The sequence below is a fragment of the Physella acuta genome, unplaced genomic scaffold (assembly GCF_028476545.2).
Source record: "Physella acuta isolate Inbredline_101_S28 unplaced genomic scaffold, ASM2847654v3 ptg001111l, whole genome shotgun sequence".
NCBI classification, from domain to species: domain Eukaryota; kingdom Metazoa; phylum Mollusca; class Gastropoda; family Physidae; genus Physella; species Physella acuta.
Window position 1 is genome coordinate 43679 of NW_026732628.1, and position 60948 is coordinate 104626.

Sequence of the window (60948 nt, forward strand, 5' to 3'; positions counted from 1 at the left end):
GTGACATCACTTCTACTGATGCACACAAAGCCCAGTACAAAACATTAAGACCTTAATTTTGCAAAATACTAATGCTTTTTAAAATTGATAGAAATTGTGGTAATTTAAATAAAGTTTGATAATTTATAAGAACTTAAATAAATAACTTAATTTTTCAAAAGTTTAAAAGAAAAGCAAGTGTAACAGTCATCATCCAAAATTAAACTGTCACTACTATCAAAATGCTGTATTGGTTTGATAATTACATTTAAAGTTGATAAGATGACATAAAGAATCAAGTGTGTAATTTTTCAACACCATTTGTCTCGTTATGGGTTTAAATTAATCCTATAATGTAGCCTCAACAGAGATTGACGAGGTGTTACATAGTTGCAGATATTTCAGATGAACTGTTTATTACAGAGGCGTAGCGACCCGGAGACAAACTTTTCGATTTGCCCCCCCCCCCCCTCAAACTTTCGATTTGCACCCCCCTCAACCTTTCAATTTATTTTTCCAACCCATTTTGGCGCCCCCTAAGGTCGGCGCCGGGGACGTATGTTCACCCCCCCCCCCCCCTGCGCTACTGGTTAATTAACAATTTATTTTCTTATGTGTCCAATAAATTTCAATGTGTATCATAAGCAATAGAAAAGCTTTATTATATATTGAAGAAAAGAACATAAAAGCCTAAACGGCTTAACTATTACTAGTAAATGAGTTTACATAAATCAAATTACTAGTTATATAAGAAAATACAGTTACCAAAACTTCAGATAAGCTTCAGATAGAAAGAAGGTAACAGACTTCCAATAAATAACACAATACGTTTCTTGATATGTGACAAGCAGATATAAAAAAAAAACTTTTAAAAAGTAAAAAAAAAACTTTGCAGTATGATGGTATTGAAAGAGACACAAGCCCACTGTTGAAAATAGCTGTAACTTGAGCAGCTTTAACCCCCTTCCCCCTCATCTAAATGTGATTGGGTATAAACAGAATTGGAGGCATGCAAAAAATAAAACACCAGTGTTTTTACTACCAATGTCAATAAAAAATTTTTTTTAAAATTGCAGCATAAATTTACATTTCTTCAGCCACATCAGTTTTATAATATATTTTTGCAATTGTGAGAGGGTTGAACTACTTGGTTCATTACCATGTGAGAATATCAGACAACATAGGCAGTTATTATACCATTACACGTCTAGATGACACAGGTGACAATTTATTGACAAGATGAAAATAGGTTTTTCTTCTGATATTTATTATACACATTCTGCTTATAGTCGTCATCCACATGGACGTCTCACGATTCACGCTACTGACTGAGTCACACTGGTCATATACACCCTTTCACAAAGACTAAGATTAACTCACACACACAATACACAGCAACCAGTTTCTACACAAAACGTCACTATTTTTCCTCATCATGTCATCATTATATCTTTCACACCAACATACCTTGATTAACTACACATCATAACACTGTTCGGAGTGTGTCTTCAGTAGTATGATTAAACTAGATGAATATGCCGTTTGTGTGAGATTAATTTAAAGTTACATGTTGACTGAATCGTTTGTCACATAGGTTGCAACAAAATGACTTCTCACCAGAGTGAGTCCTCAAGTGTTTTTGTAGAGTACCTCTAGAAGCAGCTGAATAGTCACAAGAATTGCATGTGAAAGGCTTACTGTTCGTGTGAACTCTCCTATGTTCTAATGAAGAACCTCTATCATTTGTTGTGTATTCACAATTTGAACACTTATTCAGTAAATCCCTGGTGTGTATGCTTGTGTGAACTTTTAATTTACTGTTCGTGCTAAAAGATTTCTCACACAATGAACATCTGAAAGGTCTGTACCTGAAATGTCTCTTTACAAGGTGCAGGTCATATTCATCTGGCAAGTTAAAGCCTCTGTCACAATGACTACATATGTAAAGCTGCAAAGGTGTATGCATCAGTTGATGGGACAAAAGGTGAGCTATAGAAACAAAGCTTTTTTGGCAAATATCACAAGTTTGTACATTTTCAACACCATCAACTGATTGAAGGTTTAGATGAATCTTTTGATGTTGTTTTAGCCGACACAGATAAGGTGACGTGTAATTGCATTTCTCACATTTGTGAATTGATTCTCCATTATGCAATCTAATGTGAGCTTTTAGGTATTGTTTATCTGCATAACATTTTTCACAAATTTCACATTTAAATGGCTTATACCTAAAATGTGTTGCTAAGTGTAGATCATATTCATCTCCAATGTTAAAACTTTTATCACAGTGGAAACATATGTAACATTTCAATGGAGTGTGTACAATTTTATGAGAAGCCAAATGAGATATGGATTTAAAACTTTTTTGGCAAAGGTCACACACAGAAATCTCAGTTGGAGGATCACTGCCTCTCTGTTTATCATTATGGTATAGTTGACAAGTTGTACAATTCTCCAGAGCACATTCACATTTTTGCCCGGTTAAAGTCTGTAACTTTTGAGGTCCAGTTGTTTTATTTTCATGATTTATCTGCAACTTTTTACATGTTTTGAACATATTGGGGTACAACTCAGCTATCTTTTCATTAGTTAATGATACATTTTCTTTCTCTTTCAGTATTGAGCACTTGACTTCAAAATTTCCACAATTTGAAGAAGTGGATCTGTAATCTGGTGGGTATTTACATGAAGATATCAAGGTTTCCTCTCTGAAATTGTTTTTTAGTAAATCAGAAACAATGTTATCTTTTGACAGAGCCACATGAACTTTTATGTGATGTTTTTTCAGCTTACTCCATTTTCCTGTGGTATATGCACAAAACTCACACGCCATCCTATCCTTTGGATGAAATTCTTTTTTATGTGTAGCAAACAACGGCTCCTCTTTAACTATAAAATCACAAAAAACAACAGCCTATGGCTTGCACTTCTGTGTGCTTTTTATTCCAATGTGTTCATAATCTTTCAAAAGATGAAAATGTTCTTGAACAGATGTCACAGTGGCCCACTTGTTCTCTCATTTTCTTTTGTTCTATAATGCTAGAGTTATTAAATTAATCAGAGGTATCCACTTGATCAAACATTTAGAGCTGAAAGAGAAATATTTGATACTCTTTAATTATTTTAAATTAAAAATGTAATTAAAAATCTTGTAATATTAGTAATAATAGAAAATGTTACTGACAACTAAGGTTCTTCTAATAAAGGTCTGAATGAGAAATATTTTTATAGTCCTTGCAGGGAAACACAAACAATGATATTGAACAACAAGACTTTCTTCAGTGCTAGACAGTCTAAATTTTACAATAGTTGGGCTCCATTACTGCTTAGATAAGTTACTATTAGTAACATTTTTCCCGAATATTTTAAATAGTAAAGGTTATTTTATTCAGAAGGTATTTTTATATGTGTCAGTGTGCTTAAAGTTGACGTGAGTGACATGGTTTTTTAGTTATTAGCTTCTAAATTGGGTAAGGATAGTGCTATAGTTATATTATTTTATTTTATTATCCTAGTAGAGCTGGCTAAAATACTATATTATGCTTTGTGCGAAACATGTGTATGTTGTTTTTTTTACCGTCATCGAATATATTGAAATTGAATTTTATATGAAAAAAAAAAACATCGCTAGTTTTCATTTAATACTGAATAGTTTTGATTCAATTGTTTAAAAACAGATACATAAATGAAACAAGAAAACATTTTTGTATTTTTCAAAACATAAATCCTTCTCAAAATCTGAAAGAACTATTAAAATTTAAGTAGTCACCTGTGTTTCACATTACTAGTCGCGGGCGATTTTACGTACCTAAAACGATAGATTACCAGTAGGCCTCCCTAGCATTAGATTCTAGATATTGCCCTAGAATCTAGATTTTCTAGAACTAGATAGATCTAGATTCTAGAATTATAATTTATTAGTAGATCTAGAAATCTAGAGATACTATGAGATAGATCTAGTAGCCTACTAATACTAATAACGAAGTGTATACTCGGAAGAAGATTTTTCTCCCCAACGTCTCCACTTAGTCGGCAAAAGATAGCTCTGCGCATGCGCAGTGACCTATGGCTAGGGTTAGAATAAGGGTTAGGGGAAGGATTTGGGATAGGGTTAGGGATAGGATTAGGGCTAGGGTTAGGGATAGGATTGGGGCTAGGGTTAGGGTTAAGGATAGGATTAGGGTTGGTGTTAGGGTTCTGCGGTTGTAAACACACGCAGTACCATCGAAAACATCGCAGCTAAGGCAAGTCGTAGTTTCTCTCCATTGCGCATGCGCGTATTGCATGCGTATCTTATTCCGGCTAGAATTGGCCAGCCTTAGATAGGCTTTTCGATTCGTGAAGTCTAGGTCTCGCGGCCACCGTGTTTTGAGCGGACATAAAATATCGAATCATTTCTTTCTCATGAAGTACATGATACTTATAAATAAGGATCGTATCGTAGTCGGATATATTTGTATCGAAACTGCCCATGTATTTACGGGGCGAATAATTCTGATTTCTTTCGTTGTCTTTAACGAGACCGACGAGGGAATATCACTCTTATTGAGTCTTATATAATAGCTTGTGCTTGAAGTCAAAATAAACTAAAGCAAGTGCGTATATAATTGACTTTTTTGTTTGTACATAATATTATAACATCTTCACTTTGATATAAAATTAGAATTGTATAATAAATCAACGTTCGAAACAAACCTTTGCCCGTACAGATGACCACATTAAACCTCCAAGGACGCCATTTTATAATCTAAACGCCGATTCCGGAAAAGGTGAGCGTTTTGACGGACTGATTGATTGAGTAATAATAAAAACACACGGACGTAGTGGGGTAAAATTAATAATTATGCCGATGGTTAGATGAGAAGATCTCGTAATAATAGGGCCTAATAATCTAATATTAATAAATAATAGTCATCATAACTCTTCTCTTAGTCTTAGCTAGTTAATTATTAATTAGCAATAATTAGGCCTACATACCTAACCCTCGCCACAAGTCACTGCGCATGTGCAAAGCTATCTTTTGCAGACTAAGTGGAGACATTGGGGAGAAAAATTAATCTTCTTCTGAGTAGTCACTTTGGAGAAAGTTAGATGAGAAGATCTCATAATATTAATAAATAGTAGGCCTAGTCATCATAACTCATTAACTCTTCTCTTAGCTAGTTAATTAATAATTATTAATTACATACCACTTCCAACAGTTTTGTGTTATTTTATTACTTCTGGAGTAATTCATAGGCCTACCTGAATTAATAATTTGCTAATTTAATTGCATCAGGGCATTAAAATAAATCTTCTGGAAGGGGGTGGGCTGGGTGCTTAAGAAATGTCACATTCATAGTATGTTATTTTGTCATTCTTTTGGGGAAATTGTGTTTTTTGTAATGGGGGATGGGACATAGTGAGATTTTGGGTGGCGGCTTTTTATGACATTGGTGTTTAGTGAGAATAACTACTAATATGTCAGCTACCTTTTTGTTTGCTGAAGCTTGTTGATTATACTACACTAACATTGGGTTTCACTAGAATTATAGGCCTATATATTTTTACTGTTATACTAATTTGGAAAAAATAATTTATAATAGTTAGGGCCTATTGGTCAAAACATTTTGTACATTAGGCCTACTACTTGTTGAATAAAATTAGTGACAGAGCAAAGAAAAAGCTAAAAAATTCTACACATTTAAAATAACATGGCTACCAATACCTATAAGAAAAATAAAAACCAAATTTTAGGCCTATATATTTTTAGTCGTCACAACACCACATTTTATGTCCACATTGAATAAGAGACTTAAATTATTCCCTTAAAAACTCGGCTGTTCAATTGTCATTATGTTGTTTTTTAAAGTAATTTGTATAGAGAGGTTGTTATCCAAAAATTAAAAATGATGATCTGCTGTGTGAAAGGCTGTTGTACTCGAACTAAATTCTAAATAATTTCTTAATTCCACTGCAAAAAATTATATTACACCAATCGGAAAGAGATCGACAGCTATGAGAGTGTAAACGCAATCAATTTTTGGCGAATATTTTATTTATAGAGGTGGTGTGATGTTTCGACACGATGTTTAATCAGGTACGGACAGCAAATTATAAACATTTTAGTTAGGCCTATTAAATTAACTCAGAATAATTTTTTATAATGTATTAGGCCTACTAGATCTATAATAAAATTTAAAATATATTTGGCTTCACAAATACTAAGAGACAAAAAGTAAGAATAAAATTTTAATTTAATTAATTAATCAGGCTTAGGTCTATGACTGACTATGACTGACTATGGTCTAGCAGATATAAAGGAAATACTCTGACATAGATTTAATTACTGGTGAAGTATTCTAACTTTCAGCTATCAATATACTCTTGGTTCTAGTTATTCATTAAGTAATTATAGTCTAATATTAATAAACTATATTACTATACAATTAAATAATTGTATTTACTAAACAATTTAGTGATAGCAATCAAAATAAATGTATTGGTTGAATGACTGGTTCCATTAACATTAGGCTAGGGTCTAGCGGATATACAGAAATACTCTGACATAGATTTAATTAATCTAATTAAATTTAAAATAGCCAGGCCTACTTTAGCCTAGTCTTGGCCTATATTTTTTAAATTAGTATTAGCTTCTTTTAGGCCTATATCTTAATAGGTAAAAAAGAGCAAGTAGTAAAATATCTTTTTTTTTTACATTTGTATCTGATACATGGTCAATCTATATTCAATATAAACTACTACTAGATCTAGTAATTAGGCTACTATAAGTGCCTTTAGCATGATTAGATATTAGTAGTACTACTAGATCTAGTCAGTCAATATTACAAGTAAGCACATTATTGTACAATGTAGTAGTAGTATGTTTTAGTTGTAATATTTCTGCTATTCAACTAAGCCAGGTAAAACTACTATTCATATCTTATCTTGGATATGGATGTAGGTAATAAAAAAATATTCAATGCAGCAGTAATCAGACCCATTGGATATTAACTGTCAACATGAACATTAATTTGAATTTAAAAATGCACTGACCTACACAAAGTGTTATTTTTTAAAATTAATTTATCTAGTTCATTAAGATGTGCTTCTTTTGTTGTTGCCATTAGACTTTTTAAAGGTTCAGAATGTAAATTTTTAAATATAAAACAAAAAAAATCAATTCATTTATTCTGTTGTTTTTTTTATTGATAATTTTACATTACTACATTAGAAAAAGTTTTGCATATCCATCCATACAATTGGAGCAGGTGGCAATAATGAGTCCACCTTTGTCACTCAAAATCCATGGCTCAACACAACAGGCTTTTATAATGCTTTCAGTGAATACCCAGACCTGCAAAAAAAATCAAGTAGGCTTACTAATTACCCTGCTGTGGCTATAATTATAAATATAATTCAAGCAATTAAAATTATTGATGTCTGATGTACGTGAACTTAGTATGAATAATTTAAAAAAACCTTTTAGGCCCATTATTAAATATAGTAGTATGTAGTCTAAATATTTTGAGTAGCAAATATAGGTGCTAACATTATGTACATTCAGAGAGAAAAGGCAAAATTTAAGAAATTGTGTGATCTTAAGTCATGCTTTAAAAGTTTAAACAGTGTTCATAAAGTAAATGGTGTTTCATAGTTAATGTAGTGTGACTTGAGTTAATCATCTAGATCTATCTACTATCTACTGAGTATCTAACACTTTATCAGTGTGACAGCTTACAAGTGCAGTACTGGGCACTAGAATATAATATAAGAAATTAAATATACTAACTACTAGATCTAAATAATAAAGAATTATCTTACTTTGGCCACAACTGCTAGCCCTAGGCTTCCAATGTCTTCATAAATAATCATATGTAAAGTCAAGTTAAGTGCATTTTTGTGTATTTAAAATGATCTATCATACAACTAAATCTAAATTCTATAATCTTGGGTGTTCTTGAGTCTAACTCTCTGGAGTTGTGGCTTCCACTTTTGATTGAATAGATTCCGATAGATGTTTACATTTTGGTCAGTTATTTATTATATTCATATTGTCTATCAGCTGGACAAAAAGCAAAATAAAAGGTTCCTGAATAATTAAAGTTTCTTCAAATATTGTTGCTGTTCTGCTGGTTGCAGGTTTTTAAAATAAACTTACGACTAGCACTATAAAATACATAGAGAAGACCAGTGCTAGGCTAGGGCTTCAACATGGTGGCGGATGTAAACAAGTGTGCAACCTCTCTATTAGTATACAATTCATAGTGTAGGTCTTGACCCCCTCCCCCCTACGTCACACTCGTAGGGGGGTCCATAATTTTGTGACGATGTGGGAGGGGGGTTCCAGATGTTGCGACGTCACATTTTTGCATTATAAAAAAGCAGTGCTAGAAAACGAATTTTAGACGTTATTTTGCATTTTAGATAACTGTTTTAATAAATTGTAATAGTTTAGACAAGATTTTGGAAATATATCGATGTTTTAAAAAAATTCAACTGCAATTTTGAGGGGGGGGGGGGGGGGTTGTAGGTTGTGGTGTGACACGATTTTATGGGGGGGGGGGTCTGGCTTTTTGTGAAGACGTGTGACAGAGGGGAGGGGGGAGGAGGTAAAAATCGTCAGAAAAAGCGTGACGTCATTTATGGATGACCCCTAAATAGAATCTAGATCTAAATCAAATTTGAATGAAATAGTCCATTTCTTTATATTCTAAAACTCGAAGATGACACCATTAGTGTTGTGTTCTTTCCGTAGTTAAAAAAAGCCAAGCCAGTTGATTAGAGCAACAGTAATCCCCTTCACTACAATTGATTTAGTTCAAATTTTTTCAACTCTCCCTGACTAATAGGACTTGAATTTAAGTGAGCGACAACAAGAACTTACAAAACTAAAAAAACTTAAAGTACAAATAAGCGCCAAGCTACCTGAAGAAAGCAAGTGTTTATTAAGCTGTTTATGACAGTTTAGAACTGTAATTAAAATTAATTTTCAAACTTTTAATACATATTTGGATAAGATAAGCACTTATTACTTACATTTAAAAACTAACAAAAGCAAATCAAGTTTTGATTTTTGTTATTAATAATATCCCAGTATTCCTATTTTTTTAAATAATTTTAAGAAACTGGTAGCTTAAGATATTAATCTGCAGTCCTGATTACTTTGCATTACTGGTTGCCTATTTTAAAATTACATCTGACTGAGTAATCATTAGTAATCAGACTGATAAAAGTCTGGCATGTGTTAACAAATTTTGCCATGTTATTAGTAATATGTTGTTTTGATTATTTAATCACCAGTTTAACATTTACATTTTTTTAATCATCAGTTCATATCTAAGAAGCTGTCCAGCATGGAGGTGGAAACAGATGTGTTAGCTGCAGGTTCATCTACTGTAGATATACAGTCAAATGAATTGACAGAGTTTTCATCTTCTGAAGATTTGAAACCAGATCTATCGACCATATTTTCATCTTCTGCTGGCATCAAAACAGAATTATTGACATTTTATAATTCTCAGAATATAAAACTTGACATGACATTTAAAACCACTCAAGATGTTAAACCTGATGTTACACCAGACTTTTCTTCTTCTGCTGACATCAAAACAGAATTATTGACATTTATTAATTTCCAGGATATAAAACCTGACATGTCATTTAAAACTTCTCAAGATGTTAAACCTGATGTTAATTCAGAATTTTCTTCTTCTAATGACATAAAACCAGAATTATCATTTTTTAATGTTCAGGATATAAAACCTAACATGTCATTTAATAATTCTCAAGATGTAAAATTTGAAATTACATGTTCAATTGAAAAAAATAATAAGAAACCTGCTGCATCAGCAGTATTTTCAACATCTGAAAATTTAAAACCAGAATTATCAACTACTGAAAATTTAAAAGAAGATTTCACAACAGAATTTTTATCTTTTGAGGATAAACAAGAAAATGGACTTGAAGAAAATCTACAATTGTCTGGGGACAACGGAAATAAAATTGTTTATTATAATCCAACATTTTCTCAAAGTTCTAAAAGTAATATGCATAAAATTGTTCATTCTGAAGATAAGCCATATAAGTGTGAGGTCTGTCTTAAAAGGTTTTCTCAAAGTTTTCATTTAAGAGAACATAAAAATGTTCATTCAGGAGAAAGGCCACATGAATGTGATGTTTGTTATAAAAGGTTTTCTCAAAGTTCTCATTTAAGAGATCATAAAATGGTTCATTCAGGAGAAAGGCCACATGAATGTGATGTTTGTTATAAAAGGTTTTCTATAAGTTCTAATTTAAGAGTACATAAAAAAGTTCATTCAGGAGATAAACCACATGAATGTGATGTTTGTTATAAAAGGTTTTCTATAAGTTCTAATTTAAGAGTACATAAAAAAGTTCATTCAGGAGATAAACCTCATGAATGTGATGTTTGTCATAAAAGGTTTTCTAGAAATGCTGTTTTAAAAAAACATAAAAAAGTTCATTGTGGAGATAATCCATATGAATGTGATGTTTGTTATAAAAGGTTTACTCGAAGTTCTAACTTAGGTAAACATAAAAAGATTCATTCAGGAGTAAGGTCACCTGAATGTGGTGTTTGTCATAAAATCTTTGTGGAGAAGAAAGATCTATTACAACATAAAATTATTCATTCTGCATATAAACCACATGAATGTGATGTTTGTCATAAAAGGTTCTCTAGAAATTCTGATTTAAAAAAACATAAAAATGTTCATTCTGGAGATAAGCCACATGAATGTGATGTTTGTCATAAAAGGTTTTCTAGAAATTCTGATTTAAAAAAACATAAAAATGTTCATTCTGGAGATAAGCCATATGAATGTGATGTTTGTCATAAAGGCTTACTCGAAGTTGTACTTTAGGTAAACATAAAAAGATTCATTCAGGAGAAAAGGTGTATAATTGTGATGCTTTACATAAAATCTTTGCAAATAAGAATAAACTATTACAGCATTAAAAAGTTCATTCATTAGAAAGGCCACATGAATGTGATGTTTGTCATAAAATGTGATGTTTAATATAATGTTTTCTCAATATTCTAATTTAAGAACACAAAAAAAGATTCATTCAGATGAAAGGCCACACATGAATGTGATGTTTGTCCTATAAAGTTTGTTTGTAAGTGTGATTTATTAAGACAATTTTGTTCATTTGGGAAAAAAGCCATATGAATTTGATGTTAATCCTAAACGATTTACTCAGAATAGTTTAACTACACATGAAAAACTTTTTTTGGCCATAAATGGTTTTTTCAACGTTCTCAATTAAGTGCACATGAAAAAGTTCATTTATGAGACAAGCTAATATGAAAGTGGTATATGTCATTAAAGGTTTTCTAGAAGTTGTAGTCTAAATGATGTTTTACATAAACGATTTTCTCAAATTTAAATACTCTAGAAAAAAATTCTATATGTAAGACAGAAATGTTTTCTTTTAAATTTACTTTATATAGTCAAAGAAATTCATCATGACTTAAAACCAATTAAAAGTCATTTTTTAACATAAACATAATATCTATGGTAAATTATTATTATTAAATTTCTTAAGATTTTTCTCTGCACATAACTTCTAATAGTGGGCCATAGTTAATAAATATTTGCATTATAAAAAGATTCTTTTGTCAAAGAGTATACCTCATCAATTATTATACATACTCTAAAAAGAAATTGTATTCTGACTGTAAAAGGAAATGGCATCCTATTGTCAGCTGCATGTGTACATTTTTTCTTTAAGTATCCTACTTCTTTTTGTGTTATTTGTAAATATGTATGATAGGAAGTAAGCTATCACGTTAGGGACCCAGGGTTTTATTTTTATACCAGCATGGTCTTGTTCAGGCCACACAGTTAATTTGCCTGTTTCAGATTATATAAAATTGACCATGCACATTCATTGGGATAAGGAAGTTAGCCAATTCTGATCAAACCAATTACACATAAACAATAACTGAAGCTAACTAAAATAAAACATGATGTTCAAGTTCAATGTATTATTTACATTTACTAGATGTTTACAATATAAGTACTGTAACCAGTAGCATACGCAGGAGGGGGGGAGCAGGGGGAGCTGCCGCTCCCCCTCTTGCCATTTTCAGCAAAGTGGTGCCTTTTTGGAAACTTTTTAAACTCAAAGTTTTAAACAATGATATTTGTTAAAAAATATTTTTGGTCGGCACATCTATGTAAATCACAAGATTTCTTTTCATGAAGCAATTAAGCATTATTGTACTAGTCTAGTAGTGTCTACGTTTACAACACGTATTAACAGCTGCATCAGTTTGCCATTTTAAAAATAACCATTACGATGCATTGCAATGTTTAAAAAAACCTCTACAGTAGTACCACTTGGCAAGAGGGGTGTTAAGTTTAAGGCAACTGTATAATGTATTTGCTTACGAATAATTGAATTAGAAAATGTTATACATAAAACTTCACACATAATTACTTTATATATACAGTTTGAATCGTGTGATTAATTTAAAAAAAAATTACAATACAGAAACAAATACAACTGATGTGGCACCTCTATTTAAATTTACTTATGAGCAAACTGCGTAGTTGTGGGTATATTTTGACAAGGTCAACAACGTCATCACGATGAAGTGGTAGTATTCTTACAATTTGGGCGATAGTGATTACGATTACAAATTATATGAAACAGTTACTGTAATAGATTGAGATAATTGTATTGGTATTATATTTATATTGTTATCTTGAGTGATGTCCCTTACATGTTGTTATCTATATATAGTTGTCTCTGGCCACTTCCTTCCTCTCTTTGCATCATGGCTGTCTGTAAATAAAAGGCTGTTAACACCAATGTGGCTCCTCGTCAATCTATTACATTTTGGCGACGAGGATGGGATAAACATCTACTAGAAAGAGCACCTACTTACGCAAAAAAGAGGTTTGCTAGAGCTTATTAGCTAATTATTTCTAGAATAATGGCGCTGTATGGCCAAATAAATCAATTTGATTCGAATGATGAAATCATTCAGGATTACCTAGAGAGGTTAAGCTTTTACCTAGAAGCTAACAACGTGACGATAGAAGCCAAAAAGAGAGCTGTTTTGTTAACAGTCATAGGGCCTCAGCAATTTAGGCTACTAAAAGACTTATGCGCACCAGCTAGTCTAACTACCAAGAGCTTTAACGAGCTGAGCAAATTGCTAACAGACCACCATGCGCCTACCCCATCAAAGTTTCTATGTCGAGCTAGATTTGACAGTAGGACTTGTCAACCAAACGAGTCAATATCAGAATATGTTGCTGCTTTACGTCATTTAAGTAGATTCTGTGAATTTGGAGAAACGCTGTCTGACAGATTATGTGAAAAGTTTGTGACAGGTGTAAACAGCCCTGATATTCAAAGAAAGTTGCTGCTCGAGTCAGATCTAAAATTGGAAAAAGCAATACAACTTGCAATGTCATTCCAGCAGTCATCAGATGCGGCGAGATCTTTAGCACCTTCAGAGATCCATGCAGTAAACAGCAGGTTAGTCAATAAACATCAACCCCATCAGAGCATTCCAACTTATGCTAAACAGCCTGCTCGTTCAAATCCTAGATCTAAATCTAGTAATAATTATCAAAAATGTCATCGATGCAAGGGTCCCCATGCATCTCATCGGTGCAAGTTCAAGTCTGCAACTTGTTATAAGTGCAGTAAGCAAGGTCACATTGCCAAGGCCTGCTTTGCAAAGTCTTCGTCTGTTGCTAAATCTAGCCAGTCAAGACAGTACCGCAACCAAAGGCAGCACTATGTTAACTCTCACCAAGACTACCTAACCCAACCAATGAACCACTCTACCAGTGAAAATGCTCAAACTGATTCGCAGCCGGATTTCAGCCTGTTCTCTGTGAAATCAATAAGTCATGCTCCCATCAATGTACCAGTTAATATCAACGGTAAGAGCATCAGCTTCCAACTTGACACTGGAGCATCTCTAACAGTCATCACAAAGAAAGATTTTGACGCTGTCACAGGAGGATCAGTGCCTCTACAGCCATGTCACAAGTGTTTAACAACATACACTGGTGACAATGTTCCGGTAATAGGAGAGTGTATGGTTCATGTAAGTTATAATGGTCAAAGTGTTAAACTTCCTCTTCTTGTGGTTGAAGGAAATGGACCGCCATTACTAGGTAGGAACTGGTTAAGTGATCTTAAGTTAAATTGGGAGAGTATTTGTTCATTGAAGAATGTAAAAGAATCTAGTCTTACTTCACTAGATAAAGTTATATCTGAAAATAAATGTGTTTTTGGTAACTCTGGATTACTAAATGATAGAACAGTGAAGTTAAGCATTAAAGATACAAATCCAAGATACTGCAAAGCTAGAGTTCCACCTTATGCAATGAGGAATAAAATTGAAAATGAGCTAAGTAGATTGGAATCTAATGGCATTATAAAGAAGGTAGACTATTCCGATTGGGCGTCGCCCATTGTGCCAGTGTTAAAGAAGGATGGTTCTATAAGAATTTGTGGAGATTATAAAACCACACTGAATAAGCAAATAGAGCTAAATAGGTACCCTATACCTAACATTGAGGAAATCTCTTTGAATTTGGCAGGAGGAGACAAATTCACTGAATTAGACTTTAGTCATGCTTACACTCAACTAGAACTGCATCCAGATTCAAAAGTCTATACGACAATAAACACACATAAAGGACTCTACCAATATGAAAGACTATGTTTTGGCATATCATCTAGCCCTGGAATTTTCCAAGCTGTCATGGACAGTATTTTTAAGGATATTCCAAATGTTTGTGTGTACTTTGACAATGTGTACATAACTGGTAAGAATGACACTGAACATCTTAAAACACTTGATAAAGTATTGAAAATTGTTGGTGAAAAAGGTTTAAAGATAAACAAAGATAAATGTCAATTCATGTTGACAGAAATTAGTTTTCTTGGTTATATATTGAGCAAACAAGGCATCAGACCTCAACCTGAGAAAACAAAAGCCATTAAAGAAGCACCCAAACCTGGAAAATACCCAACAACTAAGAGCTTTTTTGGGCTTAATAAATTACTATGCAAAGTTCATAGGAAATCTGTCTGGTAAACTATCACCACTGTACAAGCTGCTACAGAAAAATGCAACTTGGCACTGGGGTAAACAACAAGATACTGCTTTTAATACAGCAAAAGAGGCTTTGTCTTCTGACACCTTACTAACTCACTATGACCCAGGGAAAAGACTTATATTAACATGTGATGCTTCACCAGATGGTGTAGGAGCAGTCTTGTCCCACATGGATGAGAAGGGTGACAGACCCATTGCTTTTGCCAGTAGATCTTTGAACCAGGCTGAGAAAAATTATTCTCAGTTAGATAGGGAAGGCTTAGGCATCATTTTTGGTGTTAAGAAATTTCATAAGTTTCTATTTGGTAGGAAGTTCACCATCTTTACAGATCATAAACCATTGCTAGGTTTATTTGGAGAAAACAAAACCCTACCTGAGCATGCCTCACCAGGAATTCAAAGATGGGCTATCACACTAACTGCATACAATTATGAATTGAAATACAAACCTGGATCTGAGAATAGTGCAGATAGTCTTAGTAGATTACCTTTAAAAAACCAAAGCCTGAGCTATGTACCAGAAGATGTATTTGTTCTCTTCACTATCATGGATAACTCCAATATAAATGTGAATGATATTAAAAGAGAAACACAAAAAGATGAGTGCTTAATAAAAGTATATGAGCACTGTATGAAGAGTCTGTGAATGATGACTTAAGGCCATATAAAATAAGAAATTAAAACCCTTTGTGAAGATAATATAAAAGATGGAGAAGATGCAGTCCATTATCAGTCAGAGTTGCCTAAACAAAGTATTTGTAACTTAATAAATGATTATGGTGATATGGCAATTTCAAATGTTTTAAAGAGAATACATTAGTAAGAAGGAATGTGATCATCAAACAACTTTGCTAACATCATTAGCACTTACAGAAACTAAAAGAAACTAAAAGGGTAACATCAAAAGAAAAGAAAAAGGATTTTTGCCATTTAATACACCCACTTCAAATGCTGGATCACAGTTGCAAAGTGATATTGTCCAGGATATTACTTTTAAACAGTATTTTTGGTTACCAAAAAGCACTATCAGATTACCTGAGGAAATTGATCAATCAAAGAAATCTATGTCAGTCAAGGATCTGAATAACAGCATAATACTTCCAGATGCCAATTCAAAAATAGTTCCATTAAATCACGACAACTCATGCATTGAAAGAGAATTTGGTGTTAATAAGAATGTGTATCTAAGAAATTATGGGAGAAAGGAAAAATGGATACCAGGTCAAATTGTTCAAGGTACAGGACCTGTGTCTTATAAAGTTAAAAATAACTTGTGCAGATAATAAGTGTGAATCTGTCAATCCCACCAAATCTGATCAGTTCACACCAACTCAGTTTGTTTCACAACCAAGTTCTGTTGATATGAGTGAACCAAGTTGTCTGGAGTCAGAAAATGTAAATTCTGGAGTTAATGATTTAAATCCTAGACCTCCTGAGATAGAGAATCCAGATGGTCAGAATCTTGAGTCACCAAATCAAAAGCCACTGAGAAGGTCAAGCAGGACAATCAAAGTCCCAAATAAGTTAGACCTATGATTTTAAAGGTCAAGAGGACTTTGACATTATTGTTTTGTATCTTGATTATGTTGTGGCATATTGTGCATTGTTTGTAAGGATGTAATCTACCATAGTGTTCATGTTACAATATAATTGGTGATTTTAGGATACTATCAATTGTTCTATTGAGAGATGTGTTATTGTGTTCTAAGGGTAAAGGGATGTAATAGATTGAGATAATTGTATTGGTATTATATTTATATTGTTATCTTGAGTGATGTCCCTTACATGTTGTTATCTATATATAGTTGTCTCTGGCCACTTCCTTCCTCTCTTTGCATCATGGCTGTCTGTAAATAAAAGGCTGTTAACACCAATGTGGCTCCTCGTCAATCTATTACAGTTACAACCCCCCATCCCCCCATGGACCGCTCTGTAAAAAAAATATTGTCATAATACCACTGCTACTTATTTAAATCTATTTCTGTAATATATATTTGTGTAATATATATGTATGTTTAGAACAGTCATCTTAAAACTGACGCTATGTTCACTCTGAGTTGGTTATCTTGGTTTGTGCTTGGATTCTCATCCCGTAATCATCCAATGGTCTACTAGACTATGGAGCTATATATATATTTATAATCATACAAATATTACAAGCCTTTAGCTTCTTGCTATATAAATATAGGTTATTAAATTGAAATTTAACAAATCAAATACCAATGATTGAATTTATTTATTTCACAACGTGTAGGTCTACAAACAAATAACATTCCATGAGGTAACATTGTCATGTGAAAATCATTATAATTTAATGAATGTAACATTTTCTGTAATAAACCTATTGTAAGGTGTTTTTTTTAGTTTAGATTTGAAACCTAGTTAAAAAAAGGTATTGATCTTTGCTTAATAAAAATGACGGTTAACAATAAATAGTAAACCATCCGGCAATGTGAATAGATAATACATTTATATGCAGAAAATTTACAGTTTGTAAAAGGCAATACTAAATCAGAAAGTAAAATCAATTATAACTAAAGAAATGTTCCTGCTTTTTTCTGCATAACAGAGGTCTTTTATGTTTTTTTAATGGAGGCGATTTAGTTTATTGTTTAGCAGGAACTTATTGATTAAAAAATCCATCATGTAGCACTCAATAAAAAATAAACTTACTACAAATGTTTGTATATTATTGACGTGCCATAATATTATAACACGATCACATGCTGTGCATTTGTTTCTTGTGTTTGTTTAAGTTACCAAGCTTATAGCACCTGTACTCACATTGACCACAACAGTATGGCTTCTCCCCTGTGTGAGTTATTAAATGCCTAGTTAAAGAAGATTTGCCAACAGCTGCGTAGTCACAGGTATCACATTTAAAAGGTTTTGTGCTGGAGTGTTGTCTTTTCTTATGTTGTGCGAAACTGCTGCTTGTATTCGATGTGAAGTCACACTTGTCGCATGTGTAATAGAATTCTCCAGTATGTATCCTCATGTGAACTTTAAGACACTTTCTCATTGTATATGATTTCTCACATATTTCACAGTGGAACGGTCTGAATTTAAAATGTGTTCTTATGTGCATATCGTAATCAATGTCATTGGTGTGTACTAATTGATTCATGGACAAGTGTGCTGTTGATTTAAACACATAATGACATACATCACAAAATTCTGATCCATTTCGGTTTGTTGCTTCAGAGGTTTTTGTGATTAAATGAGTTCTGCAATGGGCTGCAAACATCGTATCTGAAGTTGATTTGAAATCACAAAGATCACATGTATACATCTGACGAGAATTATGTGTTCTCATGTGTTTGTTAAGACCATCCCTGCTTGTAAAATATTTTTCACATTTGACACTGCAGAAAATCCTATTACAGTTGCTACAAATGTAACATTGCATTGGCGTGTGCACTACTTGATGAGATGACAAATGGGCCGATGAAAAACACACATTTTGGCAAACATCACAAACAAATTTCTGAACTGCAGGTTTATTGGTTCTTTGTTTTGATAATTTTACAACCGGTTCAGCTGTCAATTCAGGCTGGACTAAATTTTCTTTTTCCTCTAGAATCGAACGACGTAGTTCTGAAGATGAGACAGATTCTCCTGAGGATAAGTGCATTTTGATGTGATGTTTTTTTTTAATTTTTCGCCACTTCCTACTTGTGTAAGCGCAATATTCACATCCCAACCTATCCTCAGCGTGGAAGTTATTCTTATGCTTAGAAAACAAAAAATCCTCCTGAGTAACATATTGACAGAAACAACACTGTAGTGTTTCAACATCAGGGTGCTTTTTTCTCCAGTGTTTAGATAATTTCTTTATAGAAGAAAATTCTAAAGAGCAAATCTCACAATGATGAATATCTGCCATTGTCGTACTGTATTTTTTGCAGTGGGGACTTTTAAAAAATGATGCGTTCTTTAACTGAAAAAAATAATGGGAATGATCAGTTATTCAAACACTTGTATTTATATCTTTTTCTTGAGCCATCCAGTAAAAATTTTTGGAATTTTTTATTTAATCTTTCTGTTGTTTAAAGTTACTGATTAATTTAAAAAAAAAAAAAAGAAAACTCTGATAATTAAAAAAGCCCTAATAATTTAAGGCTTAGGCCTATTTATGATTTACTTAGAACATGGGCCTACGTAGGCTACTAAGTAGTTTTTATAGGCTAATGATTAATAGTGTTAAATAAATTAATGCATTTTTATTTGTAGGTTCTAGACTACTAGTTTATGAGAATGTAATCAACATTATAGAAAAATACTAAATAATAAGTTTAGGCCTAGGCTAGTTATTTTAATTTTACCAGACTATTTTTGTTAATGGACACAACCGAGAAGAGATTGAAATTATTTGAAAGGCCCATTAAATATTTTTAAAAATCATATACTATATTTTTAAAATAAATATGGTGAGTGTTAGGCCTATAAAATTTTTGATGGTTTGATTTCAGTTGGTCTTTACTAAAGATTAGATGTAGGCCTATTTGATTTTAGTATTTTTAGTCACTTAACAAAATTAAAAAAAAAAGCCCAAAACTATTTGTTCATTAATTTACAATTAGATCTAGTCTAGATCTATATTTTTATCACAGAAAATATAAACAAAAAATACAATAGCAGATCTATATGTGGTATACTTAATAGGCCTACTAGCTGAAATTTTTCTTTTAATTTAAAAACCTTATCTGCAAAGTTTAGAGAACAAATTAACTATGAAGTCTGAAGTGACTACTATTACTATGGAGACTACTCAAAAATGTATTTTATGGTATGAATATAAAATTTATTCTAAAAATATTAAATCTCTGAATAATTTCAGGCTTGAGTTGCACACACCCCCCCCCCCCCACGTACATAAATGAAACAAGGAAACATTTTGGATTTTAAAAACACATAAATCCTCCTCAAAATGTGAAATAATTATTAAAATTTAAGGAGTCACCTGTTTTTCACATTACAAGTCGCGGACGATTTTACGTACCTAAAACGATAGATTACCGAGTGTGACTCAGTGTAGTATAAGTAGTGTAGTTAATGTAGTAGTAGTAGTAGTACTGACTTAGTGGGGTAAAAATGATAAAATTATGCCGATGGCTGAGAAAGTTGGATGAGATCTCATAATATATTAATCAATAATAGTCATCATCTAACTCTTCTCGGTAAAACCTTAGTTTAGCATCATAATTTCCAAAGTAGCTACTAGCTAGTAATGTGCGATGGAGGTAACTAATGAATATTTCTTTCATTTGGCCATATTTATGACATATTTTACATAATATAACAGATAATTGAATAACAAATCACAATCTATGACCAAACCAGCCAAAAATATCCTGGAATAAACTTTAAACTACCCCCGTTCGAGACAACAATGAGTAAATACAAGCAGTGGCCATGTTTCAAAAACAATAATAGAGTCGTTTCCCTTGAAAAATTTTCTATTCACATGTCTGTTGTGATGATTTTGTTGTTTAATACGGGTATTTTGTATTGTTTTAATATATGCCTGTATAGTAATTTTTCTTTATTTTTTCAATATAGTTGACATGAATGACTAATAGACCTTTTCATACTTAATAGTGTGCATCCAAGACCACAACAATTGTTGTGAGGTCGAACTTTCTAGAATCTTGGGTATTCTTGAGGCTGACTCTCTGGAGTTGTGGCTTTCACTTTTGATTGGATAGATTCCGATAGATGTTCACATTTTGGCAGTTATTTATTATATTCATATTGTCTATCAGCTGGACAAAAAAAAAACCAGGTTCCTGAATAATTTAAGTTCCTTCAAATATTGTTACTGTTCTGTGGGTGGCTAGTTTTTAAAATAAACTTAGGGACTAGCAATATAAAATACATAGAGAAGACCAGTGCTAGGCTAGGGCATCATCATGGCGGATGTAAACATCATGTGGTTTTAGTCATGTGTGTGCAACCTCTCCATTAGTTTGATCAAGAAAATTGTATACATTCCATAGTGTAGGTCTTGATAAGTAAATTTATAAAATCTAGATCTAAGTCAAATTTGAATGAATAAGTTCATTTCTTTATATTCTAAAACTGGAAGAGGACACCATTGGTGTTGTGTTCATTCCGTAGTTTAAAATAGCTAAGCCAGTTTAGTAGAGTAACAGTGTCGTCCCCTAGCCTTCCTTGCACTACCTGTAAACAAATTAATAAATCCATATACACAAAACTTTTATGCATGCACATATATTAGTTCCCAGCCATACAAATAAAATAGCATTGAAAGTTTTTACAATTGTTGCAAGAAATTACAAGTCCTATTGTGTACAAATATTGTCACATAACTACAAAAAGTGCAAATTAGTGCCAAGCTGTCTAGAGAAATCAAGTGTTTATTAAGCTGTTTATGACAGTTTAGAACTGTAATTAAAATTAATTTTAACACTTTTATTACATATTTGGATAAGATTAAGCACTTATTACTTACATTTGAAACTAACAAAAGCAAATCAAGTTTTGATTTTTGTCAATAATATCTTAGTATTTCTATTTTTAACAATAATTTTTAAGGACTTGTTGCTTCAGATATTAATCTGCAGTCCTGATTACTTTGCATTACTGGTTGTCTATTTTTAAATTACATCTGACTGAGTAATCATTAGTAATCAGACTGACAAAAGTCTGGCATGTGTTACAAATTTTGCCATGTTATTAGTAATATGTTGTTTTGGTTATTTAATCACCAGTTTAACATTTACATTTTTTAAATCATCAGTTCATATCTAAGAAGCTGTCCAGCATGGAGGTGGAAACAGATGTGTTAGCAGCAGTTTCATCTACTGTAGATATACAGTCAAATGAATTAACAGAGGTTTCATCTTCTGAAGATTTGAAACCAGATCTATCAACCATATTTTCATCTTCCGCTGACATCAAATCAGAATTATTGACATTTATTAATTTCCAGGATATAAAACCTAACATGTCATTTAAAACTTGTCAAGATGTTAAACCTGATGTTAATTCAGAATTTTCTTCTTCTAATGACATAAAACCAGAATTATCATTTTTTAATGTTCAGGATATAAAACCTAACATGTCATTTAAAACTTATCAAGATGTTAAACCTGATAATACATTTTCAATTGAAAAAATTTATAAGAAACCTGCTGCATCAGCAGAATTATCATCTTCTGAAAATTTAAAACAAGATTTCACAACAGAATTTTTATTTTTTGAGAATAAACAAGAAAATGGACTTGAAGAAAATCTACAATTGTCTGGGGACAACGGAAATAAAATTGTTTATTTTCATGAAACATTTTCTCAAAGTTCTGAAAGTAATATGCATAACAATGTTCATTCTGAAGATAAGCCATATAAGTGTGATGTCTGTCTTAAAAGGTTTTCTCAAAGTTTTCATTTAAGAGAACATAAAAATGTTCATTCTGAAGATAAACCATATAAGTGTGAGGTCTGTCTAATTTAGGTTTTCTCAAAGTTCTCAGTTAAGAGCACATAAAAGGATTCATTCAGGAGATAAACCACATGAATGTGATGTTTGTCATAAAAGGTTTTCTAGAAATTGTGAATTAAAAATACATAAAAATGTTCATTCTGGAGATAAGCCATATGAATGCGATGTTTGTCATAAAAAGTTTGGTCAGAAGATTACTTTATTACGTCACAAAAATGTTCATACAGGAGATAAGCCATATGAATGTGATGTTTGTCATCACAAGTTTTCTCAAAGGTCTAACTTAAGTACACATAAAAAGAAGCATTCAGGAGAAAATGCATATAATTCTGGAGATAAGCCATATGAATGTGATGTTTGTCATAAAAGGTTTTCTCAAAGTTCTGGTTTAAGTTATCACAAATATGTTCATTCTGGAGATAAGCCATATGAATGTGATGTTTGTCATAAAAGGTTTACTAGGAGATCTAACTTAGGTAAACATAAAAAGATTCATTCAGGAGAAAGGCCACATGAATGTGGTGTTTGTCATAAAACCTTTGTGGAGGAGAAAGATCTATTACAACATAGAATTATTCATTCAGGAGATAAACCACATGAATGTGATGTTTGCCATAAAAGGTTTTCTGATAGTTCTCAATTTAGAAGACATAAAAAGATTCATTCTGGAGATAAGCCATATGAATGTGATGTTTGTCTTAAAAGGTTTTCTTCAAGTTCTGATTTAAAAAAACATAAAAATGTTCATTCTGGAGATAAGCCATATGACTGTGATGTTTGTCATAAAAGGTTTTCTAGAAATTTTGATTTAAAAATACATAAAAATGTTCATTCTCGAGATAAGCCATATGAATGTGATGTTTGTCATAAAAGGTTTTCTCATAGTTCTCATTTAAGTAGACATAAAAAGATTCATTCAGGAGAATTGGTGTATAATTGTGATGTTTGACATAAAAGGTTTACTCCGAGTTCTAACTTAGGTAAACATAAAAACATTCATTCAGGAGAAAAGGTGTATAATTGTGATGTATGACATAAAATCTTTGCAAATAAGAATAATCTATTACAGCATTAAAAAGTTCATTCATTAGAAAGGTCACATGAATGTGATGTTTGTCATAAAAAATTTGTGGATACATAAAAAGGTTCATTTAGGAGATTAACCACATGAATGTGATGTTTAATATAATATAATATTTTCTCAATATTCTAATTTAAGAACACTAAAAAAGATTCATTCAAATGAAAGGCCACATGATGAATGTGATGTTTGTCCTATAAAATTTGCTTGTAAGTGTGATTTATTAAGACAATTTTGTTCATTTGGGAAAAAATCCATATGAATTTGATGTTAATCCTAAATGATTTACTCAAAATAGTTTAACTACACATAAAAAACTTTTTTTGGCCATAAATGGTTTTTTCAACGTTCTCAATTAAGTGCACATGAAAAAGTTCATTTATGAGACAAGCTATATGAAAGTGGTATATGTCATTAAAGGTCTAGAAGTTGTAGTCTAAATGATGTTTTTCACAAACGATTTTCTCAAATTTAAATACTCTATAAAAATTCATTCTATAAGACAGAGGAATGTGATGTTTGTAAGGAAATATTTTCTTTTAAATTTACTTCATATAGTCAAAAAAATTCATCATGACTTAAAACCAATTTTGCTAAATGTTTTATTTTATTAAATTAAATGCATTTGTAACTTGTTATATAGATTTTATCTTTCTTTACACCTCAAGTCAATATGAACTTTATGCCTAATCTCAGACTCCTCTCTGCATACTATGTGATTGAAAAGATAATAAAATAAATTTCTTCACATAAGGCTTTACAATTTAAAGATTAACCACACATTTCAATGTCATAAATTAACATTAACTTTTTTTCCAAAAACAGCATAAAAATTATAAATTTGAAGAAAAGAAATACTAGAGCTGCAGTTGTTACATATTGGTATCTTAGTTTCAACGTAATGTAATTTTTGGCTAGTTATTATTTAATTTTTTATTCCTTACTATTACAAAAATAGCCTTGTAATCTAAATTCTAAAGTAGTGAATTATTACAAACGAGCCGGCCCGCGGCATAACATACGCCGCTATTTAGTTGTTTCTAATTTTCAATAATTCATAATTTGTGAATTCGACAGTACCAACGCTGACACTGAAAATATTTCTTTAAAACACTATAATAAGTAGCTCGTTAAGTTTATTTAACCACATGCCACTTACATTAATTTAACCTGCATTAAAATTCGAGACATAATTTTGTAAATACTATTAGTTTATTTAACAAAAGAGTCAATAGCTGGCCACATACAACATAAAAAATACAAACTCAACACCAACGCAATTAGAAATGAATCTCAACAATATTTTACTGCTGAGAAAAAAATTATGTCAAAATTTATAAACAAAATTAACAACTTTAAAAAATCCAACAGGTAATAAAAATTAAAAGAAACAGAAATAGGCCTATATTTCAGATGAGACAGAATTAACTATTTGATTGAAATTTAAAACCAAGTTAATGTACATTTTAAAAACAGAAAATTTAAAAAAAAAATGTGTGTAATTATTAGCTATTTAAAAACAAAGAGGAGAATTTGGTTAAGATAGTGTTAAAACACTGCTGATTGTGACATCACCTCTACTGATGGACAAAGCCCAGTACAAAATATTAAGACCTTTATTATGCAAAATATTAATACTTTTTAAAAATAAAATTGATAGAACTTGTGGTACTTTAAATAATGTATGAAATTTACATTAACTAAAATAAAATAACTAAAAGAATATTAAATTTAAATATACCGGGAATGATCTCCCCTAACCTTTCTCGAATAATCTTCTATAAAACAAGCGTTTATATAATTTTGCAATAATCTATTAAAAAAATATATATTCTTCTATAACACTACGTTGACACGGGAAAGAGAAATGATTTTTAATCCATTTTTAATTTTTCAACTGTATAAGTAGAATACAAAAAAAGAATCGCGCACCAAGTGAACGCCAAATAAAGATGTTCATAATAGTACGCAATATTATTAGTACTTTATAAATTTACATGTGTTTTTTGAGAAATCGGAAATAGCGTAAATTAGTACTTCCGGTCAACGGAAATCACTCAAAATTTGAAAAAAGGTAGAGAATTAGATCTTTTACTTACATGTGAAAGTTCATTTATCTATCTGAAATAGTACTCAAGTTATAGGCTTTTGAAAAATTCAAAGTAGAAAATGTACCACTTCCAGTTATCGGAAATCGCTCAAAAGTTGATACGGATCTACGATTTTGATAAAAAACTTATATATGAAATTTCATCAACCTAGCTATAACGAAAATTGTTGACCCCCCCCCCCCCTCGAAAATCCCCCTCCCCCCTCCCTGGAAGAAACACTGCATGTAGACTATATAACAGAAGAGCTAAGGTTGTTTATATCATTTTGCATTCGTCAGGTACACATTTCAGTAAAAAACCTTAAAAAACCTTCCATAACCTTTTTATAAAGAAACAAAGAGAGATGAAGTTTTATAATAACATCAGGCTTTGACTTACACCTACTCCAATGGCATCTACATTGTTAAACTGATTAACTATGTAATGTAGGGCTCAACACTATCAATGAACTAACCTTACGCCAAACAAGTTTGAAATTTCGAGCTAGCAAAATGGAAATATGCATAATCTATATCATCTACACAAACACCCAACCACCTACCTAACTACCCACCCACACATCTACCCATAACGACCTGACAACCTACACACCCATTTACCCACCTACCCATATATATATATATATATATATATATATATATATATATATATATATATATATATATATATATATATATATATATATATATATATATATGTATATATATGTATATATATATATATATATATGTATATATGTATATATATGTATATATGTATATATGTATATATGTATATATATATATATATGTATATATATATATATGTATATATATATATATATATATATATATATATATATATATATATATATATATATATATATATATATATATATATACATATATATATATATATATATATACATATATATATATATATATATATATATATATATATATATATATATATATATATATATATATATATATATATATATATATATATATGTGTGTGTGTGTGTGTGTGTGTGTGTGTATGTTATAACTGGGTCTATGTGTCCCGCAACTATGAAGTGAGAGGGTCTACACTACCATTATATTCTGTCTAGCCATTCAGTAGTTCATCCCAAAGCACGACGACATCAAGGTATACAAATGATTCGACAGGATGACATTATTTTTACTATTTATTGCATTACAAAGGACGACTTGAACGAACAATACTAAGACTGGACTATATTACGACATCACTATAACACAACAAGAACAAGTGTACTTTTTAACTTCTTTCCCCGACAACAACGAACCTACACTAAAACGTCAAATTCTTGCGAACCGCGTAACTATTCAATGCGTCATTAACTTTCGCACCAATTCGTTTCACAATTTCACACCAATCCTCCTTGTTTAAACATACATCAAAACTATATATATATATGAGGTAATTAGATAGGCGGGTAGGCAGGTAGGTAGGTAGGCAGGCAGGTAGCAGGCAGGCAGGTAGGTAGGTTGGCAGGTAGGCAGGTAGGTAGGTAGATAAGTAGGTTGGGAGGAAGGTAGGGAGGGAGGCAGGCAGACAGGCAGGCAGATAGGTAGGCAGGCAGGTAGGTAGGTAGGCAGGTAGGTAGACAGGTAGGTAGGTAGGTATGTAGGTAGGTAGGTAGGTTGCTATGTAGGTAAGTGCTTCATAATGAAATAATAGTAAATACATCATTGTTATGATGTGTGTTTTATCAGGTATTTTGGTGCGAATGAATGTTGTTGCGAGAAATATGACGAATACATGTTTGATGACGCGGATGAAAGAGCGTGAAGTTTTGCCATAGGAACGGGTTCTTATGGTATGCAAGCTAGGTAGTTCGGACTTGGGAGAATGTGAGAGATACTTCGTGTAATGTCGATAGTTTTATGTTTATTTATACGAGAATAGTAGTTGAATAATTGTTGACCAAGAAAATAATAAGCATTGTGTAGAGTGATTATCGCCTGTATCGTGGTGATGGGAATGCACATGGTAGTGGTATGCTTTAAATGGTAGTAGATCACGTGATCAAACACGACACTCTCACAGCAGCCCTAACAGTCATGTATAAATGTGTCATCTAGTCCATATGGTCTTTGTGCTGCTAAAATTCTCTTTTGCACATTTTTCGTTGTGTTTTTCTGTTTGCGCTTTTTTCCGTTTGCGCTTTTTTTCCGTTTTCGCTTTTTTCTGTGTGCGCTTTTTTCTGTTTGCGCTTTTTTCTATGTGCATTTTTTTCTCTTTGCGCTTTTTTCCGTGTGCGCTTTTTTCCGTTGCGCTTTTTGTTTTGCGCTTTTTTCCGTTGCGCTTTTTTTCCGTTACGCTTCTTTCTGGGAACCAAATAAACATTAGATATATAGTGGTAGCTCTATTATAATGCAGCGTTTTTGTTCAAACTTTTTAGACACGTTACCATTCGCTGACCATACAAGTCTGTCGACGTGGTCGAGTCGGTTAAGCTCATGGTTGCTAAACCGAAAAGTTCTCGAATTCGAACCCTCGGGTAGATGAGGCTCGTTAGCTGTGGACAGCCACTCTTCTAGATAGATATGTCTATTAAGGCTGGGAACAAATAAAACTTTACTCATATAAATTACGCTCAATAATATTGTAAAAATTGGTTTTCAAAAAGAAAAGTATTTTGGTTGTCATGGTTACGTCCGCCATATTGTTTTTTCTTTCATCATTTTCAAAATGCTAAAGCTCAGCAACCCCTAGCGGTGAACACACAAAAATAAAAGCATTTGTAGAAAAAATCTGAGCTTGAAACTTTCTATAAGTACTTTTTAAGGAAACGGTTTAATGATTTACATTTTTCATTTTTAAATCATAGAATGTTAACAAAAAAATTAAATCTGTCAAGTTCAATACATCTCAGTCCAGAAAATCTAAAGGAAAAAATGTTTAAATAATGCTTCATAGAAGTTGTTTATATTTGTTAGAAGAATCATCGGGTCAAGTTTAATTACAATACATGCAGAACTATCCGAGGAGTAGTAATTTGAAGAGTGAAATTTGATATTTTGAGAAAAATGCAAAAAGTATATACATTTTACATTTACAACCTAACAAATAGGCCTACTCATAACATTTGGTTTTAAATTATAAAGTTTTTTCTTACAGATAGATTATGCAATGATGTATTAAACTTGCAAGTAATTGTCCTACAACGATATGCCAGTTATATAAAGGTGATTTTTTCCTTAACATACGCTGTTTTAAAAAATGGCCTGCATCACATCTAAAGCAGTTTTATGTTGTTGAGCATATTTACATTAATTTTTTTTTTCAACTGCTACTTTTTCCTGCCATCTAGCATTTTGTTTTACCGTATTTGTAGTCCGTCGAAAGGTTTCAAAGTTTTTTTTTTATAGTTTTAAACAATGCTTGCTAGTAACTGTCCCAAGAAGTGATTTATTCATAACTTCATATGTCATGTTATTACTTAAGCACTTAGCAAAAATTATTGTTCAGTTTCCTTTAATTTCTCTTGTTTCATTTTTCTCAGGCGTTTTCTTACTAAAAGTGAATTCTCTAAAGGAAAGTAGAATGTAGGCCTATTTTATTTTAGTGGCCAAAAAACCCCACACTTTACCACAAATTCATTTTGCATTGAATTTTTATTGAATCCTAGACCGATTTGCATAATCATTGTAAGAAATATTTTCGGGGGGGGGGGGGGGGTGACTACGACATTTTCCGGGAGGGGGGGGGGGGGAGGGGAGGCGGACACAATTTGTAAAATTATGCTTTCTATATGAATTATATAGGTAATCGACCTTGTGAGAGTTGTGCGGTCACCTGATATCTTCCGTCACGTCATGTGATGAGATTTTAATTGGTTGTTCCGGTCCTTAGCAGATCCTCGACCAATGGTCTTACGACATTGAAGTAACCTCCCTTGGTTTTGATCTTGTTTAAAACCCCCTAAACACGAAAGCTCAGTACTGCTTTTGACCATAGATCTCGAGAGAAAGAGTGCCGTTTGTGTGTGACGCCATTTTGAGTTGCTTAGTTTGTGGCGGCATTTTTTTTCACCCTTATTATAGGTGTTTTTAGCGCCATTCAGTGTCTCCGATATTTTTCCTTAAGGTGTATTATCTCACCAATGCCACATCTGTGATATTTGTTATCTAGTCTAGAGAATTATATCATCAACTGTGAGTTGGCTATAAGTTGATTTTTGGATTACTATTTACTCTTAGTTTCTATTATATTTTGGTATTGACCAAGTGTCATTTTTATACTTGTACACTTATTAAACAGTAGTTGACAGTTTCTCCCAGTTGTGAGTCACATCATTTCTACGTGTTCATTCCCCTAGATAATTTTGATGACCCCAAGTAGTAATTGGTTGTGTTCATACTCTGTCTAGTGGATCTCTGTCATTAACTACACTTAAACGAACCCGGGGTGTTCGCTAGATCTGCGGCTGTCAGATAGTGATCATAACACACTTACCTCTGATATATTTTATGACTAAAATCGTTCTTTCCGATAAGTATGCTATTAGTAGGCTATTAGTAGATTAAATCTTATATATATATATATATATATATATATATATATATATATATATATATATATATATATATACAGAGAATGGTGGCTGGTTTGAAATCATGATACTCGTGGAAGTTTCTAGATGGACGCTTTAGTCATTTTAACATTATTTAACCGACATAGGCATTTGAAGACTCGAAATAAAACTGAATATTTTCATTTGTTGACGATTTTACCATGCCTTAATAGTCTATACACTATGTTTTTTTTTTCGGCGAAAATCACACAAAAATTATAAATAATACATTTTTGAAGTTAAAAATGAACGTATTTTTTTAAAAATTAGGTCAAAGCGAAATATCGACGACGGACATCCAAACACTCAAAACGAGGTCTCGCTCCCAGCCTTAAGACAATACTGGCTCATTGTATTTCCTTGACAATTCAATAATGGTAAAGTATATAAATTGAAGGACTCAGTGGAAAAAGTATTTAAGTTACATTTTTTTCAAAAATGAGTTAAGACCGGTATATTATTTGATTACCTACCCTTAACCATCCCTGTAAATTTGGGCCATGGAAAAAGTACCGAAGTAGCTTAATTCGAATACTTTGCATCAGCTGTTTTGTTATTTCAGCTTCGATTTAATAAACTTTGCACTCATTTTTCCCAAAACTCTCAAAATACACTTAAGTACTTTTTCCACTGAGCCCATCAATTGCAAACGAATAAAATCAAGAAACACCTGACATACTTAAATTGAGATGGCCAAATTTTGAACATGTGTATTTAAAAACAATATATAGTAATTAATTTTGATGAAATTTAGGCTTTAATTCATGTGTGTTGATGTCCACAATATAATTACCTTATGTATTAGTGGTAATATAAAAATAAATTAGGAAGTATTTGTTTAAGTCTGTAGATGATGAATTCACATCTTGAATTATGGTTGATGTGATACCATGATGATTTATGGTTTATGTGCTATTACGCCACATGCCAATCATAAATATATGTGCTAACAGTATCGATAAATTTATAAACTATAGGCCTTTATTAAAAAAATTTGATTGAAACTGGCGTTTTATGGTAAGTTTCCACCAACAACACACTTTTACCATATCTGCAACACAATTTTAAATTCTACAAACTATAACAAGCCTTTACCACTCCATCAGTGCTAGTTTTGGTTTGTGTTGTGTTACTATTCACATGAGAATAATTAGTTCTTATTTCTCTACACAAGCAGATAAATGGTTACATTTCTTTAAGTCAGCTTTATTGCTCTAAAAAGATAAAATGTCTTTAAAGAGAAACCTTAAATTGCGCCTATTTCAAGCAATGTTTGCCACGAATGCACCACACGTGAGCAAAAGTGCTCCACTTGATCATCGGAGCATTAATTAATAAGAAAACTGAGCGCATCTTCAATCGAGTGCACCACTGAGTGCAACAGTAACTGAGTGCACCAGTATTTAAGTGCAACAATAGGTGCATTTTTTATGACAACTACTGGGTGCACCACTAACTGAGTACACTACTAAAATCACAACAGCTTTACTCATGTATAAGTAAAATAAAAACGCTGAAGTAAGATTTCAGCGAAAAACGTTTGCTGACATAGATTTTTAAAGGGTTTATTTAGTATTGATTTATTGAATCACTAGTCCATCTTATAGCTCGGAAAGTTAAGCAAAGTAGGAATTATGTTACGTCATCATGAATGTCGCCGGACCAATTTTATAGGCCGGCGAATTTTTTTTACTTTGTAGGTCCTTTCATTTTTCTATTTTTGTATGCAACTTACATAGATATAACCTTGCAAATCTATGTAAATTAGTCGTATACATGGAGTGAGACATTTATATTCACTTTTAAAAGTGTGTCTATCCAACTAAAATACAGATAACTCTGCAGGTCTATATATTTTAGCTTTTTACTGCGAATAAAAGTTAACGAAATTGGTTAATATGAGATGGAATTTTCAAAGAATTTCCACCCCGACCCCTTTACACGGTTACATTTAATGGTATGTGGTGAGGCTAGGAATCTGAATTTTGAGTTCGACCACTCGAAGACTCGTAAGTCATTGGCTGTAGATTCGTCCACCATAATTTTAGCCTACCCATAAATACTTACAGATAATAACCTACAGAAATTCAAACATCGATGAGTCCAGCACGTTTTATTTAAATGATACTAAGATCAATCAGTGAATACCTAGGGGTCATCCATAAATGACGTCACATTTGTAGGGGGATGGGGGGGGGGGGGGTCCGTAATTTTGTGACGACGTGTGATGAGGGGGAGGGGGGGTTCAGATGTTGCGACTTCACACTTTTGCATTATAAAAATGCAGTGTTAGAAAACGAATTTTAGACGTTAGTTCGCGTTTTAGATAACTGTTTTAATAAATTGTAATAGTTTAGACAAGATTTTAGAAAAATGTCGATGTTAAAAAAAATTCAACTGCAATTTTGAGGGGGAGGGTTGTAGGTTGAGGTGGGACGTCATTTTAGGGGGGGGGTGTCTGGCTTTTTGTGACGACGTGTTACGGAGGGGAGGGGGGGGGTAAAAATCTTCAAAAAATGCGTGACGTCATTTATGGATGACCCCCTAGCTAAAAAACAAGCAGAGGTCAACAAATATAGTTCGTGTATCAAGTTAAAAGAAGAAATTTCTTAAAGGCGAAATTCGTTTATTTAGACAATTATGTCGCGATTGAGTTTCATGTTTTAAAACAGTAACATAGGGTACTTTGGCATGCAAAATCACGCATTTTTATTTATTTATTGTTTTTTTATTTTATTTTATACAGAGTATAGAGGAAGTATTGTAATCTTGCACAAAAATAACATAAAATTTTGACAGTGTCCGTCGTTCTACACCTCATTACTTCATCATATACGAAGCATAGGCGACTCATTTTAATCGGGCAAAAATTCTGAGTCCAGATGTATCAAAATCTCTGCATTTTACGCGTCATCGAGTCGGAAAAACTGGGCTTTGCCATTTTCCCCGTAGCTACTTCTACTTTCGGTTTTTTCAAAATCTTATAACTTGGGTACTCTTTTTGATAGATAAAATTTCAAATATAAGTGTGAGCGGCTGGAGTGTATTTTTATTATTTGTAACTTAGAAGGCGAATGTATCGTTTCGTTTCATGTCGTAAATTGTTCGTAGTTTTTAGTTGTGTAGTCCCGTATTATGGCGCCGCTGTCTCACTGTTTATGTCCCTGTTTATAGCTAGTTTGTATATATTTCGTTTATATTGTTGTCATTGTTTATATTAAGTGTCTTTTTATATAATTCTGTTGCATGTTTCGTGGCGTTTGGTTTGTTATCCGTGAATTAGGGACTATTTGTTTACGTGTAGTGTGTGAGGTGTGTGGAAGTCGATTTCCGGCTGGATTCGAGTCTGTCTTTGGGTGTGTGGAAAGCAGCGATGAAGAGAGCAGGAAGACTCTCTGGTCATCGATTGTAAAGAACAGCAAATTCACACCATCCAGCCGTATTTAGTTTGTGTTCGTCATAGACCTGGACGAAGTCCGAAATTGGGTGTTTTGTTTGGTTTTGTTTTGTCTGTTTTGTGTCAGTTTTTATCTATTCTTTTTCTGTGATTTTTCCATTGGTTCCTTATTTTTGATAAATAAATTTTATTAACTGTAAAGTTTTTGTCTTATTTTAGTAGTTTTTTTTTATTTAGACTAAGGATAAGATATACCACCGTGGGTTTCACCACGGTTGCACTGACCCGGACAGTTTAGAAGGATTTTAGGTATCCCCCCTTGCAGGGCTTACACTAACGAATCGATGGTTTGTGGGAAAAAAATCAACCGAATATGGCTGTTGATTAAATTCAACATACAATTTCAGCAGGCCAATTTTTTACTTTTGGTTTCAAGCGTAGTGATTTAACAGTATTGGTAATTGGGGCCTCTATAAACATTTAAAATGTTTATTTGTCGACCAGTTCACAAGATACACTTTACATCTTGTCTACTCTCTAACCACACACTTTAAACTATTTAATTGGTTCAGTGACTAGTGATGCTACATATGGCTTAACAGAATCAAATCGTATGTGACTCTATTATGTTTTATGTTACAGTCTACTAGATAGCCTGTCTATGTATAGAACACTGAGGATATTTTATTTTACCTCCAACACAATCATACGCGTTGTCAGTGGATTACCAAGATATAAACATAGGCGTGTATGATATCGTGATAATATTGTAAGTGCGTGTCATGTACATAGGGTGCATACAGCTGATGTTGATATATTAACAACACCACACGCATTAAGCGCTGACAACAAGATCTGATGGATACTGTCGCTGGCGGTACACCGTACATCACCAGCATAAGGTAGCTACGTGACAGACTTTTTTTACCGCTGAGATGAGTGACACGTTGCATACACTAGCTTTACACCACACGACACCAGCCTAAGGTAACTACCAAAGGTTCCAATTGGCTGTTTTTACGCTGAGATGAGTGACACGTTACATACACTAGCTTTACACCACACGACACTAGCCTAAGGTAACTACCAAAGGTTCCGATTGACTTTTTAAACTTTGAGCTTAGAAACAGATTGATCACAACGTTAGTCAATATCTTCAGGTGACGTCATTACATTTTTCTTTGTATTCACGTCTAGTCACATGATCTCTGTATATTGATTTGCCCTGCCCATGTTATCATTGTGTATCATCTCCCAATTCTCCAGTCATTTCTTGAAATCATTAACATCACTGAATTCTATTGTAATTTCTTGAAATCGACATCCCAAATTTTCCACCAAAATCCTGCGTTTAGATAACACAGTAAAACATAGCCCGAGGTCCCACAGGTTACAGTAAATTATCGTATCGTTACTGTACAGAACAACTCCCTCAGTCATAAACCTCCCGTCTTAATTATCTGGCAATCAAGCGGAAAGGTACTGGGGCAGTTTGTATCTAGTTTATCAAATTGTTGTCTAAACTATAAAAATATTATAAAATATTATGTGTCTTGTATTTTAGTAGTCTGACTATTCAAGTGTCTTGTATTTTAGTAGTCTGACCATGGAAGTGTCTTGTATTTTAGTAGTCTGACTATTGAAGTGTCTTGTATTTTAGTAGTCTGACCATGGAAGAGTCGTGTGATGCTCATCACCTCTGTGTTTCTAGAATTGCTTTGTCTTTGTCTTGCTTAAAACTAGCTCTAACATCAATCAGTTGATCTGCCTGTCATCAATGTATGTAAGTAAAAATATCTTATCTACCGTTGGCTGTCACATATCGGTGATACTGACACACAGGTGTCTTAGGCAGCTTGTGAGATCTTGCTACGTGTGTCTCAACTATAACAAACTCGATCTTACATAATGAAATACATTATTCAAACTTACATGGTGGTATACAATATTTGATATTAAATATTGCTATAAAATATTTGATGTAACATGTTTCAATAAAATATTTGATATTACATGTTCGTAAAAAATATTTGCTGTTACAAATTGCTATAAAATATTTTATATAACATGTTGCTATAAAATATTTGATGTTACATGTTCCTATAAAATGTTTGATGGTGCATGTTGGAATAAAATACTCGAAACAAACATGCGTGTTTATCGGGTGAGATTTCTCATGAGCCACCTATATGACGACTTATATCAAGGCAGTAGACAGCCTATCATTAATTCAGGGAGCATAAATATGAAACTACATATTCCTATTGATTTCTTCTTCTATGAGCAGGGGATAGGAATGAAGAGAATGTGTATTCGCTCCTCACACAATATCCTGATGGGTATCAATCTACTCCCGAATTTCAAACTTTTTTATTTTACTGTTTCTGCTAGGCAATGTAACGCTAACTACAACCCAATTATTTGATAAAAAACATAATGTTAATCGTCTTGAATAAGAAAGATGCTAAGATTTGTAATCAATAATTTGTAAATGCTTTTTTATGTTTTAGTTAGTGTAAGGATTATTATATTCCGGTTAGCTAAGAAAGTTGAGCTTTAATGCTTTAATTAGGCTGATTACTTTTAGATCAACTTTACATTTAATGAGTTACGTTTATTTTAAATAAAAATTAGCTATATTTGAGATCGATAACTGTGTAATTATATTAGCTACTACATTAGTGAAATTTTTAATTTCGGTAGTGCAGCGTATTAAACGTATTTCCAAAGCATGATTGTGCATTACATATTGTATGCAGGAAGTTACTTTTGGTTTAATTTACCAAATCTAGAAACAAATTTGACAAAATAAAATAAAAGTCACATTTAAGACATACCCTATGAGTACAAATAACAATAGTATAAATAGGTCTATTAAATTGTTATTGCAAAAGATTAAAGCTAACTGATTGTATTTTAGAAGAAATCGGCCAGACCTATACTAAATTATTTCAGTTGTAAAAATATGTCGCCAGTTAACATTGGCATTCCATGGTGTGAAGAATATGTCTTTTTATTACTACTACGATTATTTTAAAATAAAGGCAAGTTTGTCGTCCATAAATTAAACAATGTTTCCCACAATAAACTTTATTATCGCGCAGCTCTATCACAACCTGCAATCACCATACTGTTTTACCCGAACACCACCGCACTAGCCGCCTTTAGACGGGCTGAAACAACTTCATCAGGACACTGTCTTCTGGATTTGCAACATCTTACTCCAGATAATTAAATCCCATGACGACACGACCACTAGACTGTTGACTGCATTACTAAAAATACCGCATCACATCTACCCTTGTTACATGTAGTTTGGGATCTACTCATTGCTATACTGTGATCTACTGGCATCTACTGTGATCTACTGTGATCTCCTGTGATCTACAGTGATCTACTGTGATCTACTGTGAGCTACTATGATCTACTGTGATCTACAGAGATAAACTTAATTATACTGTGCTATATATAGCATAACTGCAGTTAACGAATTATTTTATTTGTGTCTGCTATGTTCTTCTTCCTCTTCGTTCTTAATTTTAGTGTGGGAAGGGATCCCCTCCACCTGGTTATGCGCCATTGAGGCAGTTGATTCTATTTCAGCCAGCTTTTCTTTTTGGGTTTGCCTCCATAGCCTTTGTCCAACCAAGAAAAAACTACAAGGCAGCAGTTGTTTGCTTTTGGAGTTGTCTCTCCCAGAAGAGTGGCTGTCGCCAGCTGTCGAGCCTCATCTGACCGATTGACGTTACATGTTGCTATAAAATATGGTCACAGGTGCAAGAAGTGCCCGCCAGGTAGAGCTATGTATCACTGTATTCTGGTCTACCGACGTCTTGTTGTCTTAACGTTTAACTTGCTGACAAGACCTGAGAAAATGTTACAAGACGGGAAATAGTTACTGACTGATTCTCTCTACCCAATTGTTTAACTAATGTCGCAATTTTGCTGACGAATCTCCTAACGCCCAAGACTAAAACCAGATTAGGGAACTGGAACATCAGAACCCTATATGAAAGCAGCAGATCAGCCCAGGTCGCCAAAGAAATGATGAGGTATAAATTAAAAGTCCTAGGATTAAGTGAGACACGATGGAATGGCAGTGGCCAAACTAGGTTGGTCTCGGGAGAGACTGTCGTCTACTTAGGCCACGAGAACGAACATCATGAACACACGCAAGGTGTAGCCATAATGATGTCTCCAGAAGCAACAAATGCTTTGATTGCATGGGAACCAGTCCCGCCACGACTCATAGCAGCTCGTTTCAATGCCAAGGGAAGGAAAACAACTTTAATCCAGTGCTATGCACTTTTACAGCGCCCTGCAAACTCAAATTGACAAATCACCAAAAGAGATATAAAGATAGTGATGGGAGACATGAATGCCAAAGTTGAAACAGAAAATAAAGATCGTGAGCTCACAATGGGGGGAAAATGGAATAGGCATAATAAATGAAAACGGGGAACTCTTTTCTGATTTCTGCGCATTTAATGATCTAATTATAGGGGGGACAATTTTCTCTCATAAAGATATACATAAGACCACCTGGACGTCACCCGATGGCAAAACAAAGAACCAAATTGATCACAACAGTTTCCAGAAAGTGGAGAAGAAGTTTAATGGATGTTAGGGCGAAACAAGGTGCAGATGCAGCCTCAGATCACCAACTCGTGGTTGCAACACTAAAATCAAAACTAAAATCCTACAGGGATCGAGCTCATAAACCGCACTTTGAATTCAATACAACATATCTTAGGAGTCCAAAAATAAAGGAAGACTTTAACTTCGCAGTAAAAAAATAGGCATGAAGCACTCTCCAGAAGAAACAGTAGAGCGAAAATGGCTAGGAATAATGGAACTATGGAAGTCGACATGCACTGACAGATTGGGAAGAAGTAAAAAATGAACAAAAAGAATGGATCATAACAGAGACATGGGCCAAAATTGAAGATAGAAAAGAGATAAAGCAAAAGATTAACAAATGTAAGGATGAAAAAGAGAAAATAAACCTCAGAACACATTATTGTGAAGTAAATCGCATGGTCAGGAAAAGTGCAAAAGAAGACAAAAGACAGTTCATACAAGAGATGATAGCGGAGGCAGAAACTGCAGCACGACAAGGAAAAATGAAGAGGCTCTATGAAGTAACCAGGACACTATCAGGTAAGAACATTAATCCCAACAAACTAGTAAAGGATAAATTAGGAAATATCTTAACAATTGACACAGAACAGAGAGACCGATAGGTAGGCCTACAGTACTTTGATGAGATTTTAAGGGGGAAGGCTCCGGTAAAAAAAAAAATAATACTCGTTTGAAAACAGTTTTTTTTTCTTTACAGCGTTATTAAGATACATCCGCATATGCATTTCCACTAAAAACAATTGGTGAAAAAAATCTTGGTAACTATGACCATTCATAAAATATTATATTTTAAGCCCAATAAACAATTAATTCATAATCTTCTTCCATATTTTGGGGCACTCAGCTAAAAACTTTAAGTGCATATCTTCAAACTAATTTTTTATGAATTTTCAAATTGTGGGTCCATTAAAAACACTAGTTTTAATGCCCCAAAATTCCCCCCAAATTAAGTGTTTTGATGGTAATCGACTGGATCACGCTGAAAACCACAAAAAAACGACACAGGAATCCAGTGGAGTTTCACCAAAAGGCTGGAGGATCTTGATTTTGTCGATGACATCTGCCTACTATCTCACAAGCATCAACATACGCAAGCCAAACTAAATCGGCTATCTGAAGAAGCCTCCAAAGTTGGACTAAAAATCAATAAAAATAAAACAGAAGTCATCAGAATCAATAACAGCCAGGACCTGCCCATACAGCTAAATGGAAAAGATTTACGTGAAACAAACACATTCACATATCTGGGAAGCGTGATCAATAAAGACAGGGGGAGCAGACGAGGAATACCAATTCATAATGAACACGCGCAAAATAGATTTTTAAAAATAATATCGACTGAGACGGGATTTTCCTCTCGCTAACGAGAAAACGAGAGCGGGTGATGACAGTAGCACAGCAAGTATGTTAGGATTTTTAATAGATAGATCTATATATATATATATATATATATATCTTAGTATCTATCTTTCTATCTATATATAATAATGAAAACTGGATAAATAAACTGGGAGTGATCTCCCCTAAACTTGCTCGAATATTCTTATATACAACACAGAGGCGTAGCGACGCCTCCCGGCGTCCGGGGACAAACTTCATCAACCTAGCTGTAACGGTACTCAAGTTATCGTGTCTAAACACAGACAGACACACAGACAGTGACACACACAGACATACGGACAAGATTGCAAAATTATGTTTTTCCGTATCAGTGAGGTGTAAAACGTCGAGATTTGTAAAAATCTCGATTTTTTTTTTGCACGATTACAAGACTTTCTTTATACTTCGTATATACGAGAAAGTAAAATAACAACATACAACACTTGTGTTAAAGGGTATGATTATACGCTTATGCTTGTTTAGTTTTTTAAAAAAATAATTAAAATAAATAAGCATGAAACAAAACTTTTTTTCGCAAAAAGTGTCTCGCTAATTACCCGTGATTCCGCAGGTATGTCTCGCATTATCTTCTCGCAGTTTACCGCCTCGCCATTTCGCTTATCGCAATTTCCCAATACCCTAGAGATCCAGGGGAAACCACTCTAACTTACACATGGCCGCTGTTTATATAGCAAATCTTGCTCGCAAACACTGCTGTATCATATTCATACAGTGTATGTATTTGTATAGCATTAATAGTATTATTAATTTGGGCCTAACCATTATTTACGACTTACATTAAGCCTCTTTTTAATAATTTAAGTAACTACTTAAAGTCTAGATTAGTGATGAAGCCTATTTTAAAAATTAGACAAGAGCTAGACAGCTAGACTGTCTTGCACTGTCTGAACTCGTCTGAAGAATACTAAAGAAACCTTAGTCTTAGACTAGTGACTAGGGTTATTGGTAGGCATTTCGATGTCCGCCATTTTGTTTAATCTGGCCACATATTATATATTATATGTGATTTCTAGCATTTTTTTGACTTGTAAATTTCTATTCCCAACATCCTTAAGCATCTAGATTCTATGTGATAAGTTTTATCTTTGTATCATCAATAACAACATAGATCTTGATATTCTGTATGAAAAGTGACTTGTGGCAATCATTGTAGAACGGCACCGCACGCCTTAATGGAGGCGAGCGAGTTGACGAGATTCCTTCCATAATGTTGTTGACATGGAATAAAAACGTGCTTTTTAGATTTAGACCGTAAAAAAAAATAAAAAATAAAAACTTAAGCCTAAAATTAATTTAGAAATTTTATATTTTTAGAATAAATGCTATAAAAGTTGCAAATCCAGAGAACTTGAAAATAATTTGTTGAGTTTAAGGCTACATTTCTATTTATTTTCATCAAGCCTAAGTTAAACCGGATGTTTCACCTTCGTAAGACAAATATTGATTGGCTGTACAGTAACTTAGTGATCGATAACTATTTGTTTACAAAACTTTGCAGATCAAGTTTTTAAATAACAATGCAAATTTAAAACCCCATGACATAGTTTTCTATTTTTAGCTTACAATGTGTACAATAAAATCTATGACGGCCTATCCAATAGCAGGATGCCATTGTTTATGTCGCCATTACACGTGAAAACCAAATTGTTTTTGCTTTTTTTTTAATTTTTATTTAGTTACCGAAAATATTATAAACATCAAATACATCCAATCTTTAGTAAAGTCCGAAAAAAACCAGACAGACAGGATTTTATAACCATATTAATTGTAACTACGCTGTGCATGATTTTTAAATGAATTTATACACCTCTCAAATACCTTTGAGACTTTTCTCGCTGGTGTCCATTGGGCTTTATATTAATTATTAGTTGTTTTCCTTTTAAATGAGCTGTATTTCACTTGCATATTCCTATCATCTACACTCTCTAGCATCAATATGCAAAATTTTAACATTATATGTTTAATAACAACAATGTTATACAAACCCAAAGAAGGACACTAAATATTTTGCCACTTTACATGAACATATAAGCTGTTTTACCTAACAATTTAAAAATTCATTTAAAAAAAACTACTGGGTCTAGAATGATAATTTTTGTAGTTTATTAAATGGCAGATTCTCTTCTTGATTCTTTGTAAATTTTATCATTCTGTGTTAAATAGAAACATTTTTACCAAAATGCCTACTTATTGGTTATAGATCTAGTTACAATTTTATTTGTTTTCCCGCATGGCTCACATAAAAAATTAAAAAATATTTCTCATTTAATTTTTAGAATAACCTTAGTTGTAAGAAACATTTTCTGTCATTACAAGATTTTTAATTACATTTTAAATTTAGAATAATTAAAGAGTATCAAATATTTATCTTTCAGCTCTAAATGTTTGATCAAGTGGAGACCTCTGATTAATTTAATAACTCAAGCATTATAGGACAAAAGAAAATGACAGAGCAAGTATGTCACTGTGACATCTGTTTAAGAACATTTTCATCTTTTGAAAGATTACGAAAACATTGGAATAAAAAGCACACAGAAATGCAAGCCATAGGCTGTTGTTTTTGTGATTTTATAGTTAAAGAGGAGCCATTGTTTGCTACACATAAAAAGGAATTTCATCCAAACAATCAGATGGCGTGTGAGTTCTGTGCTTATACCACCAGGAAATGGAGTAAGCTGAAAAAACATCACACCAAAGTTCATGTGGTTTTGTATAAAGAAAACATTGCTGCTGATTTACACAAGATAAACTTCAAAAAGAAAACAGTGTTATCTTCATGTAAATTCCCAACAGGTTACAGATTAACTTCTTCAAATTGTGGAAATGTAGAAGTCAAGTGCTCAATACTGAAGGAGAAAGAAAATGTATTATCAACTAATGAAATGACAGCTGAGCTTTACCACAATAAATTCAAAACATGTGACAAATTGCAGTTAAATCATGAAAATAAAACAGCTGCACCTCAAAAGTTACAAAATTTACCAGGGCAAAAATGTGAATGTGCTCTAGAGAATTGTACAACTTGTCAACTATACCATAATGATAAACAGAGAGGCAGTGATCCTCCAACTGAGATTTCTGTGTGTGACATTTGCCAAAAAAGTTTTAAGTCCCTATCTCATTTGGCTTCTCATAAAATTGTACACACTCCAATGCAATGTTACGTCTGCTGCCACTGTGGTAGAAGCTTTAACATTGGAGAAGAATATGATCTACATTTAATTATACATTTTAGGCAAAAACCTTTTAAATGTGAAATTTGTGAAAAATGCTATGCAGATAAACAATACCTAAAAGCTCACATTAGATTGCATAATGGAAAATCAATTCACAAATGTGAGAAATGCAATTACACGTCACCTTATCTGTGTCGGCTAAAACAACATCAAAAGATTCATCTAAACTTTCAATGGTGTTGAAAATGTACAAACTTGTGATATTTGCCAGAAAAGCTTTGTTTCTTCAGCCCAATTGTTGTCCCATCAACTGGTACATACACCTTTACAGCTTTATATATGTAGTCTTTGTGACAGAGGTTTTAACTTAGCAGATGAATATGAACTGCATCTCATAAATAAACACTTCAGACACAAACCATTTAAATGTACATTGTGTGAGAAAGCTTATGTCAGCAAAGATAGTTTAAGAGTTCACACAAACATTCATACCAGGGATTTATTGTATAAGTGTGATAAATGTGAGTACACAACAAATGAAAGAAATCCTTTCTTAGTTCACAGGAGAGTTCACATGTACACAAAGCCTCATAAATGCAATGTTTGTGACTATTCAACAGCTTCTAGAGGTACTCTAGTAAATCATTTAAGGACTCACTCTGGTGAGAAGCCATTTTGTTGCAACCTATGTGATAAACGATTTAGTCTACGTGTAACCTTACTCTCACACAAACAAATTATGCATCTAGTTTAATGATTCCACTGAAGACACACTATGCTTAGGATAAAACTGCTGTGACTGAACAAACTAAAATCTATGCTGCAATTTAATTTTTTTTATATTGACTATTGTAGTAAAAACACTGGTGTTTTTTTTGCATGCCTCTCATTCTGTTTACACCCACTCACAGTTAGATGAGGGGGGGGTAAAGTGTTTAAGTTGCTCAAGTTACAGCTATTTCCAACAGCGGGCTTGTATCTCTTTCAATACCATCATACTGCAAGGTTTGTTTTTAACTTTTAAAAGTTTTTTTTATATCTGCTTGTCATATATCAAGAAATGTAGTGTGTTATTTATTGGAAGCCTGTGTTATCTTCTTTCTATTTGAAGCTTACCTGAATTCTTATTTAACTAGTAATTTGATTTGTGTAAACACCTTTGATGTTAGAAATATTTCTGAAAATATTTAAATTAAACAATGTAATAAAGCAGAAATGGACTTCAAATAGCAACACTTTTATTTTTGTTATCTGTTGTAGCATAATCTCTAGTAGTTACAGTTTAGGCTTTTATGTTCTTTTCTTTATCATATGATAAAGCTTTTCTATTCCTTATGATAACCATTGACATTTATTAGACACATAAGGAAATAAACTTGTTAATTAACAGTTCTTATGAAATATCTGCAGTTATGTAACATTTCATTGATATCTGTTCAGGTGACACCTTAGAATTTATTCAAACCCATAACCAGATAAATAGTGTTGAAAATTTCACACTTGATTCTTTATGTCATCTTATCAACCTGTGCAACTTTATATATAGTTATTGTAATAGAGATTTTAATTTAGCTGATGATTATGATATTTAATACACTTAGCATAAACATGTTAATAGCAAAATCCTTTAAAATATTCATTATGTAAAAAATGTTCTACTTGGAGAGATAAACTAAGACTTCACACAAGCACACACACACCAGGAATATACTTATAATATGTGATGAAAATGTGAATACACAATTTAAAAAATCTACATTCTATGTCCACCAGCAAATCTACAAGAACACATAGCCTCACACATGCAATGCTTATCACTAATTAACATCTTCTATAAGTCCTGTACAAAATAATTTTGGGACTCACGCTGGTTAAAAGCCATTTTATTGCTACCTATGTAATAAGCTATACAGCCAGTGACAATCCTTAACCTACCACATGCAACATGTTCATCTAGTCCAGGGGTCTCCTCATCCGGCCCGCGGTGATCTTTTTGTCCTAGGAAAAAACGTTTGTTGGTGATGGCTGAGGAACTTTGCCCAGAAAAATCAAAGACATGCCTGGAAGAAACTGGCCCCCTAACTGAAATTTGATAGTTTATGCGGCCCTCGTACTGAAAAGTTTGGAGACCCCTGATCTAGTCTATTGATTCAGTCACAGGAATCTGACATTCGACTGCCAGATTTATTTATGTTTTATTTATGTATCTTGGTAATCAAACCAATACAGCTATTTGATAGTAGTGAGTTTGATTTTGAATTATGACTGTTACATTTGCCTTTTTTGTAACTTTTAATATTATTTTACTTATTTTATTTTTAGTTCATGTAAATTATCAAACTTTATTTAAATTACCACAAGTTCTATCAATTTTAAGAAGCATCAATATTTTGCACAATTAAGTTCTTAATGTTTTGTACTGGGCTTTGTCCTAGTAGAGGTGATGTCACAATTAGCAGTGTTTTAACACTATCTTAACCAAATTCTCCTCTTTGCTTCTAAAGAGCTAATCAGTACACAACTTTTTTTTTAATTTTCTGTTTTTAAAATGTACATTAATTTGGTTTTAAATTGTCAATTAAATTTAAATAGACCTATTTTTGTTTTTTTTTAATTTTTATTTACCTGTTGGATTCTTTAAAGTTATTATGTTTATAAATTTTGACATAATTTTTTTTTCTCAGTAGTAAAACATTGTTGAGATTCATTTCTAATATTGTTGGTGTTGGGCTGCATTTTTGTTGTTGTATGTGTCATGTTGTTTTGTTAAATAAACTAACCGTATTTAAGTTAAATTCAAATGAACCAATGGACATCCACTTGGTTTCATAGTTTCATAACACACATACTTTTTTATTTGTTTACTTTGACGCCATCTCACATAAAATGTGGGACTTGACATCGACTGATAAGGTTGTAAATAGCTTTTTTTTGTGGTTAAAAATAGCTATCACCCTACGTGGATGGGGGTGTCAGCAAACTGTAAACTTTACTTAAAGAACAAACACTTTTCTCGGTTGAATTCATCACAATGCATGTTAAGTACTATATCACTTTTCTGCAGTGCAGAAGAGGAAATGTTTTTTTTCCCATTAAAATAATGTAATCCAAAGTCAAACACATCATTTGTAGTAAAAGGGCATGTGTACCCAGTGGTGCCACACGGTGCGTCACCCCAAGAAATATATCTATATCTACATCTAAATCTATACCAGTACCTGTATCTATATCTATGTATATTTTATATATACGAAAGTATATATATATATATATATATATATATATATATATATATATATATATATATATATATATATATATATATATATAAAATTTACAAGGTCTACATTATAGGCCTATAATTGGTGTCACCCCCCTCCGAGTTGCTTATAGCTTATACATCAAGGCAAAAAATTGCAAAATGTACAGATGAAAAATGCGCTTTTACCAGTTCCATTAATCATTAATTAAAGTTAAATAGTCTTTTAAGGGGTCATCCGTAAATGACGTCACGCTTTTTTTTGACAATTTTTACCTCTCCCCTCTGTCACACTCGTCACAAAAAGCCAGACCCCCCCTAAAATGACGTCACACCTCAACCTACAACCCCCTTCAAAATTACAGTTGAATTTTTTTAAAACATCGATATTCTTCTAAAATTCTGTCTAAACTATTACAATTTATTAAAACAGTTATCTAAAATGCGAAATTACATCTAAAAAAATTCGTTTTCTAACATTGCTTTTTTATAATGCAAAAATGTGACGTCACAACACCTGAACCCCCCCCCCCCCCCTCCTCCACCTCATCACACATCGTCACAACATTACGGACCCCCCCTCCCCCGTACGAGTGTGACGTCATTTATGGATGACCCCTTAGTACAAATTGACATTATAAGGTGGTGTCAGTGACACATTTCTTTAGGGTGGGGAGGTTGACATCACGAAACGCCGCATCAGTTGACGCCCAACCTGGCAACACCACTGTGTACAGTTAATAGTAAAGAGGTTTATTTATAGTCAGTTTAATGTATGTGGATAAACTCTAATTAATTGAACTGGCAAAAAACATATTTAGTTTCCCTTTCAAGTTGTGCTCTGGAGAATTGCAAAACTTGTCAACTATATCATAATGGTAAACAGAGAGTGATCGAGCTTTCAGCTGAGACATTTGTGTGTGATGTTTGTCAAAAATCCTTTGAATCTTATTCACATTATTCTTCTCATAAGACATAAAGTTATCCATACTATAATTAAGTGCTACATATGTTGTCACTGCGATAAAGGTTTTATTGGTGCAGAAGAATATGATCTACAATTAGTAACACATTTCAGAAAAAAAACTTTTAAATGTGAAATATGTACAAAAAATATTTGCTAATAAAAGTTATTTAAAGATTCATATAAGGAGGCACACTGGAGAATTAAATTACAATTGTAAAAACTGCAACTATGCAACAAACCAACAAACTGGGTTAAGAGAACACACAAGAATACATTCAAACACTTGACCAAACAAATGTCAAGTTTGTGACTATGCAGCATTTTGTCAAACTGCTTTTGTTCATCACACAAGAACTCATTCTGGTGAAAAGCCATAATGTTGTAATTTATATGATAAGAGATTCACACAATGTATTATCTTAATCCGCCACAAGCAAAAAATTCATTTAGCCTAATGATTCAGTTTAAAAAAGTTACATTCTGCAATGACATAAAGCACAATTTTACTAAATAAATGTTAGTGATGTAACTATTCCACATTTAAAAAAAAACAAATACTAGACTTACAATTTTATGTGCCTGATACAAGCTTTTATATTGTTATTTTTAGACATCTTAATATATTTTTCTATACCTAAAGAGGATTTAAATTCAAAAAGATTTTTCAGTTTTTGTATATGTATTGTAAATCATAAAAAGAAAATTAATATGGGGATTTTCTTATCATCTTAATGGTCATGATTAGAGTTCTACTTCAATGCAGAAAAAGCTAACATAATATTAAGAACATTATCTTTTTTCCCATTTGTTTCAGAATGCACTTGTTCAATAAAGCTATTATTAGTTTTTAATTTTAAGTCACCGCATTGCTACTTTTAAATTTCTTTTTCAAACTATTAAGCTTTTATTTAGTATCCTAATGTTTTTGCATTGTTTGTTCTAGGCAAACTTCATCAGAGAATTTATTGTGTTATTTCCAAAAAAAATATTTTTAAAGATCAAAGCCTTATCACACGCTGCACTTATTATAAAATTGTGCATAGAATTCCAAAATGTTACATATGTTGTCATTGGTAAAAGTTTTAAAAGTGGAGAAGAATCTACATTAAAGACATATTTTATGCAAAAGCTTTTAAAAGTGAACATTTGTGAGCTATTTTATGTAGATAAGATAAATGTTATCTAAATGATCATATTAAATGGCAAATGGAGAATTAATTTATAAATGCGAGAAATGCAATTACATAACATGTCCTTGATCTTCCATGAAGCCACACTGTAAGATAAATCATATCCTGAAACAGGAAAATTTACATAAAAGTTTTTGATAGTCAGTACCCCTGTCATCACATCAGTTTGTCCATACACCTTTGCAACTTTATATAATATGTAGTTTAAAAAAAACGTATATGAAAAAAATTTTCACCTATCACACTTCCATAAACTGCCATCGAGTCTAATGATTCACTTAAAGCAAGCTCAGTTAAGCTATCAAGACTTAAACCCCATTTTTATTTATCTATGTTAGTATTTATCAAACTTGTGCTTAAACTGTTAGATTTTAAAGTGTATACTGTACCTTAGTTCAAATATGTGTTTCTTTTATCACTAGTCATATCCAACACAATATTGTACTTAATTACTACATGTAACTAAGATGAGAATTAGGTCTTTATGCACATTTACATATGCATTGTGTATTGTTAATTTAAACAGAAAAAAAACATGATGAAAACAAAAGTATTTCTGCTTTTCCTTACTAATTTTTTTCATATTGCTGATACTGTAATAGTAATAGTGTAATTTTTCAACTAACTTGATGCACTTTTTTAATGAGGATTTAAGCCTTCACTTTTAAAAATTATATTAAAAATGTGTGTAGAAACTCAAGTTAATCTGCAGTGTTACGGATAGTATTAGAAGTATTTTTATTAAGAATTATTAATAAAACTTATTATACATTTATATATATTTACCTTTTTTTTTTTATAAAATGTCACATGAAATTTGAAAAGCATTATATTTCTCCATTAATAATCATTTTTCATTACCGAAAATGTGTATTGTATTTTAAGTTGTCAACTAATAAACCAGTATTATGAATAATCTGATAGTTTTGAATATCATTATTTTTCCCTGTTTGTTATTTTTTAGTTATTGTTAATTTCTTACATAAATATTTTTTTTGTCACAGCAATAAAATGTGATAATTTTTAGATTCTTTTTGAGTTGTTGTGTGTTGCAATCAATTTCTATTTCATCATTATGTATGTGGCATGCTTTTAGCTGGGTTGTTAAATGAACCAACAATTTTCACAATACTAAGATTAAATAACTTGGACAAGGACAAACTTACAAATGAGTTATCTCCATTGCTCAGTCAGGATAATACAGGCTGTTTCTAAATGCGGACCACACCGGGTGACCCCATTTAGGGGAGTGACACCAAGAAAAAAGGGCAAAATGTATACAGAAAAATGATAATTCCACTTAAATAATTAGAGTGAGTTAAATAGTCTTTTAAGAGGAAAATTGACCAATCCCGACAAGGGCGCAGAGGGGGTGGGGAGGGGGGGGTGACACAATGACGTAAACCTGCTAATGATAGAGAAAACATGCTACATCCAGCTGAATGTATAACCGACTATAGATAAAAATCGCTAGTGTTATCTGAACACAGATTGTGCACTTCATGTGCAGTTGGGCTATAGAAGTTTATGGCAAAACCATTTTTTTGAGAAAACGACTCACTACTGCAGAACATCCATAAGTCAATCATTTTTATAATTTTTTTTTTACTTGTAATTGATAAAAATAGTAAAACAAGTGTTTAAAATGTCAAATGTTTCCTTTGTAACTGGAGTCCTAACAAGCAAAAGTTATCTGACACTGACCTTACCTAACTTGCAGGTACAGGTTTTGGAGCATCACAAGAGAGTAAAATACACCCCAGCATTCAAAACAGATTGGCCTCCTTGGAATTTACATACAGAAAGTGTTGTTAGAAAAACAATAATAATAAAATTTGACACACACATTAGCCATTTTATTTCTTAAAATTTTCATGTTACAATTTCTAATGATTCACTACATTACAATTTACATTACAAGGCTATTTTGTAATAGTAAGGAATATAAAATTAAATAACAACTAGTCAAAAATTACATTATGTTAAAACTAAGATACCAAAATGTAACAATTGCAGCGTAAGTCTTTCTTTTCTTCAAATTTAAATTTTTTTTGCTGTTTTTGTAAAAATTGCATTTAAATAAAATAAAAAAAAAAACATTTAGCAAAATTAAGGAAGTGAACATAATCCTTGCAATGGTTGGAGCAACATGAAGCTTGGAGTTAGTTCCATAAGACATGCAAATAGTGGGGAGGGAGAGGAAGTTTTAAAATATGGTCTGTTTGAGTTATACATTGCAGCCAGTAGAGTTTGGTCATAGGATTTGTGATTCTATACCTCTCAATATAATGATTAAGGACATTTAGCGAAGGATGAAAAAGTTTTTACAAAAAAATATTGTCTGCTACCTGTTGGCCAGATGCCACTGTAACTGCCGGCCTGATGTCATTGTAATTGTCTAATGGAGGTTGTTTTACCTCTCAACCTGATATTCTGTCATGTTGCTGTATGTCTGACTGAGCTGTTTGTGAGAAGTGTAAAAGAGAATTGTTTAACAGTAGGGCCTACATATATTGTAAACATCTAGTACATGTAAATAATACATTGAACTTGAACAGCCTGTTTATTTTAGTTAGCTTCTGTTATTGTTAATGTGTAATTGGTTAGATCAGAATTGGTAAACTCCCTTGTCCAAATAAAAGTGCATTGTCAATTTTATAAAATTTGAAAACAATAGGCAAATTAACTGTGTGGCCTGAACAAAACCATGCGGGTATAAAAAAAAAACCTGGGTCTCGAAAGTGATAGCTTACTTTTCCTATCATACATATTTACAAATAACACAAAAAGAAGTAGGATACGTAAAGAAAAAAATGTACACATGAAACTGACAATAGGATGCTATTTCCTTTTACAGTCAGAGTTCAATTTCTTTTTAGAGTATGTATAATAATGGACGAGGTATACTCTTTGACAAAAGAACCTTTTTATAACACAAATATTTATTAACTATGGCTCACTATTAGAAGTTATGTGCAGAGAAAAATTATAAGAAATTTAATAATAATAATAATAAAAAAATGACTTTAAATTGGTTTTAAGTCATGATGAATTTCTTTGACTATATAAAGTAAATTTAAAAGAAAATATTTCCTTACCAACATCACATTCCTGTCTTACATATTTTTTAGAGTATTTAAATTTGAGAAAATCGTTTGTGAAAAACATCATTTAGACTACAACTTAGAAAATCTTTTATGAGAAATACCACTTTCATATAGCTTGTCTCATAAATGAACGTTTTCATGTGCACTTAATTAAAAACGTTGAGAAAACCATTTATGGCCAAAAAAAGTTTTTTATGTGTATTTAAACTATTCTGAGTAAATCATTTAGGATTAACATCAAATTCATATGGATTTTTTCCCAAATGAAAAAAATTATCAGTTAATAAATCACACTTACAAGCAAACTTTATAGGACAAACATCAGATTCATCATGTGGCCTTTCATCTGAATGAATTTTTTTAATGTGTTCTTAAATTAGAACTTTGAGAAAACCTTTTATGACAAACATCACATTCATCATGATTCAGGTGACCTTTCACCTGAATGAATCTTATTATGTGTTTTTAAATTAGAATATTGAGAAAACATTTTATTTAACATCACATTAATGTGGTTTATCTCCTGAATAAACCTTTTTATGTGTTCTTAAATAAGAACTATTTGAAAATCTTTTCAGACAAACACCACATTCATATGGCTTATCAGAATTTCTAGAAAACCTTTTATGACAAATTCACAGGTTTGTCTCCTGAATGAAGTTTTTTATGTCGTAAGAGATTCTTCATATCCACAAATTTTTAATGATAAACATCACATTCATGTGACCTTTCTAATGAATGAACTTTTTTATGCTGTAATAGATTATTCTTATTTGCAAAGGTTTTATGACAAACATCACAATTATACGCCTTTTCTCCTGAATGAACATTTTTGTGTTTACTTAAGTTAGAACTTCGAGTAAACCTTTTATGACAAACATCACATTCATATGGTTTATCTCCAGAATGAACATTTTTGTGTTTACTTAAACTAGGAATTTGAGAAAACCTTTTATGACAAACATCACATTCATATGGTTTTTCTCCAGAATGAACATTTTTATGCATTTTTAATTCAGAATTTCTAGAAAACTTTTTATGACAAACATCACATTCATATGGTTTATCTCCAGAATGAACATTTTTGTGTTTACTTAAACTAGGACTTTGAGAAAACCTTTTATGACAAACATCACATTCATATGGTTTTTCTCCAGAATGAACATTTTTATGCATTTTTAACTCAGAATTTCTAGAAAACTTTTTATGACAAACATCACATTCATATGGTTTATCTCCTGAATGAACTTTTTTATGTTCTCTTAAATGAGAACTTTGAGAAAATCTTTTATGACAAACATCACATTCATATGGTTTTTCTCCAGAATGAACATTTTTATGCATTTTTAACTCAGAATTTCTAGAAAACTTTTTATGACAAACATCACATTCATATGGTTTATCTCCTGAATGAACTTTTTTATGTTCTCTTAAATGAGAACTTTGAGAAAATCTTTTATGACAAACATCACATTCATATGGCCTTTCTCCAGAATGAACATTTTTATGCATTTTTAGTTCAGAATTTCTAAGAAACCTTTTATGACAAACATCACATTCATGTGGCCTTTCTCCTGAATGAACCATTTTATGTTCTCTTAAATGATGACTTTGAGAAAACCATTTATGACAAACATCACATTCATATGGTTTATCTCCTGAATGAACTTTGTTATGTGATCTTAAGTTTGAACTAGTAGAAAATCTTTTATGACAAACATCACATTCATATGGTTTCTCTCCAGAATGAATATTTTTATGCATTTTTAGTTCAGAATTTCTAAGAAACCTTTTATGACAAACATCACATTCATGTGGCCTTTCTCCTGAATGAACCATTTTATGTTCTCTTAAATGATGACTTTGAGAAAACCATTTATGACAAACATCACATTCATAGGGTTTATAACCTGAATGAACTTTTCTATGTTCTCTTAACTTAGAACTATATAAATATCTTTTCAGACAAATATTACATTCATATGGAGAATGAACAATTTTATGTCGCAATAGACCATTCTTATCTGCAAAGATTTTATGACAAACATCACATTCATGTGCCTTTTCTACTGAATGAATCTGTTTATGTTGATTTAAGTAAGAACTTTGAGAAAACCTTTTATGACAAACATCACATTCATATGGCTTATCTTCAGAATGAACATATTTATTCATATTAATAATAGAACTTAGAGAAAAAGTGTGATGATAATAAACAATCTTATTTTCATTGTCCCTAGACAATTGTAGATTTTCTTCAAGCCTATTTTCTTGTTTATCCTCAAAAAATAAAAATTCTGTTGTGAAATCTTGTTTTAAATTTTCAGTAGGTGATAATTCTGGTTTTAAATTTTCAGATGTTGTAAATACTGCTTTTACATCTTGAGAAGTTTTAAATGACATGTTAGGTTTTATATCCTGAACATTAAAAAATGATAATTCTGGTTTTATGTCATTAGAAGAAGAAAATTCTGAATTAACATCAGGTTTAACATCTTGAAAAGTGTTAAATGACATGTTAGGTTTTATATCCTGGAAATTATTAAATGTCAATAATTCTGTTTTGATGTCAGCAGAAGAAGAAAAGTCTGGTGTAACATCAGGTTTAACATCTTGAGTGGTTTTAAATGTCATGTCAGGTTTTATATCCTGGGAATTCAAAAATGTTGATAATTCTGTTTTTATGTCTTCAGAAGATGATAATACGATGGTTGATAGATCTGGTTTCAAATCTTCAGAAGATGAAAACTCTGTTAATTCATTTGACTGTATATCTACAGTAGATGAAACTGCAGCTAACACATCTGTTTCCACCTCCATGCTGGACAGCTTCTTAGATATGAACTGATGATTAAAAAAATGTAAATGTTAAACTGGTGGTTAAATAATCAAAACAACTTATTACTAATAACATGGCAAAATTTGTAACACATGCGAGACTTGTCTGATTACAAATGATTACTTAGTCAGATGTAATTTTAAAATAGACAACCAGTAATGCAAAGCAATCAGGACTGCAGATTAATATCTTGAGCTTTCAGTTTCTTAAAATTCTTTTTAAAAATAGAAATACTAAGATATTAATAATAACAAAATCTAAACTTGATTTGCTTTTGTAATAAAAGTTTTAAAATTAATTTTAATTAAGTTCTAAACTGTCATAAACAGCTTTATAAACATTTGATTTCTTCAGGCAGCTTGGCACTAATTTGCACTTGAACTTAATGTTTTTTAGTTTTTAGACAATATTTGTACACAATAGAACTTGTAAGTTCTTGTTCTCTCTCACTTAAATTCAAGTCCTTTTAGCCGGGGAGAGATGAATTTTTTTTAACGAAATCAAATGTTGTGAACAGGATTTATATTGATAACAAAAAACATGGCAGCCTCAAGATTTAAAAATCATCAACAGCTCCCATAATGCAACAATTGTAAAAACTTTCAATGCTATTTTATTCGTATGGCTGGGAACTAATATATGTGCATGCATAAAAGTTTTGTGTATATGGATTTATTAATTTGTTTACAGGTAGTGCAAGGAAGGCTAGGAGACGTTACTGTTGCTCTACTCAACTGGCGCAGCTGCTTTAAACTACGGAAAGAACACAACACTAAAAGTGTCATCTTCCAATTTTACAGTAAGAAGAAATGAACTATTTGATTTAGATCTAGATTCTATAAATCTACTTATTAAGACGTACACTATGAAATATATAAAATTTTCTATGTCAAAAGAATACAAATTACTATAAAAAACAACATAATGACCATTGAACAGCAGGATTTTTAACGGAATCATTTAAGTCTCCTAATCAGAGTGTGCATTTAATATGGTGTTGTGTTGACTAATAATGTATATAATTTAGTTTTAATTTTTCTAATAGGTATTGGTAGCGTATGTTATTTTAAATGTGTCGGATTTTTAGCTAATTCTTTGCTTTGTCACTAATATCGTTCAAGGTTACATTAAAATAAAATGATTAAAAAAATCAATTAATAGACATTTTATTATAGTATTAGACATTAGATCAATATCTTTCTAGATCTAGATCTAATCTAGTATGGTTAAAGAATCTTGGGTTATTTCATTATTTGTAGTATTAGTAATTTAGTATTGTATTACACTATTTGGCATTAGGACAGTAATATTAAAAATAATTAGGTAATTACTAGAACTAGATCTAATTACTAAATTAGTCTAGTATATTTATTAGTTAAAGATTAGAGGTATTAATCATTTTAGAGTAATTAATTCTGCTGGAGCTAGTAATAGTTGTAGTGTAGGGATAGGGTAACTAATGAATATGAATATATTATTGCATAGTGTACTAAAATACTTAAGATAATTGAATATTAAACCACAGTTAAGGGTTAAATCAATAAAAATTTCCAGAAATTAACATTTAACAATGATGTTCTAGATACTAAATTTGCTAATAAAAACAGCAGCCATCTTATGAAATGGAGGTGTTGAGAAAGATGACGTATTTCTTTTTTTAACAGACGAATAAGAAATAGATTCTATTTCTCCGACAAACTTTAGGTTGATCTAGGGTTTTTTTTAGAGGGAGATCTCATTATAGAATGGGTGTTTTTTGTTGTTAATATAATGGATGGTGGGGATGGGTAAACATAGACCGCTGAACAAAAAAATCGGAAACTGATGAAAGAAGGAAGCAAACAAAGCAAAAATGCAACAACCATGTAGTATGCAAATGTAACTAATTAAACCTATTTTAAAAACACATTAACCGTACTCAGAAAAAGTGTAGGCCTAAGACTAGGCATATTGGGAAATTTCTCCTAATTATCATAGAATGATAAAATGGACACAGATTAATTCTATAATATACCCCATTGATAAAAATACCAAATTTATCATTCTAGGCCGAATAGTTTTTTGTATATGAATTTTCAAAGTTATGTGTTTAACTTGTTATGTTTCATTGTACACTGAATTTGAGATGTGTGATTGGCTTTAAACTTGCATACCAATGTTGCTATTAAAGATATAATGATAAAACTTTGCACATTTGTGCTCAATGATATAGACAATAGAAGTCTACAAATAAAATAAAAATTAGAAATAAGATAACTAGAAATAATGAAGTAAAATTAAGGGGTGTAGCACTGTTCTATAGTGACTGCCATAAGATTTCCAGACTGCACAACAAGGTTGCTATTTCATATACCATCATGAAACTTTAAATATTAGGACTAGAGAATGTAAAAAATACAAACATGCAAGTAAAATAAACATAGTTAGAGGAAAAGTATAAATAGTGAACTTGAATATGGTACAGCGCAATTAGACTATGGTGATTAACTACAGGCTAATATATTGTACTTCTTTGCACTATAAAAATAAAGATTAAACTTTACATATTGATTCTGGTGTAAGTAATAAGAATGCTAGTATACATATTGTACAGGTAATGTATTGAGTTAGAACTTACAAATATAGCATAATGATCAAGATACTTAACAATTTGCCATAAACATTGTATTTGTGTCAGTGTATGACATGGTAAAATATTATTAATTTAGAAAATTTTGGTACTTGTAATGTTTCTGATGAAAAGTGTTGAGATGTGCTAAAACTCAAAGATTGACATTTCACAGTATTCTTATTAATAAAATGTTTACTGAAGTTGATGTGTCCTTTGATAAATTCTTAAAATGACATTAATGAAACTGTTCATGTTTTCTTTCTATTATAGTTGCATTTAACTAAAACTGTTATGCAGTGCAGCTTATAAAATTGGGCATTATCATTTATTAATTTAGACCCTTTATAGGTCTAGATAGGCCTGTCAGTATTTACATTTAGGCCTAATAGTTTTTTTTATATATTAATATTACAAATCTCTAGACCCAGTTTTCATTTCCATTTAGATCTAAATTCTATTTTATTTTAAATTGTTTGCAATAAATATAGATTTATTTCTACTTGAAAATGCCTTTATAATCTATTTATCTGCAATCGTTAATTCTAGTTTGCAGGATCTAGTTACTGGTATTAAGAAGGTTAATAAAAATCTGGCTAATTTAAAATTTTATAATTTAGGCAGCAATTAATTACATTCTTTCCATTTTTAATTTAATAATTTAAGATATAGATCTACAGTATATTTATTTTAAAGCTCATTTTATTGTAACAGTCCATATAAAAACAAACAGCTATTAAAAAACATATTATGCGCATATCTATTAATATCTCGTAAATCAGCCGTCATTATGAAATTACGCATGCTTTCTTGTTCCTACCCTACAAGTTTTATCACGCTACTCCTCATTGCCCCGTGCTTAAAAACCCTTAAAATCGACATGCTATTTAGACCTATTTTCATGAAATTTAGATGATTATTTATATCTGAAATTTAGTTTTCAATGCGCCAGCACGGTAGCGTCAGCATTTCGAATAATATTTGCTATTATAGTTGATTGCTTTCGGTACTGGACATTGTAAAACGGGAGCTAATTCATTTATTAGTATGTATAAAAGATGAAATACAACTCAAATATTCATATCGAATACATTTTATTCTTTGATTCCAATGGCGAGAATTAACATGTTAAAAAATGGCAAATTTAAACAAGTACGATGAAAGAGTTCGGATGTGGTCATACAGAATCAAAACAGCGGAAAATGAAATGCCTAGCCTAAGACTAATGTCTACAGACAAATAACTAGGCTTAGATGGATCTCCCCTAAATGACGGCATACTTTTCCCGATGATTTCCCTCTCCCTCAATAGTCACTCAAAGTTAAAAGCAAGATGATGATTTAATATATCGCAGTTCTACTACTATACCCCAACCCTTAATCACAGTTTCTAATGAAAACCAATAGCCTATGTTCTTCATAATTGTTTTTATTCTATAAAAATATTTTTAAAAAGATATTTTACCTCTCCCTAATTTTAAGTTCAACGTCATTTAGATCTATGAGGCATGAGGAATATGGATGCCCTTGTAATTTACTAGTTAATCAGACAAAAGGGTTTAAATGTTGGACCTCCCAAAAGTTTCTGAGGTCTTGGATGTTCATACATAGATCTACATAGCGTTGATTTCAATTTAAATCAAAGACAAGAAGGTGGCCCACTGTCCTACTTATTTTAAACAAGACAGCTAGGTATATTAAACAACAAAGTCAACACAATATACATACAAATACTCTACATTCTAAATCTTTTTGGAAAGATGGTCGCTGTTTTTATTTATTAGGCTAATATTTAATTATGTATCTCAAACACCTTGTTTAAAGTAAAGTTTTAAATTGTTTTGCAGTTTTGGTCCTTGATGATTGTTACTTTCAATCAATTAATGAATTAACTGTGAAATTTTGTAAAATTTGACTTCAATAAGATAAGTAAGTATAGGCCTAAGCCTATACTATAGTATTTTTAGGGGGCCTAGATTCTAGTACTTAGGCTAATACTTATTTAAAATTTAATTAAATCTTCTATTATAATCTACTAAATCTAGTATTATGTATTATAAGTTATAAGTATTCGTGTCTAGTCACTAGTCTAGATCTAGTCTAGATGATGTCAACATTGTCTAGACTCTAGATCTATTCATCAGTTACTTCTTCTCCCTCGCATTGATTACTTATATTACTTATTATTATTACTTAACTACTAGATCTATCGTTTTAGGTACGTAAAATCGCCCGAGACTAGTAATGTGAAAAACAGGTGACTCCTTACATTTTAATAATTATTTCACATTTTGAGGAGGATTTATGTTTTGAAAAATACAAAAATGTTTCCATGTTTCATTTATGTACCTGTTTTTAAACAATTGAATTAAAACTTTTCAGTAATAAATGAACACTAGCGATGTTTCCAATAGATGCAACCATGCTCATTTACTATAGCAGCCATCTTGTTAAAGTTTTATTTTTATAGACATAGCGGGAGATTCAGGGAGAAGTCACTCTATTTTACAAATGGCTGCTGTTTATATAGGAAATCTTACTTGCAGACACTGCTGTTTAAAGTTAATTTCTGGCCTATATTGATATATTTAGCCATTGTTTTAGGTTTATTATCCATTTATCTATAATATTTGACACAAACATATCACAATATACTTCTATTACAGCCTTGACAACGAGGTAACGTTTTCGTACATTAATAGCCGCGGGCGATTTTACGTACCCAAAACGATAGATTACCAGATTCTAGTACTACTAATCTAGATCTAGATCTACTGCCGCCGAATTGATTACGCTAAATAAATAAAATCTAAAACGATAGATTACCTAGATAGATCTAGATCTAGTCCTAGATTAGAGATAAGTAAGAGACCTAAGTAAGTATAAGTATTAAGTAAGGTAAAACTCCATTTTAGTTAGCGTATTTTATTCTCCGCTTACTTGTCGTTTACCTCCAGTTGAGCGTATTTTATTATAATAACCGAAACACACCAAAACATTAGGAAAACACGATTTATTTAATTGTATTGTATTTTTGTTTTCACAAATGAATAAAAAGGAATATTTTTTTTAAAGGCGTTTGTCTCATGGTGAAACGGATACACTGTTAATTATTCAGTATGATATTTTTGTATTTATGCTATAAATGTACAAACTCTGTGTTTTTAAATTTAAAAGTTTTACCAAAACTGAAAATAATATTTTACTATAGAGTTGTATGTTATTTAAATTCATAGTAAATCTACCATCCTTCCCAATATTTTGATATAGATCTATGTATCAAGTATGATTTTTTGTATGAGTAAATTTCTGACTTTTAAAAAAAAAATAATTGTGTGGGGGTTGTCCATAAATGACGTCACACTCGCAGGGGAGAGGGGGGTCCGCAATTTTGTGACGGTAAGTGACGGAGGGGAGGGGGGAGGTAAAAATCGTTTTTAAAAAGCGTGACGTCATTTATGGATGACCCCTGTAATAAATGTGTAAATTTGTATTATTTAGCTGTTCGTTTTACTATTTAAATTCATGCATCACGATTGCATTTTTTAACAATATTAGTTACAATAGTCTATTTCTGTACAGCCTTAAAAATGCGAAATGACGTATGAAATTTAGTGTCTAACACTACTGTTTAAAAATGGCAACGTGAGTTGTCACACTTTTTCTAACACTCCAAGCCATCCCTCACCAAATTCCACCAACCCCCGCCCCACTTTCGGCAGCATTATTAGGGGTCATCCATAAATGACGTCACGCTTTTTTGACGATTTTTACTTCCCCCCTCCCCTCCGTCACACGTCGTCACAAAAACCATGATCCCCCCCCCCCTAAAATAACGGCACACCTCAGCCTACAACCCCCCCCCCCCCCCCCTCAAAACTGCAGTTGAATTTTTTTTAAAACATCGATATTTTTCTAAAATCTTGTCTGAACTCTGTCAAAATAGAGTATTTTGATCAACTCCTATTACAATTTATTAAAACTGTTTTCTAAAACGCGAAATAACGTCTAACATTTGTTTACTAACATTGCTTTTTTATAATGCAAAA

At 32.0% G+C, this 60948-nt stretch overlaps 4 protein-coding genes across 4 annotated transcripts; 2 read left to right on the forward strand and 2 right to left on the reverse strand.

The window, feature by feature from the left end:
- Window positions 1-1524: 1524 nt before the first annotated feature.
- LOC131955859 (zinc finger protein 234) lies at window positions 1525-3868 on the reverse strand. The gene is made up of 2 exons (XM_059320147.1): window positions 3749-3868; window positions 1525-3068 (listed from the first exon to the last, which is right to left on the reverse strand). Exon 2 carries the CDS (start codon window positions 2810-2812, stop codon window positions 1532-1534), a length of 1281 nt encoding a protein of 426 aa, XP_059176130.1. The 5' UTR covers window positions 2813-3068; window positions 3749-3868; the 3' UTR covers window positions 1525-1531.
- A 5028-nt stretch (window positions 3869-8896) lies between these two features.
- On the forward strand, window positions 8897-39457 carry LOC131955849 (zinc finger protein 436-like). Its single transcript, XM_059320134.1, has 6 exons — window positions 8897-8933; window positions 9291-10220; window positions 21840-22048; window positions 23761-23831; window positions 38594-38872; window positions 39273-39457. Exons 2-6 carry the CDS (start codon window positions 9315-9317, stop codon window positions 39455-39457), a joined length of 1650 nt encoding a protein of 549 aa, XP_059176117.1. The 5' UTR covers window positions 8897-8933; window positions 9291-9314.
- A 953-nt stretch (window positions 39458-40410) lies between these two features.
- On the forward strand, window positions 40411-43824 carry LOC131955863 (zinc finger protein 234). The gene is made up of 2 exons (XM_059320154.1): window positions 40411-40467; window positions 42130-43824. The coding sequence occupies exon 2, from the start codon at window positions 42199-42201 to the stop codon at window positions 43171-43173; it is 975 nt and encodes a 324-aa protein (XP_059176137.1). The 5' UTR covers window positions 40411-40467; window positions 42130-42198; the 3' UTR covers window positions 43174-43824.
- Window positions 43825-50696: 6872 nt separating this feature from the next.
- Window positions 50697-59872, reverse strand: LOC131955857 (zinc finger protein 883-like). The gene is made up of 2 exons (XM_059320144.1): window positions 59840-59872; window positions 50697-54297 (listed from the first exon to the last, which is right to left on the reverse strand). Exon 2 carries the CDS (start codon window positions 54271-54273, stop codon window positions 52153-52155), a length of 2121 nt encoding a protein of 706 aa, XP_059176127.1. The 5' UTR covers window positions 54274-54297; window positions 59840-59872; the 3' UTR covers window positions 50697-52152.
- Window positions 59873-60948: the final 1076 nt, after the last annotated feature.

Excerpts from the sequence above, each read along its gene's own strand:
- LOC131955859 (XM_059320147.1), bottom strand. The coding sequence starts at position 2,812 with ATGGCGTGTGAGTTTTGTGCATATACCACAGGAAAATGGAGTAAGCTG.
- LOC131955849 (XM_059320134.1), top strand. The coding sequence starts at position 9,315 with ATGGAGGTGGAAACAGATGTGTTAGCTGCAGGTTCATCTACTGTAGAT. Across the intron at positions 22,049-23,760 it reads CAGGATATAAAACCTAACAT|AACACTAAAAAAGATTCATT; the intron begins GTCATTTAAAAC and ends TTCTAATTTAAG. Across the intron at positions 23,832-38,593 it reads TTGTCCTATAAAATTTGCTT|ATTGGGAAGAAGTAAAAAAT; the intron begins GTAAGTGTGATT and ends ATGCACTGACAG.
- LOC131955863 (XM_059320154.1), top strand. The coding sequence starts at position 42,199 with ATGACAGAGCAAGTATGTCACTGTGACATCTGTTTAAGAACATTTTCA.
- LOC131955857 (XM_059320144.1), bottom strand. The coding sequence starts at position 54,273 with ATGGAGGTGGAAACAGATGTGTTAGCTGCAGTTTCATCTACTGTAGAT.